Genomic DNA, 60,948 nt, shown 5'->3' on the forward strand with positions numbered 1-60,948 from the left:
GCTTTCCCATGCACTTTTGAGCTACTCATCAGGTTTTGAGTTACTCATCAGGTTCCTGCAGAGAGATCGATCAGGGTCTCCCCGGAAGTGAGTCAGCAGTAGGACAGGACAAGCAATCCCCGGATGTGTCACAGACCATTTTCCTCCTCCATGTGCCCCACTCTTTCTTTACCTGCCCCACAGTTTCTCAACCAATGTCACTCTCCTCTGTGGTTTCTTTTTCTCCTTCCTCCTCTCCAAGTCCTCTGCTCTTACCTGCTGCATGCATGGAAGGCTCTCCTGGGCCTTTTATGCCTTTTTAATGGTCCCTGGAGCTGTCCTGTGGCACAGCAATACAGCATAAGAGTCAATAAGCAAGGACATTTAGCTATGGAAATTTAAGGCTAAAACATGACATATACATAAGAGTGATGGGTTGTTCCGTTCTCTCTCTCTCTCTCTCTCTCTCTCTCTCTCTCTCTCTCTCTCTCTGTGTGTGTGTGTGTGTGTGAGTTTATGTGTGCAGGTGCATATGTGTATGTGGGTACACATGCACATATGTACATATTGAAACCAGAGGACCAGCTGTCACTAAGTGGTGCATACCTGTTTTTATCTCTTTTCTTTCCTTTCTTCCTTCCTTCCTTCCTTCCTCTTTTTCTTTCCTTCTTTCCTTCCTCCCTTTCCTATTCATTTTGAGACAGGGTCTCTCTATTTACCCCCTAGATGTCCTGAAACTCTCTATATGGACCAGGCTGGTCTCATACTCACAGAACGCTGCCTTCTTCTGCCTCCTGTATGCTGGGAATAAAGGCACACGCACCACCATGCCTGAATCTCTTCTGACAGAATCTCTCACTAGCCTGGAATTTAACAAACAATGAGGTTGACTGGCCAGGAAAACCAGAGATACGCTTGTCTCTGCCTCTGCCTCCTTAATGTTGGGATTACAAGCAGGCAAGCCCACACCCAGTTTTATTTTGTTTTGCTTTGTTCTGTTTTAATGTGGTTTCCGGGGACCAGAATTGGGTCCTAATGCTTGCAAGGTAAGCACTTCACTGACTGAGCTGTTTCCTAAGTTTCCAGTTCTCTGTCGCTGTAAAGCAAACTTCCCAAAGTTCAAACTGTAAAACAACAATAATTTTTACCATTTCTCACTGTGGTGGTCTAGGGTAGGTGGGTGGGGCTGGGGGTTCAGGAATTTGGGGGAGAACACAACGGATCAGCATGTTTTTAATCCAGGATGTTTAAGGCCTCGTCTGGAAAACATTGAAGACGGTGGCTGGAATCATCTGAAGTCATGTTTTCTTGAATACCTAGGGTTGACTTTGGCTGTAGGCAGAAACCTTAATGGGACAATTGACTGGAATATCATTGACTGGAATTCCTACATATGGTTTCTCTAAGGCCTGGGCTTCCTTATCACTTGGTGATTGTGTTGTCAGGGTATAGGGGAGACGGTGGAGAGGGGGAGAAGAGAGAAGAGAGGGGGAAGGGAAGAGGGAAAGGGGAGAGAGAGAGAGAGAGAGAGAGAGAGAGAGAGAGAGAGAGAGAGAGAGAAGACCACTTTTTATTAAAAGTATCATATCATTAGTTTGGTAAATTCTTTGGTTCTTCGTTGTCAATATCAGAGCATAATTTCAAGTTCCCATTGCTTCAGACCTGGGGCGTTACATGGATGACCTACTTAAATGTTCACACTTCCTCTTAAATTCACCACTCTTGGGGTTGGGGATTTAGCTCAGTGGTAGAGCGCTTGCCTAGCAAGCGCAAGGCCCTGGGTTCGGTCTCCAGCTCCGAAAAAAAAAAAGAAAAAAGAAGAAAAAAATTCACCACTCTTTCTAGAGTCTCCTTCCTAGTTGATGGTGCTTTGTATGGGCCTTGGTTGGCACAGAATCCTTACTCTCTGGGATCTACTTGCTCAGTTATCTGGAACTTCTCAGTTATCCAGAACTTCTAAGTTATCTGGAACTTCTCAGTTATCCAGAACTTCTAAGTTATCTGGAACTTCTCAGTTATCCAGAACCTTCAGTGTAATTGTCCCACACGGAGACCACCTTGCCGTTCTGGGTCAGGCTTGGGCCATGGCACTAGGATTCCCCTCAACCTCTAATCTCCAGGGTTTTCTTCCCCTGTGGAGAACTTTACGTCCTCCCATTGCTCAGAGACTGTGTTGTCTCTATCCTGTCAACTGTCCCAGCTCCTGCTCTGTCCGTCTTTCTTCCTAGGTCTCCAACTTCTCGCCTTGATTTAGTTCATCTGCTTTCTCTAACCATCTTTCTATTAAACCCCGCCCCTGGTGTGTCAACCGGAATCACTCTTCCAACCTCTTGGATTCCAAAGCTCGGTTTCTGTGTTTTCTATAGCAATTATTCATAGTAACTTATACGACAAGGGAAATTTGTCACTTATCATCTCCATATAACTAATTTCACTGCACGCTCTCTAGCCATGGCTTACAAACGAAGAAACTAGACTTGGTGAATGACTCAATTCAACCAAGGCCTGCCAATCAGAGCCAGCCGTGACATCATGTGAGAGCACAAGTCACTTAGAACTGTGAGTTTGGGGTGTCTTCTGAGTGGGCTTGTCTTTTTTGTCTCTATGCTTAATTGGAAGAAAGCACAGACCAACGTCAGAGTAGACAGGGAGGAAAGCCATCAGATAGGGAAGGAGAAGCAGGAGCTCCTGTTCACTGAGCTCAGAGTCTGAAGCAGCCTGACCTGAGTCAAGATTGGAGTACCTGGAGTGGCTCAGACACAGCCTTCTGGTGGCCGTCCTTGGACTGTGAAACTCACTGGCACTGTAATACTTTATTATTGGAAAGTGAGCAGGAAGTCAGGGACCATGCAAAGTATATGGAAGTTAATCTCTATTGGAGAAAGTTGAAAGGGATCTAGGAGACCTAAAATAGCGATATGTACATGTTAATGGCAGGCTGAGAATGGAAGGTCCACCAAAATATGTACTTACTTAACCACTGAACAAAATCAAAGTGGCTTCTTTATTACAAGCCACCTCCTCAGAGGTCTTAATACGGTGGTGTGTGTGGGCCTACAAGGGGAACACTTCTGAGACAGCCCTGGTCATTCAGTTCCACATGTTCTTAGCATGTGCGTTCAGAGGCTCCAGTGCTGTTGTTCCTGAGCACACAGATGAAGTATGTCTTAGTTCTTTTGTTCCGAAGAGTGGAGGCAAGTCTAGAACACCTTAATAGAGGAAGAGTTGTTAAAGGGATAAATACGGAGATAAGGAACATTGGGCCAAGGCCCATAAGGCCTGGGACAAAATCTGGGCATTGGCAAGTTATTTAAATGACAATGTAGCTCTTTAGCAGTGGTCTACTGTATCTGACACCAAATGGGCAGGCAACAAAGGCAAGAGACAGATGAATTGGTGGGCATCAGCTAAGCATTCAGGGACATGATCAGTGGAGTGGAAAGGTAACACAGGAAATGAGAGGAAATATTTACAGATCGCATATCCAGTAAAGGACTTTGTATTCGGGATACAGAAAGAACTCTTACCACTCAGTCTTAAAACCATGACTGACCCAGTGTGAACCCTTGGCCAAGGATCCGGATGGATGCTCCCACTAGGTTGAAAGATAGATGGTCCACAGCAAGAGAGCCTCGTTATCACTTGTCAGCAGGTAGATGAGGCATAATTCCACATCCGTCTTTGCAGGGCAAGGATGCCGCAAAATGGAAAGTCCTCTGGAACCACTGGTGGTAACATGAGATGGCACAGCCACTTCAAGAAAGCCTGACAGCTCATGGGAAGGGTAGGTGTTCAATTGTCCCTTGACTCAGAAATCGGACTCCCAGGAGAAATAAAAGCACGTGTTCACTTCAAACTTGTTAACAAGTGCCCACGGCTGCGTTGTTTGCAATAACCCACAGCCTAAAAGTATGCAGACCAATGAGACGTATCTGTGCAATGGAATATTGATTTAAAACCAATAAGGGGATGAAGAACTTAGGGGTGCACCCTACAGCCAGCATGAATCTTGGAGAACTCATGCTGTGAGAGAAGCTGGTCACATTGGATCACGTTTTCTTTGATATCACTTACAGTATAATGTCCGTGGTAGCAAACCTGCGGCCAGGATGTAGGAAGGAGGTTGCTAATGGCTGGAGACTATGTGGGGAAGGAAAGGGAGAAGGCTAGGGGTGGCAGAGTGGCTACAGGGTGCTTGTCATATTGGTGGAGAGGTAATGAAAAAAGGTGTCATTAACTCTGCCAAGTAATAAATGCACAACTGTGAATTCATCAGAACCATGAAATCCATATATATCGAGTGGGTGAATTGTACAATGCGTGAATTATCTCAAGTAAACCTTTCTTAGAATGGCTAGCAGCTAATAATATCCATTCTCTGTGTCTCTAACAATACAACACTAATTTGATTCCAGACATTCCACTACGGGACTACCAAGTATAGCCACTGGAATTATTTTTGGTCAATAAAATGTGAGCAAGTGTTTTGTCTGGAACTTCCTAGAAGCAATTGAAAGAGAATGGGCTGTTAGAACACTTGCCTTTTGGTCTTATTTTAGCTTCTGTAATGAGCCTAAAACTCCTATAAAATGCCTAGTAAGTATTTGGGGATGTGAACCGACTTTGAGGCTGCAAACCTCATGCCAAGAAAGAGAAGGGAAGTTGGGAGCTCGAGCTGTAGTGACCCTGAGGCACCATGTAATGACATTGCTTGACTGCTTGCCTCTAGTTTCTCTCTCTCTCTCTCTCTCTCTCTCTCTCTCTCTCTCTCTCTCTCTCTCTGTCTCTCTCTCTGTGTGTGTGTGTGTGTGTGGTGTGTGTGTGTGTGTGTGGTGTGGTGTGTGTGTATGTGTGTGTGTGTATGTATGTGTGTGTGTTTGTGTGGTGTGTATGTATGTGTGTGTGGTATGGTGTGTGTGTGTGTGTATGTGGTGTGTGTGTGTGTGTGTGCTTGGTGTGTGTATGGGTGCTAGTGCATATGCATATAGAGGTCAAAGGTTGATGCTGAGTATTGAGTTTTGTTTGTTTGTTTGTTTGTTTGTTTATTATCTCACAGTGAACCTGGAACTCACAGTTCCAGCTAGGCTGACTGACCAGTGAACTCCTGGGAAAGACTCCATTTCGTTATAGGGAGAAACTAAATTCAAGGTCCCAGACCCTAGGGAAGCTGGAGACTTCCCTAAGAGCTGAACAGCTTCTGTTGTCTGCGTCTCGGCATCTCAGAGACACCTCGTAAGGAGGAAGTTGTCTGAGTCCAGCTATCTCAAAGACAACTTCTCCATCTGGCCCGCGGGGTTAAACAAATTCATCTTCCCAAGCCTAGGGATAAACACCTATCCCACTTCTCCAAACATTTTCTTAATTGTCTGTTAACCTGTTAACCAGTAAAGAATATAGAAATCACTGTTATCTAAACCCAGGTTTATAAGTTGTAAAAATATATAACCAATCGTCATTATACCCTAATTAACTACCTGCAGCTGACTTATTCATTTGTCCCTTTAGCACTCTGTCCAGGAGAATGAGTTAAGGACCTTGGAGCCAGATGCCCTGAATACGGCCCAGGCTCCAATAGGTACTTCCTTGGCTTAACCCATAATGTCAAACACAATCACACAACACTGCAGCTCGCCCCAGCTCTACTCTCGATGTGAGTACCCCTGCTTTAAAAATGTCATACAACTCCTTCAGACAGGAACAATTCTGGGTCAGAGTTTTTGACTGTGGGAGCAACCCCATCCCTCCACTTGATGCCCCGTCTTTCTGCTGGAGGTGGACTCTACAAGTTCTCTCTGCCCACAGTGGAACATTTCATCTAAGGAACCCCCCTTTGAGATCTGAGAGTCTCTCACTTCCCACGTCTCTGGTATATTCTAGATGGTTCCCCACCTCCTACCTCCCTAGGTTGCCTGTTTCTATTCTTTCTGCTGGCCCTCGGGGCTTCAGTACTGTTCCCCTGACCAATACCTGATCATGTTCCCCTCTCTCCTCACCCTGTCCCCTTACCCATCCCCACCCCCACCCCTGCCTCCTGTGATTGCTTTCTTCTCCCTCCCAAGTGGCATTGAGGCATCCTCACTTGGGACCTCTGGCTTGTTAGCCTTCTTGAGTGCTGTGGATTGTATCCTGGGTGTTCTGTACTTTTTTGGTCTAATAATCCATTTATTAGTGAGTAAATACCATGCATGTCCTTTTGGATCTGAGTTACCTCGGTCAGAATGATATTTTCTTGTACCATCCATTTGCCTGCAAAACTCATGATGTCCTCTGTCTGAAAGAACTGTAGGGACAAAAATGGAGAAGAGCTTGAGAAAAAGGGGGTCCAGTGACAGGCCCAAATTGGGATCCAGCTCAGGCGAGGCCCCAAGGCCTGACACTACTACTGAGGCTGTGGTGTGCTTACAGACAGGAGCCTAGCATGGCTGCCCTCTGAAAGGCCCAACAAGCAGTTGAAAGAGTCAGATGCAGATATGTGCACCCAACCAATGAACAGAAGCTGCTGACCCCTGTGATTGAGTTGGGGTAAAGCTGGAAGAAGCTGAGGAGGAGGTAGACCCTAGAGGAAGACCAGCAGTCTCAACTAACCTGGATACCTAGGATCTCTCAGACACTGAGCCATTAACCATGCAGCATACACCAGCTGACATGAGTCCCCCAACACATATACAGCAGAGGACTGCCTGGGTCTGGACTCAGTCAGAGAAAATGCACTTAACCCTCAAGAGTCTTGGAGCCCCAGGGAGTGGGGAGTCCTGATGGAGTGGGGGTGGTTGGGGACATCCTCTTGGAGATGGGGGGAGGAGGTGTGGGATGTGGAACTGTTGGAGGGTGAATCAGGAGGGGGATAAAGTCTGAACCTAAAAAAAGATTAAAGAATAAACTTTTTAAAAATGTTGTACAACCTCCCCTAGCGTGGTTTAAATCCTGAACTGGCCACCTCCCTGAGCCCCCAGAAAAGAAAGCTCAGGTTTAAAGCTTTTATCTCTGAATCGACTTCCTTCCTGAACCCAACAGTCCCCCAGCTGGGGTTACAGGTGCACACTAGTCCCCAGCTGGGGTTACAGGTGCACACTAGTCCCCAGCTGGGGTTACAGGTGCATGGTAGCATATTCAGCTTTTACATGAGTTCCTAGGGCTCTGAACTTGGGTCCTTGCACTTGCACAGCCATCTCTTCAGGGTCCAACACTTGGTTGTTTATTGTTTTTGCTGTAAACGACACCTTGTTATGTAGCCAGGACTGACTCAGACTTGTAGCAACCTGTCCCCCTCTGCCTCTGGGGTTCAGGCTTCATAAATATGCACCCCTACTACATTTGGCCTTAGACTTCTTTTGGATGAATAACGAATGTCTATCCTGTTTAAGTTTCTGCTATTTTTAATTTTCTTTTTAACCGACAGCCTAATCCTCTGTAGCTAAAATTATCTTCTGCAGAGCCGATTCCCAAAGCCCTTCCTTCCCCTTTCTCCCGCAGTATGTTGGCATTCTATGGACTGAACGACTTTTGGGTCCAAAATGAGGAATTCAATTCATGAATTCAGAAGACAAGACTGTCTGAATTCTGTGCGCAAAGCGCTGGCTTCCAACCCCAGCACTCGATTTTTTTGTTTTGTTTTAATAAAATAAAAAGTCCCTATGGGAAGAAGGGAAAGAGGATGGAGACATAAACCAAGAAAGGGTACTTTGCTGCAGCGAGATACTTGACACAAAGAAACTTGAAGAAGGGTTTCTCTTGCCTCACAGTTGGAGGGTACGGTCAGAGAGGATGAAGTCATGGTGCCAGGAGCCTGAGGCAGCTGCTTGCATTGTATCCGCAGTGAGGAAGCCGAGAGAGATGAACCCGATGAGCAGGTAGCTTCCTCCTTTTCTTACAGTCTGAGACTGAGCCCACGGACACCTGCGTGCAAGATGGGACTTCCCAGTTCAGTTAACCCAAGGTAACCCCTCCCAGGCATACCTGGAGACTTGTCTCCTAGCTGGTTCTAGATCTGTCAAGTTGGCAATCAATAGAAACCATCACCAGAGGGATTGTTAGACGCTGAAAAAGTCCAGGGGTTTTTACTTTACTTTGCAGAGGCGGGGGTGTGGGGGTGGCTGGTGGTGTTGAGGGAAGCCGAGGGAAACCAGGGAATGCTTGGCAGAGATTAATCTGTACGTATGCTATAGTAGAGGGTAGATTATGGCGAGCTAATGTTCCTCTGCGAGAGAAGAGAAAACAGCGCCAATGAGCTATTCCAGACACACAGATTGATTCACATCCATCACTCCTGGGGCAGAGCCTCTGAGAATCCTCAAAGAAGGGGAGAGGATCTAAATGCATCTGCTCAGACAAATGTGGAAAGACAGGGGTTTCTCTCTAGGTAAAACGATCCTTCCTCTCAGCTTGTCGCCTGTCACCGCAGCGGTTTCTGGTTCCGCTTTGGGAGTCCCAGAAATCCGAGTTGCCCACAGAAACTGGAAAATGTGGGGTTGTTTATGCAGAAGCAAAGTTGGGTATTTTTTTTTCGATTACTGATGTTTTCCTGCAAGCTTCAAAATCCTATTTTGTCACCCCATCTGGTTCTTACAACTTTTCTTCAAGGTGGGTGGGATGGGAGGGTATCCCCAGTTCTCATAAGCTACATCATCTCGATTCTCTGGTACAGTCTAAAATAAAATGCAGTGCTGTCTCCTGAGCTTTTACTCTCACTCACTTCATCCCAGAGCCCTCTTCTCAGGCCAACACATTCAGTATCACCCTTAAAGCTAGAGACCAGGTCCTCAGGGATGTAGTAAGGGATCTCCTCATGTTCTCCAAGATGGCGCTTCTCCACACCTCCCCTCCATCGTTCCTAAAATGCTGGTCTTCTTGATCAGGGCCATATGGACTGTCTAGGGCTATTCTGAATATTGAGTTTATATGACTTTTTTTTTGTTAGAAAAATTGTGGGTCAGCTGAGGTTGTAAGCATGAGCTCTGGTACTGGCCCAATCTGACCTCCGACTCCATGGCTGTACGCCACCCTTTCCTCACCTATAAAATGTGTGTGTGATGCTGCTCCCTACATCTTAGGCTGTTCTGGTGACTGACTGAGCATGGGAATGCAAAGCAGTTAGCACGGAACTAAAGAAGATTAACTGAGATGGAAAGTGGGGAGAAAGGAGGGAAGAGATACACAAAGGAGTCTTTTTTAAAATCTATATTATCTCTATGTGCCTTGGCATTTTGTCCATACATGTGTCTGTGTGATCTCCTGGGATGGGAGTTACAGTTGGGAACAGTTGTGAGCTGCCCTATGGGTGCTGGCAATTGCATCCTGTGGAAGAACAGCCAGTGTTAACTGCTGAGCTCTCTAGCCCACGAAAGCAGTGTTTAGCATTAAATAGCAGATTCAGTGTGCCAAAGCTAAGGACTGAGTTAGGCTCCAAGTAAAGAGCATTCTGACCTCTGGGCTGTCCTCTGGCAATGGAGTCTGCCAAAGGGGTGGGAGGTGAGGGATGTCACTTCTTCAGGCATTCAAACGGAGACGTCCAGCTTCAAGTGAGGATGTGGATCAGTAATTTGTCAGGGTCTTCCTAGCCAACGTTTTTGCAAAATAAATAAAGGAAGCTTTAAGTGACCAACAACCAAATGTTCTTTGAAGATTGTAGAGCCGCAGTAGCCCAGCAATCAAGGACCTATTTTAACTAAGAACTGAGCTTCCAAAGACTATTCATAATCCTCCAATTCAGAGTCCATTGGACACCCTGGGCAGAGTGTGGGTCGTGTTTGGAAAGAGGAGAAAGTTCATATGAAGAAGTGTTCTCTTTGAAGCCCACAAAAGGTCTGCCCTCCCTTCCATTCATCAACTCTAGTCCAAAGAACTAGACAACGCCCTCCCCAGCAGGATACCCTACACCAAAGTAGCCCCAGCTTTCTACACATTGGGAACAACACACTGACAACTCAAAGCTCCCTGCCCTAGCTGGCCACACTGCCAGATCAAGAGAGGAGACTCCAGAAGGAAAGGGGTAGACATGGGATCTACCAGTGACTGCCTTTCCACAGTTTCAGTTCTAGTGTCTGTGAAGATGATTTCTTGTTCTGCTGCCCCAGACCCCTGGGTCACTGAAAGAAGCCATCTTCCCATCTCATGTGGTCTGTTGGGACTGCCAATCGGAGCAATCTTAGGCCCGTCTGATCCTGTGGCTGGCGCCTGACCAACCATAGAACGACCCTATAATCCTGCCTTCAGTGACTGCACCAAGAGAACGCCTGAGTTTAGCAGGACCAATGAGCCCCTTCCAAGTCTGCTACCATCATTTGAACTTGAGAGAGATGCTCACTTTCTTGCATGATGGGTAATTGGGGTTCTGTAAGGGTGGCTTACAGAATCATCAGGCCATCAGAACCAGAGGCCATCTTTACTAACCTAGAAGAGAAGAACTTCACAGAAGGGAGGTAGAGGTTGAGTCAAACAAATGACGAACAGGGGCTGCCTCTGCTCTTTGTACCCCTGTGGACAAGTAGAATTTAAATAGCTCAACTCTTGGACTTGTGAGTTATATACTCTAGGGGGGAAATTAAACGACTGCAAATAGACCTGACTGACTAAGTCCAGACAAAGCAAGGTGTCAGGTCACATCTGCCCAAGATGCCATTCATTGCAAGGGGGAGATCCGGACAGCCTAGAGATAACTATTAAACCCAGAAAAAAAGACTTCACTTTCTCACTGCCCTTCTTGCTAGTTATCTAGGATCAGAGTCACCCTAAAATTCACATTCTAGCTCATGGTGGGTGCAAACCAGGTTTCTTGGCATCGTATAACTGATCTCACTTTAAAGGCATAGACTTGCCTTGATTCTTAAAATAAAAATCCCCCACACGCATGTCAATCACGTAGCCAATTAAGAGGCCTCCGAATGACAAGCCACTGGATTGTCAAGGTATGTTACAGACAGACACACGGGAAGTTTCTGATAGTTGGGATAATTAGTATGTCATCTACTGCCTGGCCAGTTCTGCTTGCCAGAAGGAATCTGAGGGATCCAGGACTATTTTAACAGGCAATTTAGGGAGCAGGTACCTCTGAGTTCTCACCTGCTTGGCCCAGAGCATGGGGCAAGGTAAGTGTGTGTGTGTGTGTGTGTGTGTGTATGAGTGTGTATGTGTGTATGTTTATATGTATGTGTGAGTGTGTATGTGTATATGTGTGTCTGTGTGTATGTGTGTGTGAGTGTGTGTGTATGTGTGCATGTGTGTGTGAGTGTGTGTATGTGTGTATATGTGTGTGTATATGTGTGTGTATGTGTGTATATGTGTGTGTATATGTGTGTATGTGTGTGTATGTGTGTGTGTATGTGTGTATATGTGTGTGTATGTGTGTGTATGTGTGTGTATGTGTGTGTATGTGTGTGTATATGTGTGTATATGTATGTGTATGTGTGTATGTGTGTGTGCATGTGAATGTGTGTGTATGTGTGTGTATATGTGTGTATGTGTGTGTATGTGTGTGTATGTGTGAGTGTGTGTGTATGTGTGTGTATGTGTGTATATGTGTGTATATGTGTGTATGTGTGTGTATATGTGTGTATGTGTGTGTATATGTGTGTGTGCATGTGTATGTGTGTGTGAATGTGTGTGTATGTGTGTATATGTGTGTATGTGTGTATATGTATGTGTATGTGTGTGTATATGTGTGTGTGCGTGTATGTATGTGTGTGTATGTGTGTGTGTGTTTGTGTGTGTGTATATATGTGTGTGTGTTAAGGCATTGCCACATTAGGAATGTAGAAAAACACTGATGAAGAGAGTTTGCCCAGCAGTTACTTCCTCTTCTGCCCTCCAGACCTGAACCTTTGACTGGATGAATTAAGCTTCAGATTTTACACTTCCCTAAACCCCTTTCTAGCAACCTGCAGATAACCTCAATAAACACAGATTTCCTTCCTCCCCGGGATGTCGAGAGAGTACCAAGTGGAGGATGCTACTGCGCTTGCAGAAACTGAACAGAGAAGCTGTGCCTCATAGAGAATGGGGTCCCTCCCACCCACATCCTCCTTGGGGAAGACGGCCCTTAGTGCTCCACTGTGAGAGCTGCAAAATAACGCTATAAAAATGTTTATAGACACACGAGGTCCCCAAGGCAATCTATACGACACAACAAGCATGCTGGAAGCAGAGATAAAGGAAACACTATTTGCTGGCACCTTGTTGGAGAGATCTGCGGGAGGTTAGGAGAAATACTTTAGCATCCAGCTTGCAAGCTGTGATCGAATCAGCCACCTTCCCAAGAATGTGAAGCCTGTGGGCCGTGAGGTTTTTACGCTGCAGGGTAGGAGGTACAAGCCTGGGCTAGAGGGACACGGCTTGCATGACAGGATGTAGAGGCTGACAGGCAGTAGCTGCCCTCCCTGACAGCGTGAAGCCTCCCTCCCACTCTGGCCATTACCTCCATAAGGAATTACCAGTGTCCTGGAGACTCGCAGCACATTTGTTTTCTCTTACAGTTCTAAGCCAGGCTCTTGGAGAGCTAAATCCAACGAGCGAGTGTTGGCAGAGCCATGCTCCCTCTGGAGTGCCTCGAGGACAGTCTGCTTCTATACCCTTCTCCAGTTCCTTGGGCTGTGTTCCTTGGCCTGTGGCCTTACCTCCACCTTCCAACCCGGCACTGTAACACCTCCCTTATTAAAAAGAAATTAGTAAAAATGTTAAAAACTATTATTTTTATTTGACGTGTATGGGTGTTTTTGTCTGCATGTATGTCTGTGCACCACAGCATATCCGGTGCACACAGAGACCAGAAGAGGATGTGGGATCTCCCAGGACTGGAGTTACCGATGACTGTAAGCCGCCATGTGGGTGCTGGGAATTGAACCCAGATCCTCTGAAAAGAGCAGTCAGTGCTCTTAACCACTGAGCCACAACCCCAGCTGTGGCATCTTCCTTCTTTAGTCCTAGCCTCTTCTTTTCTAGTTGTGTCCAATTTCCTTCTGTCTCATAAGGACAGTAGTGCTCACACTGGCCTGCAGGGATAACTCACCCGTTCCTTACTTGTGAGCTTCTACAAAGATCCTCACTCTTTATCGTGTACCATGAACGGTCACTGAGACTAGGACCTCATATCTTTAGAATCATCAATAAACTGCAGCCCATCCTAGTACAGAATGGAAAGCGATGTCGTGTTTATGGACCATGTAAATGAACATTCTGCCTGGTGGTAAGAGCTCCAATTAATTCAGGAACACTTCGCAATTACTACTGAAAGTAAACTATTTTTACTCTCGGGTTCAACAATTCCCTCTAATTAGCGCTAAGAATTCATCATAGGATATTTTTAATTAATTTTTTCCATGTAATATATTCTGAATTCAGTTCTCACTGTGTTCTTGACAATGGGCGTTCAAGGATTATTTGTTGATGTCGTTTATAGAAGCTACATTTGCAAACAGCCCACACAGCCTGGCAATGGGGACCGGGTGAGTGTGCAAAAGGGCTTCCACACCACGGGATGCTGTATCAAGCAGAGTGAGACAGTCCTTTGAAGAAAGTCTTCAAGGTAAGACACAGCGTCAGGCTGTGAGACACCATATAGATGTTGCAAAACATAGCTCGCACCTCCTAAGATAAGACTAAGCCTATTCTGTTCCAAATGTGAGTGACCACAGCTTTGCAACACAAGTTGTGGTTGACCAAGAATAACATGTCCTCCTGTGGAAGCTGTTTTGTGAACCTTCAAGGCATTTATCAAATACCCTGAGAAACTCAGGTCGGGGGCCTACAGAGAAGATGGGGAAACTCTGTTGTGGGCTTCAGGCATGATCTGAAGACATTCTTAGCTGTTGGATGGGGGAAGCTAATGATTTGCCAACTCAATACATCTCAAAGGTTCTACCTTTAGTTGAAAGAATGAAGGTTAGAATCAGGGCGGGCAATGAATGGTTATTACTGGGGCTGAAGAGAGCACCCCTCCCAAAAAAACCAGGCTCTCAGTTTGCTGTATTCCAACTCTCCATATTCATAAAGCTCTAACTAGTCATCCTCAAAGAATGATATTCTTAAAAATTGTGTGTGTGTGTGTGTGTGTGTGTGTGTGTGTGTACATATATACCTCATGCAATGGGGAGGTCAGAGGTTAACTTTGTAGTGTTAACTCTCTCTTTCCATTTTTTAAAAAAGATTTATTTATTATCTTCAGACACACCAGAAGAGGGCATCGGATCCCATTCCAGATGGCTGTGAGCCACCATGTGGTTGCTGGGATTTGAACTCAGGACCTCTGGAAGAGCAGTCAGTGGTCTTAACCACTGAGCCAACTCTCCAGCCCCTCTTTCCATCTTTATATGGGTTCTGGGGATCAAACACAGGCATCCAAGTCTACATAGTAAGTGTCATGCCAGCCAAGTCTTTAACATAGGTGTGGCTCTCCCCTGACTCCCTGGAACTTCACACAGAATGTGTTCCCATTGTGAGGACGAATGAAGAGAGAAGACAGGAGAGGAGAGGACGAGAGAACCTAGAAATACCCCGGAGGACACAGAAGGTGGGTTGTTCTGTAAGTATGGAGTCGAGGTGATGCTTACATTATTATCATAGGCATTTATTGAATTATTAATTTAAATGTTTAATAACAAAATAGAAGGGACATTTATTTAAAAGACCTGGCAGGAACTGTGTTGGTAGAGTACTGGCTTGTCAGGACTACATAAAACTGGAATGGTGGTGCACACCTCTAAGCCCAGCACTCTGGAGGTGGAGTACCAAGACCAGAAGTTCGAGGCCATCCTCAGCCACATAGCAAATTTGAAATAGCCTGTGCTACATGAGATTCTGCCCCAAAGCCAAAATTCCTAAATAAGTTGGCAAATTACTAGCCCATCCAAATTGCACATATTTTTTTTTAGTCTTGTCTTCCTAATTTCCTCTCTTCTTCCATCACCAAAGAAAGGAATTACCTTTCTTCCTGTGGGTTGCCAGTCTCTCCCTAGGGCCCTGTGGGTGTTCTTTGAAGTCAGGTTGATTTCATCAGCACGGGTGTGGCTTTGAGGTGAGAGCCAAGGACAGGAGAGGAAGGACATCCTTGGTACTCTCACTGGTCACAGACCAATCATGGCGTCAATAGTCAGACCAGCTTTAGGAAAGTCCACAGGCAGGCTCAGAGCTTCCTGTGTCCATAGAGACACAAACCTGGGACGCCACAACCTCGTCATCACAATACATTGTCTCTATCCTGGACAGAATGCCCAGAGGGCAGAAGTGGAACAGCTTGTCTTAGAAGACCCCAGGGTCCACCTGCCATGTGGATCAACTTTTCCCGGAGTCTTACAAAAACACATTTCATCCAACTTCCTCAGGCTAAATTTGAAGTAAAGAACTCACTTTGTCTGCAGCTGCTACTGTGGTTAGTGTGCCTTCCCTGTACACGAATCATTAAAGTCTCTCAGGCTTAATTTCCTCATCTGAAAAATGGGCATAATACCAGGCTTCCTGAATTCCAAGCCGCCCTCTGCAGTATTTCTGAACTCAGCCTATAGGTTTGAGCACGTATTCATCTTGTTGTTGTTTCTTTTATCCAAGAAGGCTGTGGAAAGACCACTGATATTTTTTAATACTGTTAGTAATAGTCACAGCTTCGGTCATGTGATTAAAATAATTTGCCAATTTAACTACCACAGTTCAATGGTTTTTAATAGACTCCCAGAACTGCACATCCATCACTACAGACATTTTCCTAATAGCCCATTAGCTGTCACTTTTGTCTTCCTTCAATTTGCCTGTCCTGTGTATTTCATACCAACGGAACATCATATGCCTTGCCTGGGATTTCCTCCTTTCACTTAGTGTCGTGTCTTCAAGGCCCATCCGTGCCAGACCTGGCACCAGCGTTTCGTTTCTTCCTTGGCCTGGTTGATATCCAGCTGTATGAATGTGTATCTTTGTATCTATTCGTTCATTCACTGACAGTTGTTCTTACTTTTGTGGTTGTGTAGTTATTTCCTGTGATTTAAGCATTCCCTCCTCAAGACTTAGGAAGTAAATGAAATTTATAAGACTCAGGAAGCAAACAAAACGTGCAGTCTCTGAGAGCTCCAGAAATTTAAAGGATTCACAAAGCCTATCTCCCTGAGGTTATCTAGGCAGAAACAAATGCTGGGAGAGGAGATACTCTGACCAGTGGAGTTGCTCTGACCAGGACAGCCGCACACAAGTCATGTGGAGAGCTCTCATGAGTCATTGTCCACTGTGGTGTGGGTTTCCTGGTAATACAGCTGATTTTGGGTTACCCAGGTCCCCACTGGTAACCCATCACCTTTATTCCTGAAATCAACCACAATGAACCCAAGTTACACTTGGCCATAATTTTTTCTTTGGTCTGTCACCCATACCCCAATCTGGAATGAGAGGACATTTGTTTATATCTCCTCAGGAAAAGCCACCCGATCCTTTCGTTTCTTATATCAATAAAACTGCTCTGAGCAGTGCCTGGGAGTTGGCATTTTCTTTCTGTTGGCTGTGTAGCCAGAGGTAGAACTACCGGCTCATGTGTTAATTTGGAAGTTGCATTTATAGCACTTTTCAGAATCTCAGGAGTATTTTATAGAGTAGCTGTCTATAGCCAGATCACCCTGAACACCTCCAGTCCCATCTAAAGTAAGAACACCATCTTACAATGCGATCGTTAGCATATGCTGACTCTAATTTCTTCATGTCCTTGTCAATGGCTTTTCTATTAGAGCCATCCTACCAAGAGTGTCTTTCTGTGCCGATGATGTACCACTTCCCCGATGTCAGTAATGGTGACCACCTTTGCCTCTTGGTGATGGTTATATCTTACTTGGGAAGATGCCTTATTCAAATCTTTTGCCATTTAAAGTTGGAATATCACTGTTTATTGTTTAATTGTAAGAGTTCAATTTATAGTCTAGGTTGAAGTGCCTTCGTGACCTGGACTAGCAGGTCATTCTTCAACAACAGGTTCCTGAGAAAGAGAGGACCAGGGAGCAGGAAGATAAGGAGACAAGTTTGAGATCGGGAGGTCTTGCATAAGCCGCATCTTATGCCAAGCTAGCTAATTAAGAAGCAAGCATCTTATACAGTTTTTAGGGGAGAAGTGGGACTGTTTCAGCAGAAAGCTATCATACAAAGGGACAAAGTCAGCAGGAAGCTAATCGAGTCATGTTGCATGAAAGGAACACAGAGTATTCTAAGTGCAGCACAGACAGCACACAGCAGTCTTGGGAGTGATAACCATAGGCCCTTAAGGGTGGGCAGAGTTAGCGTCTCAGGAACCAAAAATCAGAGCTGTGACTCCCCCAAGGCCCTGGCCCTGGGCCATTACTGGCTCTGCCAAGTATATTCCTTGTATTAGAGAAGAAATTGTGTTCCTTTTCTATACACCAGGTCCTCAGGGAAAAAGTCCCAGGGCCCTGGCCCCAGGCTATTACTGGCTCTGCCAAGCTTGTTCCTGGTTTAGAGAAGGAACTATATTCTCCATAGACCAGAGCCTCGGGGAAAGTTTTGCCCTCACCATCTTACTGGATAAATGATTTACAAATATTTTCTCCCGTTACATGGACTGTCTCTTCATTTTCTTAATGGGATCCTTTGACTCACAAATGGTAATTCTGATGGCGTTCAACTCACCTTCATTTTCTATTCATTGATTTTTTCACTGTAATGTTATAATGGAGAAAGAATTTTCTAACGCAGCATCATGACGATTTCCTTTTACTCTAAGACTCCTAGAGCTTTTATTCTGACGTTTAGGTTGGTGACCACTTCAAGTTAGTATTTCTATATAGTGTGAGGTAGGAGCCCAGCATCATTGTTCTCAGTGGCTATGAAATTGTTGCAGGTGAACTCTTGGAACTCTTCTTGACAACTAGTTGACTACATGTGGGATTATTTTTCTATGGACTCTCTATTCTCTTCCCTTCTTTAGGCTTCTCTTCACATAGAAAGTGCTGCACAATTCAATTGCATCTAAAATCAGAAAATAGAAGTCTTTCAACTTTGGTTTTCTTTCTTGAAATCATTGGGCTTGCTTTTCCATTGGAATTTGGGATCTGTTTCCCAACATCTGCAAAAGAAACTGAGAGATTCAGTAGAGTGTACATTGAATCTATACATCAACTGAGGAAGGGTCATCATCTTAACAACATTAAGTCCTTCAGCACAAGGCACAGTTCCCATTTAATTATATTTTTTTCAGAAATTACTCATAGATTGTATCCTTATTAAGTTTATACTTGTCAATTTGTTCCTATTTTGTGCTGTTGTAAAGAAGATGGTTTTCTTAGTTTTATCTTCAAAGTCCAGTCCTGGTCTACAGAAATGAAATTGCTTTTCATTCATGGCTGGTCTACAAATGAAACTCTGCTACATTTGGACATGGGTAGGGTTTGTTGTTATTTTAACGTTCTTTTGTAGGTTGTTTAGGATTTTCTCTCCCAAGATCATGCTGCATGCATTTTCTTCCTCAATCAAAATTATTAATCCTTCCTCCTCTGACTTACATGCCCCATGAAAGGATACTGTAGAGGATTTTGTCAAATTGTTACAGTAAACTTAGTTACACCATTTCTTAGCTCTCATTGTTCCTCTTAGGGAGAAAATCCCTGGACCACTCTATTCACTGCTCACAGGAAGGACACTCCTCCCTTCTCTGCTGCAGAGAGACATGCTTGGAGGGAGAGTAGCTCATTTGGGTTACCAGCACAAGGGAAGCACCTGATGTGCTTTGGCCTTTGCAAGGACTCCTGATCAGAACTTGCCTTGATGAAGGAATTCCTTCGTATGTCCCACATATGCCCTTCAGTGCAAAGAGCAGAGCACTTGAATGTATAACAGCACCCTTTGTGCAAAATGGCTCACAGCTGTCTGAGTTATTCCCGTAAGACAAAAACATGAAGTCCCACCCACTTTATGGAAGAAACTCAACCAAAGGATTGTCTGACTTGAGATCTTAGGACACTGGACACTCCATCAACAATAACAACACCAGAAGAAGAGTAAACATGTTTGGCACAGAACTTGGGCAGTCTACCCACCATGTGGGTTCCAGGAATTGAACTCAGGTTATCAATGCGAACCAGAATTCCTGAAACAACTGATTGATTAGAACTGTAGTGATTTGGAGAAATTGGAGTGTTGTAAATCCAGGGCCTAATTACTCTTTATCTTTAATTTCGAAGCTAGCCTTTGCCCCCTAAATGGCCATTCCATGCTGACCTCTGTTTGACCTAACATCCTGTGGTTAATGGATTTCCATTCACGGAAAAGTTAAGAGCATCATCAGATGGCAGAGGAGACCCATCTTTCTGTACCTTCTGATGTTTCCAACAATCAATTGTTTAAATATCTTGACTTATTCTTTGTTCTGTTACTACAAAACTCCACAATTAAAGCATTATGCTCCACACTGAAACATTATATTGAGGGTAATCTAAATGGTTTCTGGGCCGTGGACACTCATGATGTTTCCTGTAGAATATACTGTGTTTCTTATTCCTTTGAGAGAAGAGTTGTTTCTTTTGATGACACAGTGCTTAGGTGCAGTTACTCTTATCTACAGAGCCATCTCCCCTGCCTGCATGTGGCCTCTCTGAGACAACGGTTGACTATTGGACCCTACTGGGGAGAGGTATATAGCATTGTCATTGAATGGTGTACTTTGCCAATATCCCCTTTCATGTTGCATCAGAGAGATCCTGTGTGCAGCAGTCTCCATTGTGACATGAGAAGGCTCTGGGATCAAGCCAGCTGTTCTTAGGAAGTTCTGGAAGAGTGTTGGCATGGCAGCGGCCCTTCTCTTTCAACAGCACATTTGATTAACTTAAACCCCGCCTGCCACACTGGATAGCTGAAACCTGGTATCCCAGTGACCTAAGACGGGTAAGATAATTTCTTGTCTTACCTGAGTATTGGAATCATCCTCTCTTGCTATTCAGTGTCCTTCAAACACTTAGGAATGTAGCCATGGACAGCCCAAGTCCCCCATGTGACAATTTTGCTCAAAGGTAGGTCAAGTGAATATGGTGAGCCTGGGTTATAGGGTTACCATGTTATTTGGTTTTCTAAATGGCTCAAGAGAAATTAAAAACTTCATGTCAAAGAGCTAAGTCCTCAACTGAATGGGTAGGATTATGACAAAATCTTATAAAATTATTATTAGAACTGTATAAATTATTAAACTTATGAAAAAGCCTCACAAAACATTGGAGACTATTCCTAATGTTCAGGTTAAAATGTCTGAGAGTAGAAGGAAGAGAAAAACAATATTCAAGATGATTTCTATTCTAGCACCACCCACCCCCAAAGGGGAAAGAAAGAAGGCCATTAGGTTGTCATGAAACTGGACTCTTGGGTTGCAAGGCCCTGACCAGGCATAGTAACAGAAGTCAGCCTTGAGCCTTTTAACCACTGGAGGATGGTTCAGTGGGGTCTCAAGTAGGAGCTCTGCTGGAGTTGATGGCGTGAAGGAAAAGGATTACCCATCTCTTTTTGGATTTTCCAAAGTCAGTACTATGTATTTGCTTGAGATCAGGGAAGTGGTCCAAGGATATTTCTCCCTAAGAGAAACAATGAGGGAGCTCTAACAAATGGTGTCGTTAAGTTTACTGCAAAGCATTTGACAAAATTCGGCATTCTTTCAATGAATGAATGATTAATCATTTTGATTAAGGAAGAATATGCATGCAGCATGAGTCCCAGGATGTGGACTGGTCTCCTGGGAGTGCCAGCAGAAAAGCTTCCCACTGTAGTAGATCGAGAAGAGTGAACAATTCACCAGGAGAGGAGAGAACCACTGTTGGGGTCTGTTTCTTTACCTGTAACATGAACAACTTTCTCGTTATGTTAGGCTAAGGGTATAGTCCTAACAAGTTTGGTTCAGCCTTGCTCTGCAGTGGAAGTTTTTTTTTGGGGGGGGGCGAATAATAGAAGTTGTAGTGTTAAAATAATAGCAAATAGCTTTTAATCCAACGTTCGTTTTTAAAAAACTGTCTTTGAAATGGCAGTCACAGCAGAACCCACTTGTGAGAGAAGTACTTTTAGTGATGCTCGACAGGTTCCCTGAACTCAGCCCAAGGCAGAGGATTATTCTTTTGCCTGAAGAGAGTGGGAACAAAAAGAGACAAGGGGATGATTTGCAAATCTAAATCTCTGTGACCCATCTTCCAGGGAGAGGCACGAGTGTAAGCACAGAAGGGAACTGAAGGAATTCTGGGTTCTTCCCTCTTTGACATTGTGTCTGGGATTAAACCCCATACCCTAATGCATGTTGGGCTGGGGCTCAAGAGTGTGGTAGGATGGGATGGTGTGTGATGGGAGGGGACGGACATTTGACTTGAGTGATGGGTCCTTCAATCCCAAAGGCCTTGATTTTAATTATCAGCATATGTAGGCACACACATGGAGCACAGAAATTCATGAAAGCCATAGTGACTGGGACCTGAGATTTTGGGTGGAAAGTTTTACATTCAAAACATTCAAAACCAGACATGGTGGCAGATATCTTTAATCCCAGGATTTGGGAGGCAGAGGCAAGGGGATTTCTGTGAGTCTGAAGCCAGCCTGATTTACAGAGTAAGTTCCAGGACAACCAGGGCTATGTAGAGAGATCCTGTCTCAAAAAAGAAGAAAAAAAAAAAAGAAATAAAGTAGCAAAAAAAGAATACATAGCAGATACAATGAGTATTTTTAAAAATTAAATAGCAATGTTCATATAAGCCTCACACTCTAATCTAATAGACATTCAACACTGTAGGCTTTGCTTTGAATCTTAAGTTTGGGGTGTTTCCTTTCTTCTCTTTCCTTCTTTCTCTCTCTCTCTTTCTTTCTTTCTTTCTTTCATCTTTCTGTCTTTCTTACTTTTTTCCTGTCTGTCTGTCTGTCTTTTCTTTCGTTCTTCTTTCTAATAGGATGTTACCAATGGTGCTGAAGCTTCAGACCCCCACCCTGACATCAGTGTCACCTCCCCGGAGATTGTTCACTTTGACAACACTCAATCTCACAAACAAAAGCTGGGTTTTGGGGTGTGGGGTTCAAGAGAACACTGAGACAGATCTCTGGGGAATAAGTTTACTAGAAAACTTATTAACACCATGGACAGACAGACACAGAGACAGCATGGCATGGTCTCTGGAGAGAGGAATCAGACCACACAGGCAGAAGCAGGCTCTTGTTTTAATGCCTTTCCTGAGGATGGAGGATTTTCACACAAGTGTGTAGCCAGGATAAAGGGAGCAGGGAACAAGATGTGTGGTACCAATCCACAAACCCCTTCCATTGATGTTAGCTCATTTCCCAAATGAGAGATCCTGGCCCAGGGTGTTGGCCAACTGGGGACTCATAGACAAGGTCTCAGGAGGCTACCCAGGAGGGTATCTATGTCTGTGAGTGGAAGCTGCTGGAGATATTCTGTCCTAAGCAGAGGCCGGATACTCAAGGCTTCTGGCCCTTGAGGGACTGGTCGCTCAGTTCAAATATCCCTCCTTTCCCATCACACACCACTCCCTCTTATCACTCCATTCTTAAACGAGCGTCCTTAGAATCAGGAAGCTGACATTGCACTGTGTGGTTTTACACCACACACGATTTGCTAGTGTTTTCAAAGCATACCGCCATTGTCGGAGATTTGCCCCCTTGAGACTGAGACTTGGGTCTCGTGAGTCTGCCTCAAAGCTCTCCCTGGGGAAATTTTTTTTTGTATGCCTAAGAGTGGATTTGCCTAAACTTCACTGAAGAGAGAAGATAACAAAAGTGTTCACAGCCATCACACCACCCAAACTTAGTGCCTTAACCCATTGGTAATAAATGGTTGAGCTCCTGAATTTTCAATGTGGGCAGAGCACAACTCTGTCCCCAACAGCATTAGCTGAAGGGGCTCAGAAGCTAGCCTCCCCACAAGTATTCTGTAGTGACTAAGGACCCCTTTCCACCTAAGATAATTATACACAGGCTACGTGTGTAACAATATAGGACAGGTATATAGATCAAACATTGACTAACAATAAACCACAGAGAGGTTCATTTTAAGACAATTCTTTGAGAGATACGTATGTGCAGCCTTACCACATATTAAATAGGAAAGCAATTTCGCACACCACTGAGATGAATACGCTTGGCTATTTTTATATAAAGAGTGAAATCTTGCTAGTGCAGGATGTAGAGTTCGTCAAAGCGTTTCAGAGTTGACTGATGCTTTGATTTTAGGATTATTGATGCTGCGACCACTGCTTCACATAAATACATAGTGCACACGACATAAGGGTGTGTAGGGACATTTCAGAGTAAAAATGGCATTTGGAAGTCCTGCGCTATCCCAAACCAAGATTCGCTTAATGGTTTTTAATGAACTCATCAGCAATTCGAAGTTCAAGTTTTAAAATCGAGCACTGGACGGGCAGTGGTGGAACACAGTTTTAATACCTGGAAGGCAGAGGCAGGCAGATCTGAGTTTGAGGCCAGCCTGGTCTACAGAGATAGTTCCAGGATAGCCAGAGCTACACAGACAAACCCTAAAAAGAAATAAAAAACAAAACCAAGCACTGTAACACAAGGGAACCTAAAGATATAGTAATTTAATACTTACCTCTTGAAGAAAATGCCGGAACATGTTAAGTGCCTTTGTTTTCTGTAATTAGACCAGTGTGTTTCTATAGAAGAATGAAGCTATTTCTGTACAGTAAGAACAACAACAAACGCTAAAGGACTGCAGCTCATATGACACATCTGGAATATGAGGCCCGTGCTCCAGCTGCGTTCACTGGCACTGCACGGTGGGAGAGCATGCAAGGTGTGGTGAGCACAACGCTCTCTCACACTGTGACTTCAGAACCAAGGCCGCAGTGAGCTCTCTCAGTGCCCCGCAGGTGAGCAGTGTGCATAGCGCTCTGTATTCATTATGCATCCAGACTGATCTGGGGTTGCTATTTGTTCCAAAACCCTTTATTGTTGCCAAAATCGTTTGTGACTTCTATTCAGTTATAGTTTAAGAAGTTGGAGGCCGGGGCACTTAGACCTGTTTTGTTCCCCTGCAACCAATGACTACCTCAAAACACGGCTGCAAATGTCCCGAGAGAGCAGATGGACAGGGAGTTTTTATGATCTGTCTCAGAAGTTATGCACACTAGTGATGTCCCAATCTACCAACTGAGGCTGGCACAAATGTCACCCGGGTGTGGGAGTGGGGGAGACAGAGAGAAAGCATCCTAAGTTCACTTAGGAATTTGCAAAGGGAGGATCTCAGTTACGTAAGGGTAAGATGGTATGCATTTGGGACAGCTGCTTTTAGAAATACAATCCGCCACTCCACTATCCAAAGTATAGGCTGCACAGACAGACAGACAGACAGACAGACAGACAGACACGCACACCTCTCAAGACAAAACAAAACAAAAAATAAAAAGAAAGCTGGGCAGTGGGGCACATTATTTTAATCCCAGCACTCAGGAGGCAGAGGCAGGCAGATCTCTGAGTTCAAGGCCAGCCTGATCCATGGAGCAAGTTCCAAGATAGTCAGGACTACTCTGAGGGACCCTGTCTCTAAACACGAAAACATGTTGTATTACTGTTATTGTCATTGTGAAAAAGCTGTAAAAGGCAAGTATCCTTTCTCCACAGAGAATGAGGATGTTGTCTCTAAGAGGTTACCACAGGGTTCACGTGGGTCTCTGTGTGTGATGAGATGATATTTCTCCCAGATGCAGAGAACACCTTCCTCCCACACAGAACGATGAGGGACAAGCACACGAGAAGATCTTAACATCTTTCTCTCTCATAGAGAAAGGAAAAGCAAACCTGGTCCTACCCAGGACTTTAACTGCAAACTTGTTGGGGGCACAGGTTTGTCCTCTCCAGGCTCCCGAGCTCACGGGTGCTCTCGGATCTTCTCTTCAGAGCAGCATGGTGGCTGAAGGAGCACCCGGACTTGAGAAGGCTGGGTGTTCTCTGAGTGACCTTTGTTGAAATACTTCACTGGGCTTCAGTTTCCTTCCATGAACAACGATGCTAATCACAAGGCTTGCAATATTTGCAAACAGCAAACGTGTTGATTCATGGAGCTCCCTTACACTTGGCAGGTGCTTTAAAACCGTTAGCTGCCCCTCATTACAAAGTAGAATGGATTCGGAAAGCTGGAAGTGATGAGCCAGGTCCAGATCTATTTGTGAACACCCCCAGGAATACCTAACTACCAGGGGCAGATCCTTAAGACTGGACTGTCTCTTCTTTTGCTATTACAGGCATGTACTGATAGCGCTTTTGACGTGCTCCTATTCTGCAAACAAGACAGGGAGGAAGCTGGGAACGGCTTGAGTAAGGAGAATTGGAAAGATCAAAGATCTCTGGATTCCAATTCTCTTCCCAAATCCCCATCTTTCCTGGGTCTTTCTCAGGCTACAGCTCTTCACTCTGAAGATGTCTGTGAACGGAGAAGCCATGAAATGGAGGCTTCATCTTCTCCTAATGGAGAATGTTAACTGGCTGATCTTGACCAGTTCCTTGCATCCTCTACCGATATAAGTTAAAGGTCCCTATAGCTCTTTTAGTGCGGGAGTTTAGCATTTGTCTACCTGCGGGGGTGGGGGATGGGGGGACGTTTCCATAGCAATAGAAGTGTGAGGTGTTAAGTCTCCCTTTCTAGTATCCAGAACACAGCCTACTAGGAACCTCCTGAATGTGGGGAGTATTTATGCTGGAGCAGAGCCCCCTGGGGCAATCCCTGGAATCATCAAGTTTGGAACAGGGTGCCACATTGGATGGCTAAAGACTCTGAAGGCAGATGGTTCTTGCTGCTGTGACCGTCCATGTCTGTCTGGGCACCCTCCTCAGGGGCTGTGAGTTATATTCATTTCTTCTCCGGACCCCGGGAAAACACATGAGCTGGCCGTGAGCTCTCCGGGGACTTTTGTTTGCTTTTTGTTTTCCTCATTTTTTGAGACCAGAGCTCTCAAACCACCAAGGTACGCACGTTGACAGCTAGACTGCGGCCTCTGACAGTAACTGTCCCTCTGCATAAACCCTCTACACCTTGGGATAGAAACGGCTCCACCAGGGGGCAGTGCAAGAAAATCGATATGAGGACCAGAGGAGATGCTCTCCCTGGCAAGCATCTTAACTAGGCGCCTGGCTGAGCAGCGCGATACCCTCAGCGGGTGGAGCCCCAGCGCTTTGATGTCGCGCGGCCACACGGTGGCGCTGCCGCACCGCCCTCCAGTAGACGACACAGGGCTAGGCATGCCCCAGGCAGAGACAGGCCAGGGTGCAGATCATGCACCTCAACTCTCCCCTTGATGGCCAGTTGACCCAGTGTCCACCTTTATGCCTTACGACACATTCGCCGCCCTGCACTTGAGCCTCTTGGAGGTCGGGAAGCGGAGGCTGAAAGAATTAGGAATCCTGGGTTTAGCTTCAATGGCTAACCCTGTGGCAAGACATTTTCCTGAAGGGAAAAGAAGAAAGCTGTGAGAGAAAAGAGCCATACAACCTGCGAGATCAAAGTTAAACCGTTTTGTACGGAGCATGGACAGAGTCAGTATTGGTCCTAGCAGCAGTGACCAGAGCTGACGGCCAATGTCTGCAACCAGCTCTGTGGACGTCTCACGACAGAACGCTACTCCCAAGCTTTCAGTCGGAAAAGAAACCCCCTAATTCCTTCTTTCCCTCCTTAGAAGTAGGAAAGTGGAAATGCCTTTAACAGTTCCGATCTTAAAGACCAACAAGGGAAATCAATGACTTTGGAGGTGACAGTAGCAAGATGAAAGGAACAGAGATCTCCGAGTCAGTTCTCGGGGCAGGCTCTCTTACCTAAAGATGGTTGTCCGAGCAAAATGGATGGTCTTTAAGCCACTGCGCTTGGAGGTCCAGGGGTTTGGTGGTTTTTCTATTGCCGTAATGAATAAGAGAGATGGATCAATTTGTTTTTTAAAAACTCAAGTCTTTGTTTTGGCTCAAGCAAAGTTTTTGAGGTTTGTCTGTAGTTGGTTGGTTCTGTGGTGAGACAAAATCACGGTAGAAGCACACAGAATAGGAGGCCTGCTATTCTCAAGGTGTCTGGAAGAGCGGGCGGGGGCTATATTCCCAATACCTTCTTCAAGGGCAGGCCCTTAACAGCTTACTTCTTCCCACCAGGTCCCGACCTCCCAGTAGTGCATTGGGTGGGACCCAAGCCTTTAGCACACGGTCCTTTGGCAGACACCAACAGTATATAGCAAGGGAGATGGCCACCTGTTTGGTATGGCACCATACCACAATTGATGTAGGTTCATTGGAGGCAAACGCAACAATATCCTGGTGGCAGAATTACCTACTACTGCATCTGATCAGGTAATAGGATCCTTGGTTAAGTGGGTAAGATAGGGAGTGTCGATTGTCAACTTGAGAGGCTATAGAATCACCTAGGGGGCAGGCCTCCAAACACAACTGCAAGCGATTATCCTGATTAGGTTAACAGAGGGAGGACGGCCTGCCCTGAAGGTGGGTAGCACCACTCCTTGGCTTTAGGTCCTGGGCTGCACATAAAGGAGAAAGCTAGCTGAGCAGAATCACTCATACTCCTCTGCTTCCTGCCTGCTGGTGCACTGTGACCAGTTTCCTCAAGCCCTTGCCACCACAGCTTCCCTGCTGTGATGGGCTGTACCCTGGAACTGTGAGCCAAGACAAGTCTTTTCTCCATTAAGTTACTTGTGTCAGGATATTCTATCACAGTAATGGGGGAGTGACTACCACAGTAGGAGAAGGGAGGTTTCAGGGAAAGAGGAAAAGGACCCGAGTGCTCAACACAAAACAAGGCATTAGGCTCTGAAGTTGCTTTCTGCTAAGTGTGTGTGTGTGTGTGTGTGTGTGTATGTGTGTGTGTGTGTGTGTATAAACACATGTGTATATACATGTATGCAAGTATACATAGAAATGTGCATATATATGTACACATATATACACATATACATATGTATACATATGTGTTTGTAAACATAGATATGTACATATATACAAATATGTATATATGTGTGTGCATATATGCAGACATGTGCATATACACATCTACATACATATACACACAGATATTTGCATACACATATGTGTGCTTATATATGTGTATATATACATGTATACATAGACATGTGCATGTATACATATATATGCACACACATGCCATCTGCACACTATTAGCACTACCCTCTTTATCAAGAAAAATAAGCTTAAATAGTTCTTAGTAAATTGTCTGGGGAAGGTTTAGAAAGCAATTTTCAAAGCTCAGAATCTGTCATAAGTTTACTTTCTCTGGTTTGAACACCATTCAAAGCTAACACACACACACACACACACACACACACACACACACACACACACACTATGGATAATATCTTACCACATATTTTCTCAGAGAACTGCTACAGTCTGCTCGACCATTTGCACCCCCTCTTCCTGAATCATGTCTTTATTGCATCAAAGAGGTCAGGCTAAAACTTCATTCCTAATCAATCTCCAATAGTCCCTTGAGGGGACCTCTTGTACCCTTGTCACCACAGGCCCTTGTTGCTCACTGCTGACTTCTTCAGTTCCACTCTGGGGCTGAGTTTACAGCCACGCCCCTTCTGGGTTTGATCTGACTCTGCGGTGCTTTCTGACTACTTATACCTTTCCTCTTGAGTATCCCTGTTCACTCCAGGGCGCTGCCCAAGGCTGTGTCTGCCTTAGTGAGGCTCTCTCACCTCCTGGCCGACTTCTCTCAGCCTCTGCTTCTGCACATCTTATGGTTTCCCTCCAGCATCCTCACGTCCGCCTGCTGCCTGGTTTTCCCTCCACCAAGTGGCCCCAAGTTGTAACCAATGTCCACACCCCACTGCTCTCCTCTTGCTCTGTGCTTTGCTCCAGGGCACTGGTTCTCAACCTGTGGGTCACAACCCCCGATTACGATTCACAAGAGTAGCAGAATTACAGTTATGAAGTAGTAAGAAAACAGTTTTATGGTTGGGGGTCACCGCCACAGGAGGGACTGTATGAAAGGGTGGCAGCATTAGGAAGGTTAAGAACCACTGCTCTAGAGATTTTTATGGTTTTCAACCTCCCTATTTTTCCCCCAGAGAATTATGACTAACATAGGCATAAGTCTCTCTCTGTCTGGCCAACTCATTAAAAAAGAGGAAAGAAAAAAAAAAAAAGAAGAAGCTCCTTCCTCTTCTCCAGCCACACACAATCCTGATCCGAGTATCCCTTTGCTGAAATCTCTGAGCATCTTTTTACCAGCCTGTGCACATCTCTGTTGCCATGGTTACCGGGCTCCTGGGGACCTACGTCTGCGCCCTCCATCTCCTATGAATCTACCACTTGCCCACAACACCTCCACCCCAGCTATTCATTCCCAGCCACTTGGTGTTCACGGAATGGGCCCAGCTCAGCCCTTCGTCTGGGCTGCTCCTTCACAGCTCTGTCCTCATGGAGACCTCCAGCCTCTCTCTTCACTCTGCCCAGTGGCTGCTGGCTCTCCAGGCTTGGAGCTACCTCTTGCTTCTTCTGGGGCCTGTCCTGGTCAGGGGCTCCTAGAACACTTGGTGGTACTCCTTTGGGGGGCAAGCATGCAGGCAGCATGCAGTTGTGTTACTGGGTGAGCATGCGGGAGGCAGGCTCAGTGAATTTTGTGAAGTGGTCAGCCATCGCTCATTAAACAGGGCAGACCCTGAGGAGCAGTTTGGTGGCCGAGGGAGTAACAGTGGTAGACTGCGTAGGCAGTATGAGGCCGTGTTCAATCCCACACCAACACTACAAGAAACAAATAAGCAGCGGTTCATGTGCAGCCAAGACAGCCGTTGGCGTGTCTATCTGTCCAGCAGCCAACGAGGGTACTTGTGCTGAGGATAAAAACCATGTAGCTTTCAAGCGCTTTGACGACACTTAGCTGTGTCCCCTGTGATTGCCCCTGCTAGTCGACTGAATGGCTCTGATTACTATGGCAGCCCAAGTGGATGAGCAGACAGTCCTTCAGAGGAAGCTCTTAGGGACAGACTGAAAGACGGAATGCTGTGGTCTAAGACTCACTTCATGGCTACTCACAGCTAATTGGCTGCAACTGGCCATATGGTTCCCTCCCCCCCAAATACAAGGGGACTGGGAAGTACAATCCTGGCAGAAGGTGGGAACTTAGAAACCCTAGGCATGGCACTTAGGACCAATTGATTGGAGACCAAAAGGAAGTCTGCCATGAGGGGGAAAGGGAGGCTTTCTGAGAATGAGGCAACTGACTGCTCTTCAAACACAATGGGTCTGACTTTTGGCTGGCCTTCAATAGAGCAAGCCACCGGCTTCAGTCACTTGTCTCATTGCTGTGACAAAATAGCAGATAAAAAGTGGCTTAGAGAAAGAAGGGTTTCAGGGGCTGGCAGTTCGAGGGCACCATCTGTCATGGTGAGGAAACCACGGCTGGAGGAGCTCGGGGTCACACTGCATCCACGGTCAGGAAGCAGAGCATTAAATACTTGGTGTTTGGGTTGCTTCCTCCTCTTTGTATTTTAAAATGATGTGCATGTGTGTGTGTGGTGTGTGCATGCACGTGGGTTTGTGTGGTTACATGAATGTGGGCCCCTGCACATGTGTAGGTGCTCGAGCATCTGTGTGAACACACATGCAAGTCAGGCTGCCATTGCGTTTGTTCCTTAACCATCCTCTCATCTGAACTTACAGTTGGCTAGTCTAACTAGACAGCTCGCTCCTCCTAAACAGGGAATACGGGCAGCCACCATGTTTGCCCAGCATCTACATGGGTGCAGGGGATGGGGATCAGAACTCTATTCCCCACACTTACAAGACAAGTACTTCACCTGCGGGGCCATCTTCCCGGCACTCCTCCCCTTCCTTTTTTATTCCGTCCAGTGCTTAGAATGATCTTCCTCTTCTCGCTTGGACTGGCCTAGGTAATTCCTCACACATGCCCAGAGGTTGGTCTCCTAGGTGACTGAATCCTGTCACTCAACAACCAATATTAACCATCACAGCCCCCGAGGAGTGCTCTGCTATTCTCTAAGCATTTAGTCTCCGTGGCTACCAAACCCCACCCAGCCTTACTACTCCATAAAATCCACCCATGGGATGTATGACCAGCGGGGACATGGAGTCATGTTTTCCATAACACAAAACTCTATGCTTTCGGATGGCCTCCCGCCATGTTGTGTTGATGTAACCCCTCCTCCCTGGTGCCCAATCCTTTGGGTTCACAGCCAACCTAAACCCTTTCCCTGCGTTCTCATCACATGGACTCAGCATTCACTTAGTGTTTACTGGATCTTCCCAAGGTACTCCACACCTGGAATACACACACACACACACACACACACACACACACACACACACACACACACAGAGAGAGAGAGAGAGAGAGAGAGAGAGAGAGAGAGAGAGAGAGAGAGAATGCAAAAGGAGGTAGAAGCATAAGAAAGGCGCAGTCCTGTTTTGAGCCTATCAAGGCATCCAGTAAATGCTTACTTTGAATCAAATCATCCTGCAAACTCCTTCCAATGTCTGTGAGATGAGTTCAGGGGGTGGGTGGGGGGAGAAGGGTTTGTCAATGGCCAAAGAAAAGAGGGGGACTTCACTCACATTGGTTCTCGACTCTAGGCGGGGACGGCTGGGATTGCAGACGTCGAGTAAGAATAAGGTAAGGTGGGGCTGATGAAAGGGGAGAACATTTGAGAGAGAGAGAGAGAGAGAGAGAGAGAGAGAGAGAGAGAGAGAGAGAGAGAGAGAGAGAGTCTTGGTCAGGTTAGCCTTCTATTATAGTTTGGTACAAAACATCTCCCCAGTTATTAGCATGTGCACCCACAGATCAGAGCAGGCGGAACCCAAAGACGCAGAGAGCAAAGGTATAACACAGCAGGAAGAGCAAGACGCCCAGCCTTTCCACCTCATTCCCGCTATGCAGAAGATACATTGTAGACACATGGGAGGACTGGGTGCTTTCAGCACGAGTAAGCTTCAAGCACCTGAAAAGTGAGCCAGGCAGCATCATGGTTCTCCCGAATACACCATAGGCATTATCTACAGCAGAACTAGAGGGACACTAGTCATGTGTTGCCCAGTGAGTGGTCAATATTGATGACTTTAAGTTGCGGTTCTTAACCTTCCTAAAGCTGCAATCCTTAAATACAGTTCGTGTTGTGCTGACCCCAAATCATAACATCATTTCGTTGCTACTTCACTACTCTAATTTTGCTACTGCTATGAATCATAATGTGAATATCTGATGTATGACCCCTCCTCCCAAAGAGGCTGAGACTCACAGGTTGAGAACCCATTGTTTTATGTGAACTGAGAGCAAGTGGTGTTGCAGGGTTGATTTGGGGGTCTTTTCAGCAGTGCTGGGACACATGAAAGAACATCTGTATCTGTTTGATAAGTACGTCATCATCTCTGGTTAAGTCACAGCTCCACAGACGTGACTCTGCCCTATGTCTCTCTACCGTGCAGTACAGAAGCCTGTAGTAAGCCGTTACCCCCAGTATGTGACACACAGCTATGGGGACCAAACATCTGAACGCTATTCTATTTTAGACACTGTCTTGCTTTACAGTCCAAGCTGACCTGGAACTTGTGATCCTCCTGCCTCAGCCTCTCTCAGCTGGAGTTATAGACATGCGCACTGCACGGACTTAACGACTGGATTTGTAATTAAACTGAATCATGCTATAAATGCAAAACACGCATCGGATTTCCAAGGCAGGAGAAAGAGAAAACAATGTAAAATGTCTTGTTAACATCTTTCTATTGGCCAGCATTCTATCGACTAGCATCGATCAATGTCTCTAATATATTGTATTAAGTGATGTTCATTCTTTATGATAATTCTACCAAACCTTCTGACTTTTAAGAAATGCGGTTACTAGGGGAAAAAAAACCTAAGCTAACCTATGGATTACAGCAGATTCTTATGCAGGACTCTAGAAGCCTAGGGTGGATTTGGGTAAGATTAGCGGTCTCACATTTCACTGACAAAGCTGCAAATTATAGCATTTGACCAAATCCTACCCGGGGAAAATTCTCACAAAGTTGGCATTTGAAGTCAGGCATGTTTAATTTTTGTTTCTCCATATTTGCTTTTTATGCTTTTCCTCCTAACTTACGACTACAAACAAAATGAAAAGCGGCTTTTAAAAAAAATGTTGTGTGTGCGCTGGGGATTGAACTCGGAAGCTTCAAGCATGCTAATCACGTGTCCCAACACCGAGAAACACTCCCAGCCCCCATAAACTGATCTCCGAACCTAAATTACATCACACTTGCGGCTCTGTATTTTACACACACACACACACACACACACACACACACACTCCTCTACAGGGACCAGCATTCTCCCATGTGTAAAGAGACATGCCTGATTGCTAGATTAAGCAACAGAAATTAATTATTACAGTAATTACTCAGCCACTAAATGTTTGAATGCTAGACCCGACATAGCTGTCCTGGGAGCCACCTTCAGCTTTTGAATATATTAGCTTTGACAAGGCAGCTAGAGCAATGTATTTTTAAGCTGCTTTCTGGGGCTGCACTGTGCCAGGGAGAGCCAGGTGCATCTGCTGTGGTTGGAGGAGGGGCCTCAAGACCCAGGGAGAGAAATACACCGACTTCCAGCATCCAGGTCTCTGGGCCTGAAATCAATGTCTGAAAGTAAAAACCTTCAGCCTTCAGGGTGGCCACTTAGCGGAGGGTGGACAGGTGCCCAGCCTGGTGATGGTTGAGACTGGAAAATAGCTGGTATGAAGGGCTCAAATACTTGTTTTGAAGCAAGGCAGCTGTCAATCGAAAATCTCAATCATACTAAGGGAGCCAGGAGCTGTCCTGTCTGAGCGATTAAGCCAACACCTTTGGATTTCTTTCATCAGATCTTGGGCCTCTGGGTCCCCAGGGGCCAACTCTGCTTTTTTTTTCCTTCCCCTTAGGACAGCCCCTATTCACGGTGAAGACAGTCCTCCTTCAGGGACACTGTCACCTCAGGACTTAAGAGTTCAAAAGGTGATTATGCCACCGTGGGCCTTGTCTCCTGTGTGAAGACACTGCCTTTACTGAAACTGGCCCAGATGGTTGCAGGAGCAAAACTGCGACGTGAAAACCTTTACCAAGTCTTTCATTGCACCTCGAGGTGCAGTTTGAGCTCAAACCATGGGGGTTCCAGCAGAACGTTTTATGCTTGTGTTTCATAAATCCACCCAGATAAACCAGATAGCAACGTCTGGGGTCATCAGTTAATCCCCCTGGTCACAAACCTTCTGGTCTTGCTTTAGAACCCATCAGTTCTGCCCAGGAAAAGTCTAGAAACTATGAGCCCAGGTGTCTAAAAGGAGGAGGTGTTCCCTCTGAAGCTTCCTCACTTTGGGCCAAGGTAAAGAGTCCTTCTCTTGCTCCAGTCAGTGAGGCTTCCACACAAGCCTAGAATCATTTACCCCAGCTGAGTCCTGTTTCCCTTAAAGTGTATCATTGTCTATTAATACAGAGCAATTATTAATAATGGACACTGCATCGGAATCTCTGAGGCTCTGGGTTGAACATCCTAGGCTGTTATTTTATTTAACCCTTACCTAGTCGTTTCAAATCTATTTCTTGAGTGACTGTGAACTTGACAGATCCGTCAGGAGGCTCCCACTCCATTCTACGACCAGGGAGGTTGTATCGGGAAGCACATAGGACCTAGGCACCTTTACTGGCTGTGACCGTGGCTACGGCAGGGCTGGAAAACACCCTTCTCTCATGTCTTCTGGCTAGGAGGGCCCTTTCTACCAGTAGGGAAGTTTGTCTTGAAGGATGGAGACAGCTAGGGACGAGTTATTGGCCTTTAAGGTTCACACAGATAATTCTGAACTGTGGGCCACACCGTCCCTCCGAGATGCGCCATTGGGAGTGTCTTGACAGCCTCTCTGCGGGGTGGGGAGGATTGTTCTTTCTTTGTGTGAATCTCACCTTCCCCTCCTACTTCCTTGACCATGATGACCCAACCCTACACCACCTACCACCTTCCTTTACCACCCTACACCGTTGCCCACGAATCACACCCTCACCTCACGAGGGCTCTTTCTCCACCTGACGCCAAACTTCATTGCGACCACATCTTACCCACGCAAGTGTCAGCAAGTTGCCTGGAAACATCTCAGTCCTGTGTGGCAGAGCCAGGTCCCCTATCCGTTTGTTTGACCCCAGAGCACTTAGTGGAGTAGGGACCTGTAGGGTGCTGTGGGAATGTGGTGTGGGCACCTCTCCCCGAGAGCTGTCTCTCTTCTGTGGTAGCTGAGAATAGCCTCACCCGTGTCCATAGTACCGTCCTTGGCTACAGAAAGTATTTCCTGAAGTCTCGTGTTCTCCATATCCATCTGTCCAGGGTTAGATGGGTCTCACTGACAGAATATGGAGTCAAAGAAGAAACCCACGCAGATGTTTTTCTCCTGGAGGAAAGTGACTTAGAGTGGGGCTTTAGGGAAATGATGCCTGCAGCCCCTGCCCCTCGGCGTGTGCACGCATGTACAGGTCGGGGCTAAGGAACCCCAGGGGTTTGCCAGTCTCCACCTCCCTGGGGCTGAGACTATATAGATGCACATCATCTCATCCTTCAAGGGAACACACTCAGATCTTCAAACTTCTAAGGCAAGCACACTTTCATTTGGGCCATTTCTCCAGCCCCATGACCGAGTCCTAAAGTTGTGAGACTAACCCCAGGGCTTTCCATACTTCACGGTCATTCCAGCACCACTTCCTAACCATACCTCCACCAAAGTAACCAGTAGCCCAGGCCTCAGATCCCTAAACAGGCGTCAGGGAGCCCGAACCCAACATTATTCCCCTGGTGTCGCAACTGACTCACGAGGTAGCAATTTCCATGGCCAATTAGTGGGTAGAAGTCTTCGGAGTCTGCCTTGTAGACAGAAATAAACTTTGGGAAACTGTTCAACACATCAACCTTCTTAGATTTCAGATGGCCCCGTGGCAGAAAGCAGTATGCCGTTTGGCAGTTAGGTTACTGTAGTTGGCAAGAATGGCTCACAGTTGCCACAAAAGTACAGGAATGTGGCCTTTTTTAAAAAAAATATGGTTTTCCCAGCATCATGAATGGAGGATTGAAGTTCAACTTCCTCCCCTCTGAGCTCGTCAGTTTTTGGTTAGATTGCTTTTCTTCTTTTTAAATTACATTTTGGGAAGTAGAATTCTGGGCACGTATTTCTGGTTGTCTTGGAAATGCAAGCCTGAGATCCCTAGGAAAGAAAGCTATGATCCCGGGGCACCCCTCCGCCCCTCTGCTGTGGTCCGTCTGGCCTTCTTGATCCTCTCCCTTGCTGGGTAAGACCAGATCTAAGACTCTAGATCTTTCCCTGGGGTTGGCAAAGAGAGAAAGCAATCTTTTTTTTTTTTTTTTTTTTTTTTTTTTTTGGAGCTGGGGACCGAACCCAGGGCCTTGTGCTTGCTAGGCAAGCGCTCTACCACTGAGCTAAATCCCCAACCCCAGCAATCTTTAATTTCTGAAAGTTTCTTTCACTCATCTATTCCTCCATCCATTCATCCCACCACCCCCCAACACCCAACTCATTAATTTGTTGAGTATCTACTCTGTGCTAGGAAGTCCTTTAGGTGGTCCCTAGGACGCGGTGACAAATAACGTTCAGGACTTCTCTCGAGCCTTCCAGGCTAGCAGAGAATAGCTGATGTGCAAATCGTTTTACAGATACTTAGTTCAGATGGTGAAAGGCGCCTTAAGGACAGCCTGAGGTGCTATGTGAGTTCCCTAAAGATGTGGCAACCACACAGAGAGAGGACATCAACCAAATAGAACGGGGAAGGAGATACATCACTTCTGCTCTCTTCCACAGGAGGCTGTGTAACAGTCTGCGGGGTCAGAGGGAGTTGAGCACTGTACCCTGGAGCCACCTCTTCCACGTCTTGTGTTTATGATGTGCAGGCAGTGACCTTGTTCTCCAGTGAGCTCTTCTGGACTGAGTAACTCACAAGGGTGTCTGTAAACTACTTAGGAGCTTTTGGACGGTCCCGCCCTTTCTCCACATGCTCAAAGCACTTGCTAGCTCTCTGCGCCTGCAGTCACATTCGGTTAATCCCTCCGTGGTGTCATAACTCTGTATCTTAGGAGAGGAGAAACTCAGACATATTCTCACCGCCATTCTGTTTTTCTCCCACGTCAGCCTTCCGGTTGGTCAGTCATGGGGTTTTGCAGAGTAAGGAGGGGAATGGTGAGAATAAGTTCTCTAGACCCAAGAAAACTTAGGAATCAATTTAATCCCACTTATAATGAAAATAATGAATACTATGGCATATCTTCTATACAAAACACACACGCCCCTACTTCCTTGCATGTTCACCATGTATGCCAGGACTCATATGTTCTATGCTCACAGCAGACATTATTAATCAATCACGATACTTTTTATCAAACTGAACCTTCAGGAACACTCTCAATTCAACATTTTAGGCTTCATACTTCACTAAGGTTGGTGCAGGATATGAAATGCATTTGCCAGCCCGCGCTTGACTTCAATCAAGTGAGTCAACCTGGGAAGAGTGTCCAAGTAACTTACTCAGGTTGCGGATCCAAGCTTTCTGGAGGCAAATTTCCTCTTTATCCTGAGAAGATGGTTTTCAGTTTTTCCTAGTGTCCTCATGGTTCCTGGTACCCTCCTCAGGTCTCAGTGCCCCTACCTCAGATTCTGACCAGATTGTGTATTTTCTTGGACTCTCTCCTATCTTCCTTTGGTGACAGAAGACGTACAAGATGATCAGGTTCCAAGAAACTCGCTGTTCAATTCAGAGTTTCTCCTTCTGTTAGGGAATCATCACCCCAAAGGGTCTGAGAGACACGGATGGCACAACTTAACGACTGTAGCAAAACAACTGGACTTTGACTCGATAGTGTCTGTTTCCGGCCACACTGTCCGCCACTAGCAAAGATTCCCTTGTCTCCCATGAGCTTGGCGCGTTTCGAGTACTTGATTTAGATTACAAGCGGAAGGCTCAAGAAGAGCACAACTGGGTGAGGGTGGGGTGGAGGACAAGACTTAAGTATGGTTTCTGGTCCCTGCCCTAGACCTCAAGACACGGGGCTGCCCCAATCTCTTGGAGGCGGCAAGCTCTTGGTACTCAATTTGCAATGCTTTGATTCGCATGTACACTAGGGGGCGCAAGTAGGCTTGTTTTCCACCACGGCTCTAAGAAATCCAATGCAACTCTAGGGGATGGGGTATAGGAGGGCAGTCAGGAGCCACACTGTCTCTGAAAAGTGCTGAGGGTAAACAGACGTCTGAGGATGGGGTCTAAAAAGGAGGGTAACACGCTCATGAATTGCTCGAAGCTGTTTTCTGTATTTGTTTTCCCCGATCAGCCTTGGAACTTTGAGCTAGGGCTAAAAGGGCAAGTTATGTAAGGGCCTGGGCTGCTGCCATATTAGGCTGCCAGGCTCTCAGCCTCAGGGTGAGTCAACACCTGGGAGCTGGTGGCCTAGAGCGGCGCTTTCAAGTTGGCTGAGACTGAACCACTACAGTAAAGCCAGTGTTTGACCCATTCCTGAGCCAGGCAGGCGGGCAGGAGACTCAGGTCTATGGAAAGAAAGGCCCTACATACCTTTGCTCTGGAAAGACGGGTCGTGCTTTGGGCCCCAAATTGCAAGAACTCTTTTACCAAACAGACCTGTGCGCCACTGACCTACTTTTTCCGTAAAGTAGACAGAAGCCAGCCCAGGAGTACACAGCCTTCTTTTCCACCCGATTCCTCCAATGCCTCCAACAGTGGCCTTGCTGTCCCAGGCCAGGGAACTACGGGTGTGGACCGTACTTTCCTGGCCCACCGAAGGGAAATGAGCGGAGGAAATCTGCACAAGGGTTTTTACTGCCAAATATTTCTTTCCCTAGGAAGACAGTACATTCAAACCACTGAGTGGAGACTGGAGTTAGGCCAGCCATAAACTATCCTAATGAAGACTATTCGGGAACTACAATTACTGTTGACTTCAGAATGCAAACATGAACTTTAGACAGCGATCCCTATCAGCCGGTGAGGCCGGGCACAGATGCCGATCACTGTTTTCTGCCGTTGCTTAGCAATGGAAAATGAACTGTTCCTGCCTCTTATCACGGGGGGTGGAGGTAGGACAATGAGCTTTATTGGACTGAATAGATATAAAATTAGTTTATTTTTTTCTCACTTGGAGAAGGCAATTGGTAATAAAGAGAATGTCTTGGAAGAGGGCACCCACAGAAGTTGGGGGAGGAGGGTCGCCTCCCTTTTCTCTACCTCCACGGATCCTAACCAGCCTTGGGTTTTCCTCCACAGATAAAAGTTTGAATTTTGCCCGGGAGGGACCCTCCAGAATTATCATTAAAGAAAATATACACAAAGGTAAACCACAGACCAGCGTGAAAATGAGATGAAGAATGAAGTCTTAGTAACAAGGAGGTTAAGGGTGCCCCAAAACCCACTGACCAGGATAAATAACTGAATGTAATGTTGAATATAGACATCTTAGGGTCTCTGTGCTTGGCACTGTATTAGATCATATGTTAGATGATATGTGTTGATTTGTGGGTAAAAGAAATATTGTAGAAAATCAAAATTGGTACCCTCCCCCCAATTCACAGTGAAGAAGATACACAAGTGTAAAGCCATTTCTCCCCTTTAGTCTCAAGCTCCTGTGTGGTATGTGATTTTTCTCCTGTCTCTCTCACACATTATAGAACAGAAGGGTCCCATGCTGCCCTCTCCACAACAGAGTGTGGTGATATCCACTGGAAGGTCTTGTTGTCTCACAGAGGAACTTCCTCCTTCTGTAGGGAGGGTCTCCTTCTACAGTCCTTGTGCTGACCTCACCTGAACCTATAGCGAGGTAAGTGGCTTTGGTGCGAGAAACCCACGGATGCTTCCTGGGGAGGACCTTAGCCTCCACTAACATACATGGTCGGCTAGAAATTGCCAGATACACTGTTCCCGAAACAACAGGCTGAGCACAGGGCTGGCAGCTGATGGCAAAACCACCCCCTTCCTATGCTTTCTGAACAAGGACTCAACTGTGTAGCTGGTCAGACTCTGACTCACAGTCATCCTGAACCAACCTTCTCAATGCTGGGATTATAGGTGTGGGCCACCACTCCTGACCATCCCTTTTATCACCAGCATTCATGGTAATTGTGCCCATTGAGAAGTTTTGGATAAAATCACATGGACTTGTCAATAGCAAATCTTTTTTTATTATTTATTTAAAATCAATACATAGGGTTTGACTCAATGCACATTAGGGTAAATATCGAAGCCTAAAGATGTCCACTTCATTCCTAGAACCCATCACTATGACCTCATACCACAGAAAGATTTTGCAGATGGAATTGGATTAAGGATTTTTGAGATATAAATCCTGGGCTCTTCTTTTTGGTGACAAAGGTTCTTATGGAGAAGAAAGGCCAAGTTTCAACGGTAACGGGGAAAGATCTAAAGACACTAGGCTTCTGGAGTTAACAAGAGAGCAAGAGGCCATGAGCCCCAAAACCCAGAAGAGTCAGAAACACACTCTCTCCAAGTGCTTCCCCAAGAAACACATCTCCTTCCCATCTTGACTTTAGCCAGGGGAAGGAAACAGTAGAATTCTGACCTCTGGCACCACAAGAGAATCCTATGATGATATTCTAAGGCACGGAATTTGTTCTGATTTGTTCCAACAGGAATAAGAATTGGGACAGATAAACTAGTATTATATCTCCAGAGAAGTATATTAAAAACCCACCCTCCGCCTTCTAAAAGACTTAAGTGCATGATCTCTCTGTTTTTCAGCTTTAACTTCTGCTTGGTGGCCTTTCCCCCATGTATACATGTTCTCACGTTTGTAATACGTTAATGAGTCAAAACAACTTTGTCATAACATCCACTTATGATTAAAAAAATTTTGGTAATCTCGGGATCCAAAGAAATTTCTTTAACCCAAGATGAGCTATCTCCCTAAAGTGCATAATAAACATTATATTTAAAGGCTCAAATGCTGTTTAAGAAGCCTTGCTTTCATTCACTGCTGCCAAGCAAGTGCTACCCATGCAATAAAATGGGAAACTAGACAGAAAAGAAGCGAGGATTGGGAGCTGCATGGCAAATGCAGTCTAAAGGGCAGAGTTCACTTGAGCTCACTTCAAGGGTAAACTCCCCTGTAGTGGACATGCCTCAGTGGCAGGAGCTTGAGGTGACTACTCACACTGTATCTGCTGTCAGAAAGCAGACGGTGAACGCCAGTACCCAATGCTTTCCTCTTTCTCTTCTGCTTTCCCAAGCCGGGGAAGAGATACTGCTAGGAACTCTGGGTCTCCCGTCTCAGTTAACCCACTCAAGATAATCCCTCAACGGGTCCCAGAGACCTGTCTCCCAGGTGAGGCAGCAGAGCCAGTCAAGTCGGTGAACAACACTAACCATTGCGAAATCAAAGAAGCAAGGTAGACATGAACTAATACTCTCAGAAAAACATTCATAGCTCTACGGATAGGTTATAAGAATTAACAAGTGTGGTTAGTAAGAGTAAGGATAAAAGAATGATATAAAAGTGAGTAATTATATATTGGCAGAAAGTTACAAAACATAGTTTAAAAGCACACAGTTTTCAACAGTAATTCTATCAAATAGTGGGAGGGAGACTGTGATGGAAAGGACTAAAAATAAATATAACAATTAATAAGAATTTTTGTAGAAAACGTATGACGCTTATTAAAACCTAATAATAAGTGGTCTGTAGATCCAACATGGTTCTGGTCAACATGCCAATAAGTTTATTCGTGGGGCTTGCTGAGTGGTTCTTTAAGCTGCTCAGTATGTGTTCAGGGTCTGTTCTCCTGACTGTGGAGGTAGGCCTCTACCACAGACCTGCTCTGCCAGGTCCTCTGGCAGGCCAAGAAGCATCCCAGCTTGATTCCTTCCTCTCATCACAGTTACTGGAACAGAAGTTCCTGCAGCAGCACTGTACGTAATGTGCCTAGCATTGCTCAATCCAGATGTTAGCTGGGGCAGGAAGAGTAACTCCGAGCTTGGAACGAGTTCTACTCTGAATGTGGACTGCTGCAAACTAAAGAGAGAAGGCCCCGACCTCTAAACCACAAGCTTCACCATAGCGCCGCTGTGACCAAGGTATTTCAGAAGCCATCGGCACAGTTCTCCACTTAAGCAGGAAGAAATGCTTCTCCTCTGCGTGCACGAAATCATGTTGATTTGGGGAAATTTGCTACACTGATCGATACATCTCTGAGACTTGGGGGGTGGGGAGCTAAGGGGAGACTGAGCTCTTAAATAGTGTCTCGTCTCACAGTCATGGTAATTAAGAAAACATGTTGTTTATGCAGGTCAATAACCAGAGCCATAGAATATAAAATGGAGCCTAGGAATATATGGACCCATTATATAGAAGTCTAATTAGTTGAAATGCTGATAGAACAAATCAAAGGAGGAGATGTCTAAAAAATATCTGATAATACAAAGGCACAATGTGAAGGGCACCTGCATGTCCCCCTACTGGGAATACATACTGGTTTTGTTTGTTTTGGGTTAGTTGGTTGGTTGGTTTTTTTTTTTTTTTTTTTGTGTGTGTGTGTGTGTGTGTGTGTGTGTGTGTGTGTGTGTGTGTGTGTAATGATGGTGTTTTTTTAAATAACAAAACCAGGCGTTATGAAGATACACATACTCTGAACTCAGCTGTTCTTCCCTAGATAAATGGCATCAGAAAGAATCATTGCATTTTTGCATCAGCAGTCTTTGTCCAACTCATGCTTCTATCAGTAGAGAATGGAAAATCTGGGGTAGAGTCTCAAAGGATAATATTATGAAAAAAATAGAGGCGCCTATGCCTACATCCATTTGCAGGTGTTATCTACAGAAATCGAATGCCAAAGAAAGCATTCGATGTCCTCCTATTAGTATTTGTATGAAATTCAAACACCAGTAAGTGGAAAGGACCTCCATATTGACACTTGAACCTTCCAATAATACACCGATGTGATGGCAAGAAAACAAAAGCTGGAAACATTGTTCACAATTGTCTCTGTATCTTAGTTCTGTAGTAGAAGTAGAGGCCCAGTGCAAACTGCTATGCCCCACAGCACAGAGATTTACAGCAGGTCAGAGAACTTCTTCTATAGGAACCCAGTGTTGGCCTTCACACAGGAAAATTCATAGCAAAATAAAAGAAAAAGAAACAGTTTGAAGAAATGAAACAAAAGCCGGACCTGGTTAGGGTATTGGTGCTATTGGAAACAATTTAAATAACCACGATCAATAGCTTAATATCAAGAATGGGTAGCTAGACATTTAAAAACCAGTTGGATACAGGAGCAGAAGGATGGAAATCCTAAGAGGAGAAAAGAACCACCAAAGTACAGAGCAAAACCACTGTACCATAAACAAAGAGTGTCGTAGGCACCCTAACCCCACTAGAGAGGGTTTAAAGCACACAGTTGAGTCAACTTGTTATATTCAGTTGTGAGCATCTGTAGATGCTGCTATCCATAAGAAGACCTGGAACCAAAATTATTCCCTAACTCACAATTTTGAAATTAATTATCTGGCAATTGAGCAAGACGCTGCTGGAGAACACAGGGTTCTAAGAAGAGAAGTGAAAATAAGCAAAGATATTTTTAAGGTGATGAAAATGGAAGCCAGCTTTACCAGAAACTGTGCATAGTGAAAGCAGTGCCTATGTGGAAAGTTCTAGCACTTAGTGGATATATTAGAGGAGAAGAAATATCTAAAATCAATAACCTATTCTTCCACCTCCTGAAACTAGAAGAAGGAGAACGAATGAAATCTGAAGTAAGCAGAAGAAAAGAAAAAAAAAAGAAATTACAGCAGAAATCAAGAAATCAATAGAGAAAATAAATGACTCCAAATGCTAGTTCCCTGAAAAAAATCCATAGTGTCAGCCTCCAGCCAAGAGGAGAGAGAGAGAGAGAGAGAGAGAGAGAGAGAGAGAGAGAGAACAATACTAATATCAGAAATGAAAAAAGACATCACTACAGATCCCACAGATATTGAAAGAACAGCAGCACAATGTAAGTAATTCCAAACCATAATATAGGTTAAATGGACCAACTCCTTAAATAATACAGTCTGTGGTCAAAATCAAGAAACATTTAACAGGGTCTATTCAATAAGTTGAATCAACCACATTTCCAAACAGAATGAGCCAGCCCCAAATGACTCATTTGTGAATTCTGCAAAACACTTGAGGAAGAAATTATGCCATTTTTACTATAGATTTCAATATAGAAGCAAAGAAACTACCTCATAACTCATTTTGTAATATTAGCAACACCTTAATACCAAAACAAGGATGAGACATTACCAACATCCCAAAAAGAATGTACCAATAGTGCTCACGAATACAGACTCAAAATCTTCAAGCAAATATTAACAAGTCCAGTCTAGTACCACATTGAAAGAGTGACATGCCACAGCCAAGTGGGTCTTAGATCCTGAGTCTGCAAGCCTGGTTCAAAATGAAGTGAATTACTGTAGTCCGTCACATTAAGATGTCAAAGAAGATACACCACACGATAACATTGATAGATTCAGGAAAAGCAAAGGCTGGAGAGATGGTTCAACACTGAAGATCATTTCTCCACTTTCGGAGAACCAGAGCTTGGTTACAGCACCCACACCCACACCCACACCCACACCCACACCCACACCCACACCCACACCCACACCCACACCCACACCCACACCCACACCCACACCCACACCCACACCCACACTGGGCAGCTCACAACTGCCTGTAACTGCGGCCCCATGGGATCCAATGCCTTCTAGCCTCCGCAGGCACTTACACACACGTCTCTCACACATACTTTTTTAAGTAAGCATTTGACAAAATCCAATACTACTTATAGTGAAAACTGTCAGCAAATTAGAAATAGAGTGCTTTCTCTCTCTTTAAGATTATTTATTTTATCTATATGATTACGCTATTGCTGTCTTCAGATATAGCAGAAAAGGGCATTGGGCCCCATTACAGATGGTTGTGAGCCATCATCATGTGGTTGCTGGGAATTGAACTCAGGACCCTTGGAAGAGCAGTCAGTGCTCCTAACTACTGAGCCGTCTCTCCAGCCCTAGAGTGCTTTCTTTACTTGGTTATAATAGCTGCGGTATTAATGACATCATATTCAATGGGGAAGAACCAGAAGTTTCTCACTAAGATCAAGGGTGCTCCCTCTCATTGCTCTTTCTAAAAAATGTTCTAGAGGTCCTGGCAGATACAGCAATACTAGGAGAGAAGGTGAAGAGATGGGGAAGGAAGACAAGCACGTCTTTGGTCATTTATGGCTTCATTCTCTATGTGGAAAATTCAAAGGGATTAGAAAGCAAAAAATAAAACCCTTCCTGGAACTAATGAGTAATTACGGTAGGTCAAGGGACAGAAAGTCAATAGACAAGAATCAATTGCTTACCTACATACCAGCACAGACCAAGTACAGTTAGAACTTCAGAATGTAGGGGCTGGGGATTTAGCTCAGTGGTAGAGTGCTTGCCTAGCAAGCACAAGGCCCTGGGTTTGGTCCCCAGCTCCGAAAAAAAAAAGAATTTCAAAATGTGATGCCAGGTCAGCTCTCACCACACACGTACAAGAGATAGACCTGGGTACAAATCTAACAAAATGGGTATAAGGTCTTACAACGAGGTCTGCAAAGTTCCAATGAGTGAAAATATAAAAGCACGGGGAGTACTAGTGTTAATGGATAGGAACACTCAGTCTCACCACAATGCCACCTCTTCCCAACTCAAACTAAATCCCCAGCAAGCCATTGGTAGCCATCAACAAATTATTCTAAAATTTTACACAGAGGGACAAAGGACCCAGAATAGTCACTAACACAGGACTGAAGATTGAAAACAACAAAGTCCAATGATTGACAGCCCCTTGTTTCGAGACTTAGAGAGTTATTAGTAGTTAGAGCTGTGCCAGTGCCCACATCAGGAAACAGAAAAAAAACTTTAGGTGTCTTGATCTCAGCTCACCGGTCCATGCCTGTTCTTAGAAGTACTTCCTTTCCATGATAGACTAAGCTATTCCCATTCCTAAAATATGAAATAAATACATAGACAAATAGATAAACAAATCAAGAGCACAGACTAGGACTCCCAGAAACTGATTCACTTTGATATAATTAGCCAGTCTTTGACAAAGGAGGAAGAACAACTCACTGGAGAGAGGACACTCTTTACAAAATGGTCCTTGAGTCACTGGGCATCAGAAGGTAAACAGAGCCTAAACACAGACCTTCCTCTTTCCTTCATGGAAATTAATGCAAAATGGGCCACAGATTTAAACACAAAAATGAAAAAATATAAACTCACAATGCACTCACTAGTTTTATGTCAACTTGAAACAAGTTATGGTCATCTGAGAGGGAAAAAAAAAACAACTGAGAAAATGCCTCAGAATGACTGTAAGCAGACAAACCTGTAGGACATTTTCTTTTCTTCTTTTTGTCCACGTGGAGAGGTTTAATGAGAGAAGAAGAGGAGAGGAGAGGAAAGGAGGCTGGCCATGAGCAGGTGGAGGGAGGGGGGATAGAGAGAAGGGACAGGGAACGGGGCAGGAGCAGAGAAGCAAAGAACAAAGAGAACAAGCAGGACATTTTCTTAATTAGTGATTGACAGAGGATGGCCCAGCCCATTGTGGGTAGGGACACCCCTGGGCTGGTGGTTCTGGACCCTATGAGAAAGCAGGCTGAGCAAGCCACGAGGATCAAGCCATTAAGCAGCACTCCTTTGAGGCCTCTGCATCAGCTCCTGCCTCCCGGTTCCTGCCTGGTTTGAGCCCTCCCTTGGTTTCTCTCAATGGACTGTGACTCAGGATATGTAAGCCAAAGAAGCCCTTTCCTCCCCAGGTTGCTTCGGTCATGGTGCTCCACGACAGTAATAGAAACCCTAAGACACCTCAAAAGCCTTAATAAATAAATGCACAATCTTGGGTTTGCCGGTAAGTTTTTAGAAACAAATCAAAGACATCCATGAAAGAAAGAATTGGTACACGGGACTTCATTAAAACTAGAACTTTTTCTATGAGAGTTACTGTCAGGGGAATGATAACACAAGTCACAAATGAAAAGAAAACATTTGCAAGAGACACGTCTGATAAAGGCCTGTCACACAACTTGCAGAGAGAATGTATAATTCAAGTAGAAGAATGCAAAGGACCCAATTAAAAATGGCCCCTAAAACCAAAACAGCTCATCAAAGGAGATATTTAGATGGCAAACCAGCGTACAAGATGCCACACATCAGATCTCATCAGGGAAACACAAGTGTGAGGGGGAGACATCACTATCCAGCGCAGAGCGCTCTTCCCCCAAATGTTGCAGGATGTGGATGTGGAGGTATTGGAGTCTCTCTGGGTAATGGTAGCATTGCTCTGGTTCCAGAGGGATAAGAGTTCATCCTGGCAGCAAGTAGCAGGCATGGTGAGAGGAACAGAAGCTGGGGCTCCCATCTTCAAATACAAACACAAAGCAGAGAGAGAGAGAGAGAGAGAGAGAGAGAGAGAGAGAGAGAGAGAGAGAGAGAGAGGAGTTGGAATCTTTAAACTCTCAAAGCCTGTCATTGGAGGAGCGGGAAAGAAGTTTGAAGGAAGAGGAGACTAGGAGAAAGGAGACAGGAGGGAGAGAGGGGCAGAGAAGCCATGGCAGGACAAGATGGCAGGTAATGTTAAGATTCTGCTCTGTGTATTTACAGGTTGTTATTAATGTTCTCAAGGGATGGATAGTACCAGGCTTTGTATGTTTAAGTGGGCAATTATGTCTTATCAATTGGGTCAAAGATTATTGTGTTGTGTGTTCTTTTATGTGAGGGTCTGAGTGTAGGAAAACGTGTGACTGGGATGTGTTTCCACCAAGATATCTAGCAGATATCTTGGGGCACCGCAGTGTGGACCTAGCGGGGTAAAAGACAACTTTACTTTTTTATTTTTATTTTTATATTTTTACAACAACACTATATCTCCCCAGACAGTGTCACAGGTAGAGCCTGTGAGGGATATTTCTCACTCAAACCACTACACATGTGACTTGCTTTTTTCTTCCACTTGTTGCTTATAATAGACTCCCCGGCAGACACTCTATGTTCTTGGCATCCTCGGCATCCCGAGGTCCCCCCATTGTGGTTTGGGTTTCACCATCACAGCTCCAAGCATTGTCCTCGTAAAGGCTACCTGCAGCAATTCAATCCTGTCACACATGACCTCGCTTCAAGGACTCTTCCTTCAGTGTCCTTGTAGGTACCTCCATGACCTTGTAACTCTCACACGCTGCATGTCCGCAAAGCCAGAACCATCCAGTGGATAACACCAAGTTCTGTTGCCAGGTTGAGCACTAGCCAGGGCTCTGTGGACCATGGTCACGGCAGCAGCCTTTGTCTGGGCAGTTAAATCTGGAGAAACAAGCCCTTACAATGGCTCTTCCAGGAGCCGGTTACCGGGGAGTAGCTCTCTTATTCAAAGGAAAATGATTTAAATGAGTTTGACATTTTACACCTTGGAATCTGTGCAGGATGAGACGTTGCCAAATACCTAACATGCCCTTGTGGCGCCTTTCTGTTCTGCTCCGTACCCCCAGTTTTCATGGCAAACCTGGCACATGGCAAACACAGGCACTGATAAGCATCCCACAGGCTGAATGGTAGGCTGTCTTGAAAGTTCCTGTGCCAAAGCAGAGTCCATTTTACTTCTGCTTTCAGTTTCACTCGACAGTTTAGGACACAGGCAAACTATGGCCAAGTGCTTTAAGTTAAGTGGAACATAACACAAGTAGCCTGCAGTTCAATGACCAATGGGTCCTTGTTCCCATCTGAAACCTCACGGGAGGTCTTTACTGTCCGCATGTCTTCCTGCATAGTGATGTCCGAGCTCCCACAAGAACTGCTTATTCAGCTCTGCTCACAGAGTTTCGGAGCTTTCCAACTCTGAATCTCCAAACTTCCAAACTCCTCTCATAGATCAGCTCGAAAGACTTAGGACCTCCCCCCAGCCCCCATGGTCAGCATTAATCACAGACATGACCCTGATTCTCAGAGCCAACTTTACATAGAAGTAAATTTGAATTACTTTGATCCTCCAAAGCCTGGCGGATACAAAATAGGAAAGGGAAATTTTATTTGGGCTCTGGATTTTAAGAGTTCAGCCAGTGACTTCTTAGCCTCATGCACTTGAGCATCATGGAGGGAGGAGCACGTGTCAGAGAAGAACTGTTTACATCACAGCTGATATGAAGCAGAGAGCGACAGATGTAGCCAACAACAATACATCCCTAAGGCCCAGCTCCCAGAGAACTACGTCCTCCTTCTAGGTCCAACCTCCCCAGATTTCCAGGCTCTCCCAAAATAGCAGCATCAGTCGGAGCATCCAAACCTGGACCTGTGAGAGGCAATTGAGATTCAAACCCTGCTGGTCATGATGGTGCGTGCCTTTAACCCCAGTACTCAGGAAGCAGAGACAACTTGGTCTATAGTGTGAATTCTGGGCCACCCAGGGCTGCATAGTCAGACCCTGACTCAAACAAAACAAATGGACAAGGTTTCTAATCATGATACTGTTCCCTTGAGGTAGTAGAGACCCACAATAGGTGCCGGAAGAAATCCTTCATTTCTTTTTCTTTTCTCGTTCATCAATGAAATACTACCATACTATGAGCCTGCAACTATTTCATTTGCCAAAAGAACAATAACAGAAGAGTGTGACAAACAGGCAATGATCAGAAAAGAGTCTCTCTGAGAATGTCTGAATTCAAGGTAAGTCCTGCTCTGCTTTTACAGAGAAAAATAACCATCGTAGACACCAATTGTTCAATAATTTGCATATTAATATTTAAAGTAACGAACGTTGGCTCATTGGCATCCTTTCAATCCTTAGAGAATCTTCTCCTGTGTCAGATAGAAAGAGTTGTCTGGACTCCTCTCATCTTTTTCTTCCCTGTACTAACTCCGGTTTGTAATTTACTCATCTAAATCCAGTCTCCTCACCAGACTGTGCTGCACTTGTGGGCAAGGGTATGTGAGCTGGTTCAACCCATGTGCTCAAAACACACCAAGCAAATTATGTTGCTTAATAAATATTCATCCAAGCTCCCAAACAACGGAGGTGAGCGATCACCTTCTCTCTATTTGCATATGAGTAACCCAGAGCTCAGGGAAGCTTTCAGACTGGTGATCCAGTAGAAGATGGTGGACGGACTGCTGAGCAGACATTCTTGGCAGTAATGGCCTTCCATTTCTAAATTCCATGGAGAAGCTATCTCCCAAAGGAACCTTCAGAACTCTGTAGCAACATCTGCTGGCCAGGAGGGGTCAGGAGACAAACTCCCCAAGTTCCTTCACATTACCTATGTGGTCTCCATGCTTCTCAGAATCAAGGAGTATCCATCGGGTTACCATCGTGAGCCTGGGGGGTAGGGTTAACATATGAACCATCTCCTCTGCTCTTTGTAGTGACTTCATGAGCAACAGTAAGCCTCAGGATTGTGTGCTGCAATGGGGGAGCTTCAGGCCATCTTTGTTTAGCACTGCTCACAATCCCACATATGAATGGTGGCTCACCGTCGGTGGACAGGTGTTTAACAGGAAATTGGGAAACATTACCTAGAGCCTTAGAGTCTATCTTTTAAAGATTAATAATAATCATGTGTTATGTATTATATATTTATGGTAACATTAATTATCATAATTTCTGTGATTAATAACAATTAACAATTGCTATTATAATTTTAAATTATATGAATGTGTGTGTGTCTATGCACACGATGGTAGACGTCCTTGGAGGCCAGTGGTATCAGATCTCCGTGAAGCTGGAGTTGTAGGTGGTTATAAGCTGTGAGTAGGAATTGAACTCAGACCCAGTGCAAGAGCTGTGCACACTCTTAACTGTTAAACTCTCTCTCCAGCCCCCATATATGAGGTATTAAAAAGAACAAAATCCAGCTGAGCACCATTTACTAGCTCAGCTCATTGAGTGCCTTTACATCAATCAGCCTAAGAGCCCATCTGTAATCCCAGGAAACCTTTCAGACTTAGGCAAACTCCACTGTTGCTCATCTTAATGTATAAGATGCCACCACTGTCTTACTCTTCTGTTGCTGTAACAAAACACCCAGAGCTGGATAATTTATAAAAAGGCAACTGTTTATTAAATACCCAATGCTGGGACTATAGGAGTGTGCCGCTGGTATCTACCTGGCTTCTGCTGATGGCCTCAGGAGGAACAGACAAGGAAGTGGGGAATGAGAATGTCAACAGGGATCTCACAGCAAGGGACACTGGAGGGACTCAGCTGAGTTTGCAAAAGCGGTTCTCGCTACAACTAACTCACCATCTTTCATGGTGGTGGAGTCCCCGTGAGTCACTTATCTCCTAAAAATGCCACCACTTTTTAACTCTGTCACATTGAGGATCAAACCCTAACCTACATTTCGGTGGGTCCGTACCATAGCATGCACCTCCTTTCTCAGGAGATTTGGGGAAGACCACAGCATTCTTTGTGCACGAAAGGATGGACTGGAATAGTATGTATGTATGTGTGTGTGTGTGTGTGTGTGTGTGTGTGTGTGTGTGTGTGTGTGTGTGTGTGTGTTGAATGAAGGTTGGGTCCTCAGGCTGTGGTGCTGTTGGGAGATACCAGAACACTTAGAGAGCGGGACTCAGTGAAAGAAAGTTAAGTCACTGGACCTGGCATTGAGGTGCGAGCCTCTTCCTTTCTCTGTCTTTTTGTTCTTGTTTTCACTTCCCAACCACCATGAGGTGACAGCGTCCTCTGTGTGCTCACATCATATTGCACTAGGCCAACTTACCATGGAGGGAGACCTCCAAGACTAGAGGCCACTGTAAACTTTCCTCTTTCTAAGGTTGATTTCCTCGAGCATTTTGTCATAGCCACAGAAGGCTGGCTGGAAGGCATGTGCCCTTCTCTCTTCAGTTCTTCCTCTTTGCCTGTGACTCTGTCTGTGTCTCAGTATCTACATCGCTTCCTTTCTCATAAGACACAAGCCATCGGATGGATATGGCTCACCTTAATCCAGTGTGGCCTCATCTTAACTAAGAGCATCCCAAAAGCCCTCTTTCCAATAGGGTCACAGTCTGGGTGAGGTTCTGGGTAGACATGAATTTTGGGCTACGTTTCACCCCACCACAGCACTAAGGTGGGAAGAACGGTTCTCTCAAGATCACAGAGTGAGGGGAGGGGTGGGACGCAAGCTCAGGCCTGTTCTGTTCCAGTGTGGGCTATTACCTCCCCTCACTGCCTCACAGTTGTCTCCATTTGTACAATTGAATCAGAGTTTTATTACCTTCAAATTGCTGGGCACAAGCATTCTAACAGCGTTTCAGGGGCCAGGGCTTTGAAATCTCATTTCTGCTGGCCCAGGCCCCCCAGGGAACAACAGTTTTCACACTCTTCTCTGGATGGCTGGGACTGGCTGTCTTAGCCGACCCATGGCTAAGTAGTACCCAACCCATGGCTAAGTAGTACCCAACGCATTATTTCTGAGTCCTTCTCTAGGAATTTGAGGGAACCCTCACACTCCAAAATGTGAGCAGTGTCATATTATCAGCATATGAATGTTTAACAGGCGAGTCAGAGGCTCTGTTACAACTAAAATCCACCTCCCCCAAATCCAACATATCCATCCACCTAACCCTAGCCTGTCTCTTGTATCAAGTCCTGTATTGATCTCTGAATTGTGCTTATCTGTTTTGTTTCTGTGAGAACATGTGTGTGCATATGTTCATGTGTATCTGTGTGTGTGTTCCTTCCCCAAGAACAATTCCGTAAGACTTAGGATAACAGCCTGAAACCGATGTATGTGCCCACTGGCACACTTCAATTCCCGGAGCAGCCTCCTCTGTTGACTGCTAATCCCTTGACCAGTTAAACTAAGCCAGTTCACCACTTGCTCCTCTCCAGACAGCGACTTGCATCTCACCAAGTTTTTATATCCCTTTGCTTCTGCCTGAAACTCTCTTGTCCTGTAGACGTTGAAAGGTTTGTTTTTTTCTTCCTTCTGATCTCTGCTCATCTTAGCAGAGCATCTCTGACCATTCCACCAATCACATGGCCCAAAGCTGACCACCAGCCTCATCCCCTTATGCTCCCCATCAATGCCGCCTGAATTGCTATAAACTGATTTGACTTCTTTCAACCCCCTTTGGTAGAATACATGCTCCGAGAGATATGGAATCAGGGGTCCAGTTTGTTCCCATAGTCTCCAAGTAGATTGAGTAGTAGCTGGTATATACCAAGCACCCAGCAAATGCTTTTAGTTTTAGTTTGTCTCTAAAACTTAGCCCGTAAGGTTCAATATTCAAACCACAATCTCTGTCTGTGCTTCCAAGAGAGCAAAGGATGAACTTTTGCTTCATGCCATTCTGTCTTACCTTGAAGCTTTATGCAGAGGAATCACTTGGCCCTAGGAAGAAACTTTCAGTATTAACATTTACAAGGATTCACAATTTTTGTAGTGCATGCCTCTCTGCCCAACATGGTTCAGAGTCTCAAATTTCATTGGGAAAATATGCATGTTTAAAACTTTACCTATGCTTGAGGGAGGGACAATGAATGTTCCTTCTTTTTGCCTCTCTGGTTCCAACGCAGTAGCTTTATAGTAAATGTTTGTTGTATGAATGAATGACATAAGTCATTATTTCTCAGCCATGTGACAAATGCATTCATTTTTCTTAAGACTGCTATGGCAAATTGCCACAGAGTTGGTGGCTTAAAATATGGAGACTCATCCTTTGACAATTCTGCAAGACAGATGTCCAAACCCAGGCCTCTGGGCTGAAATCACAGTGTCAGCAGAGACGAGTCCTCCTTGGAGATGCTGAGAGAACATCCATGACTTCTCTTTTAGCCACCAGAGTTGCCTGCCCTTCCTGGCCACATCACTCTTAGTACTTTCTTGCCTTCACCGGGTCATAGCAAGAAGAGACATAGGTTTATAAGAGAAACATGGTCGGGGAGAAGGCTCAGTGAATACCATGCTTGTCAGTTAAGGAATTCAGGAGCCCTAGAACCAACATAAAAACCACAAGAGCTGTCGGCCTGCCTGCAATCCCAGTAGTCAGGAGGCAGAGTCAAAAGAACCCCGGGTCTAGTTGGCTAGCTAGCCTTGCTGGAGTCATGAGTTCTGGGCTCAGGGAGAGACCCTGCCTCAGTAAGTAAAGCGGAGAGTGGTCAAGTAAGAAACACAATACCTCAGACCTCCAGAATGCATATACATGCAACCACATACATTAAACATAGATACATACCTATATCACACATATGTATACACACGAAAGACATCTAAGCATACTTTAAAAATTATATAATTGTAGTTTAAGAAGGTACAAAAGCTTTCAGGATGAAGAATTCAGGACAGGGTTCAACGCACAGGACATGTTTAGGTTAGAAAAAAAAAGGGGGCCACACAGTGGACAAATGGTAAAAATTTGAAAAGGGAAGCCCAGAAGGTCCTGTCTATTCTGATTCTTTTGTCTTCTCTCTGACAGGGCTTCTTCCTTCTCAATGAGGCACAAGCCCTCCGGAATGAGATTCCTTAACTGTCTTAGTTAGAGTTTCAACCATGACCAAAAGCAACTTCGAAAAGAGAGGGTTTGTTTCGGCGTACAGTTCCACATTGCAATCCATTGTGGAAGGAAGTTGGGGCAGGAACACAAGTCAGGAACCTGGAGGTAGAAACAGAAACAGATGCCATAGAGAAATCCTTCTGGCTTTCTCAGCCTGATTTCTTATGCACATCAGAACCCTCTGCCCAGGGATGGCATCACCCACAGGGGTATGGCCCTCCCACACCAATCATTAATCAAGAAAATGGCCTACAGACTTACCTTTAGGCCAATCTTATGGAGGCATTTTCTCATTTAAGCTTCTCTCTTCCCAGATATATCTTCACTTGCTTCTAGTTGATAAAAATCAACCAGCACAATGACTTACCACTACAGACCAGAATCTCTTTATGGCTAGACAGAAAGGCACTGGGAAAGAAAAGGGTTAGAAAAGATGTTTGTCTCTGTTGGGGTTGTTTACAAGGGTGGGAGTGGGCACAGGGAGATGGGTAGGGTGGGATGCAAGATATGAAATCACAAAGAACCAATTAAAAGTTAAATAGAAAAGGAAAGAAAAGAAAACTCATTCAAGTTGGGCTAACTTTGGGGGAAATCTGTTCTGGTTTCTATGACCCATCTTGGGTGAGAGAAATTCCAATGTCTATGACTCGCTGTGGAGGGAGGATGAGGGGGCATGGGGTGCAAGAGTAGGAAGGTCAGGAAGGCTTTTGTTCTGAGACTGATTCCAAGGCCTTCTGATGTCTTCCAGCTCAAAGTACTTCCACACCGAAGATCCACCTTTGGGTTCCCCGTTTTGACCTGAAGCATCCCAAGCTCTGCCTCGTGGTCATGCTGCCTTCTCTCAGATGGCTAGCATGCTCCGATGCCTCCCTCTAACAGCAGTAACCATGACGTTTAGAGTTCTCCTTGAAGATCTGCTTGGCAATCTCCTCATCTCCAAGATGGTAATATACATATACATACAAACACACATATACATACATACACATACATATACACATATACATACACACAAACATACATACACATACATATACACACATATACATACACACAAACATACATACACATACATATACACACATATACATATACATACATACACATATACATATATACATATATGTATATCTACATATACATACACACATATACACACATTCACATATACATACACACATACATTACACACATATACATACATATACATACACATATATATACATACACATATACATACATATGCACATATACATACACACATATACATGCACGCATATACATGCACACATGTGTGTACACAGATATGCACATATATGCATATATACATACATATACATATACACATACACACATATACATACATGCACACATATACATACATATATATGGTACACACATACATGATAGATATATGTACATTTGCATGTATCTATGCAGGTACATGCATGTGCTAGAGGCCAGAAATCAACATCAGGTATCTTCCTCTATCTCTCTGCACCTTATTCTGTGAGACAGGTGAGATCCCGGAGTTCACTTCTTCATCTAGAGCGGCAGGCCAGGGAGCTCCAGGTATCCACCCGTCTCAGCAGCAACAGCTTTTCACACAGGTGCTCGAGATCTGAACTCAGGTCCTCATGCTTGCATAGCAAACATTGAGCAACTGAGTCATTTCTCCCAGCCCCTGACTCATTTATATAACTTTTCATAGTAGTCTCTGTTATTTGTTGAACATTTTCCCTGCTCCTGCCCAGTTTCTCCTGACCCTCCTTTTTCCCACCCTTCCAGTCTCCGGTTTGTCTCCCTTGCTCCCCGACACGGCTTTACTTCTTCCTTTTGACATACGCATGCATTATTTTATAGGACTATATAAATCTCACCGGCCATCAGAGAAATTCGAGTAACCTTGCTGAGATTCTAATATATTCCTTTCTTATATATTCTTTTAAAGTCATATGAAGACGACACACTCAGCTTCCAGGGACTGGTGTTTGATATCCTGGTCATCCTTCCAAACCAACTGAAGAGAAAGAGTGACGTAAGTGCAAACATGCCCTTCACCCTCTCCCACAGGGCTTCCATTAGAAGCTGCGGATTGCCAGAGAGCCAGACATGGAGGTTTGAATGACTGTAACCCCAGTAAGTAGACAGGAGGGTGACAGGAAGCTGCCTTAGGACACGGATGCTCAATCCCATGGAGGGTCGACTGAATATGGTTTTGCTGACCCCCCCTTGTACCCCACGACAGCAGCGATAGGCATCTACCTGTCTCCAACACCACTGCTACTGAGGGAGAAAAACAGGGTATAAAGCCATTACCCCACGGCAGCTCATCTGTGAGCATGCCTGCCGCCAGCTGCTCTTGGCTTGGCAGCACCCCTTCTGCTAAAGGTGGCTGGAATTCCACTGCGTGCTCTCCCACACTTGGCTGTTAATTGAAGCGCAAAGATAACATCATCAATCCAAAAGGGTCATGAGTCCTTTTTGCCCTCTTGGCAAGTTAATGTGGCCTAATATTTGTTTAAAGCCCACCTATTCTTTTAAAAGACACTTTGTCCAGCGGAGTTTTGATAAGTGCCTACCCCCCTCGCTCCTTTAAGCAATAAAGTCAGGTTTTTTCCCCTTTTCTGTCCTGTGAGCAGCCAGCTTTTCTGAAGGAAGATTGGCTTTATAAATGAGAAACAGATCCTGCCCCATAAAAGATCTAAGACATGGCTATTGGGCCCAGACCTCTGCTGGGTGTGCTTTTAACTGCTAAGCCATCTCTCCAGCCTGGTTTAAAAAAATAATTTCTGTCTAAATCGTATTTTTATTATTACAAATAAGGGAGGGGATCCAAAGGGATCCACCACCACGCCCAACCCAAAACCCCTCCGCAAATCTGAACAGAAGTGGTCAAAATGACCCCATTCCAAGACCCGTAGTCTGCAAAGAAAACCACACATTTGAAGCATTGAAGAGATTTGTAAAGGTACAGACGCTGAACCCCAGCTCCGGAGATCCTGATTTAGCTGTTGTGAAGCAGATCGGAGAGCAGTATTTTTAAGAACACATCCCCAGACAATTCTAATGGGCAGCTGGAGTTGGAAAGCACCAGACCATTGAAATAAATTGCCACACAGCACATCATTCATAAATGTCTCTTAAAAACACAATGCTGCCGAGTGATCGGTACTTTAGAGCCACCGTGTCCCCACGCTGCCAGCCCAGTAGGTTCTCTCTAATTTTTATTGAAGTATCACCGCCAGAAAGAGACACGTGCTCACTGCATTCTCTGCAGCACTGCTGCTGATAGCAAGAGAATTTACATTTTCAATATCTGTCAACGGGAGGGATGGAGGCATTGAACACGCTCCTGCAACGACCTGTCATGCGGCAGCTAAAATGAATGAACTAGATATGCAACGGTCGAAGCCAGTGTCACCGGATTCAGCGGTGAGCGAAAAGAATCCATTTCAGGGGGGGGGGAAATTCTAGCGTGATACTATTTGTGCTGGAAGTGTTAAAAAAGGAAAGCTCTGAATGGCTGGAGTGTGGTAGGAGGCAGACACCGAGGTGAACAGAAATGAGAACACTGTGTAATAAACCCCTCGGCATACAGTCAAAGCAGAACCCAGTCGAAACTTCAGATATTCGGCAAACAACATGGTGGGGAAGGCAAGATGGCTTCGCTTAGGGTAAGCTTAGCCCTTGTCAGTGGTAGCCTAAGTTCAGCTGGCCTGAGTTTAACTCTAGAGAAGGAGAAAACTGAGTCACCGCCTCTAACTTCCATAGGTGGTGCCAGGTCGTGTGCCCATCCCACATACCTAGTCCACAGGCACAAACCAATTAATGTAATTTAAAAATTGCAAGCAAATTAGTGAATCACTTGACACCAGAACTCAGAAACGAGAGCAGAGTGCACCTAAGGAAAGTTTAGGAAAGTAAGTAATAGAGATAAAATTAGACTCTAAAAATTGAAGTTTAAAAGAGTAAAATTGGTTGAGAATCTAGTTCTTCAGATACATGTGGAAAAATAAAACCTAGGAAATCCAGTGCAGTCAACTGGAAACTCACAGATAATAATATCAGAAGTATGCAGGATTCAAGCCGAACCTAGCTCTCCTTTTTTCTAGCACTAATCGATGAGATGCCTATTAGCAACCATCAGATTGTTACAAAGTATTTTTAAATACCTAATGGTAGCAAGTGAATATGTGTAAGGTTTTTTCCAAAGAAAATTATCACTTGCTCAGGAGGAGTGAACAAATGGAGCGTTATCTAAGTTCTGCTTATGGATTCAAATTTGTCACACTGTCCTGTTCCCTCCTACCAATCTATCAGTGTTCAAAACCAATGGTTATGGGATTTTTATAGCTGATCCTAAATTTTATCTGGCAAAATAAATGCACAGCATAATCCCCCTTTTAAAGAAGCCCTACAGGACACCTAAAGCTAGGGGAACTATGCACCAAGTGGACTATCGTTGAGAAGATGACAGTTCTAGAGGATGAGGTGGAGTCTCGAATTCAGAGTAAGACAAGGACCGGGTTTAACATGAGTAGAGGAAGGCTGTCATGCACACATAGTGAGCAACTGCTTTCCTAGGCTCCTGGGAGAGCCAATGTTAATTGTCAACTTGACAAACTCGGGGATCACCTAGGAGACTATGGGGGGCGATGCAGATGTGGGGAGAGCCATCTTAGTTGTGGGTGGGACCATCCTTGGCTAGGGGATTCTGAACTGTGTAAAATGGAGACTCAAGCACGCATTGCCCTCTTTCTTTGGTAGCAGAGACAATGTAGCCAGCTGTTTCAAGCGGATGTTGCCTCAGCTTCCCAGACGGATGGATTATGTCTTGAACTGTGAGCTAAAATAAACCCTCCCTTCCTCAGGTTGCTTTGGTCAGAATACGATGTTATTAAAGCAACAGGAAAAGAAGCTAAGACTGATACATGTTTTTAAAACTTGGGAAATTGATTATCTGTTTGAGGAAAACATACATTATCCACCTTCCACACAAAGACCTAAGGCTTTAAAAAGAATCAAATAGAAACAAAAGAGTTACAGTAAACTAGTTGTTTGCTTCTTAATTAGCAGGGATGGCTTTTCTAAGCATAAAATTCAAGCACCATAAAGGTCAAAAAACTATCTACATAAAATGTAAAATGTGTGTGCTACAAAGGCTCCAAATAGTGCAAAAGAAAAGGTAGAAACAGATAAAATTGTAAATTTTGCAGTAGTTTGGAAATACATAAATCGGCAACTTTACTAAAGTCTGTAAGTCGGTAGAAAAACACATCCCAATGAACCACAAGTCACAAAAGAAAAAAATGCAAGTTCAGCCAAGAAACTCTAGTCCTGTAAGTGCTGAAGGAAAGATATACACACCACATACACAAGGGAGAGGGTGGAAGGGAGGAAGGGGGAAAGGGAGAAGGGGAGGGAAAGAGAGGAAGGAGATGGAGAGGGAGAGGGAGAGAAAGGGAGGAGGAAAAGGAGGGGGTCGCATACTGAACGAATGCTCTGACTCCTGTAGAAGTCAGGGCCATGGCCCACTTCTTGGCCACTGCTTGGCCCTAACAGCTGAGTAGTTTTCCAATGTGTAAATGAACCACCTTTTCTGTATCCATTCTTTCATCGTCAGACATCTGGGTTGTTTCCAGCTTCTGGCTATCACAAATAAGACCTCTATGAACATAGTGGAACATGTGCCCCTGTAGCATGGTAGGGCATCTTTTGGGTAAACGTCCAAGAGTGGTATAGCTGGGTCTTCTGGTAGATCTATTTTCAATTTCCTGAAGAACCTCAAGATTGATTTCCAGAGTGGTTACCAGTTTGCAATCCCACCAGCAATGGAGGAATGTTTGCAGGCAAATAGATGGAACTAGAAAATGTCATCCTGAATGAGGTACCTCAGACCCAAAAGGACACGCATGGTATATACTCACTAATAAGTGGATATTAGCCAAAAACAAAAAAAGTACAGAATACCCAGGATACAGTCCACAAAACTTGAGAGGTTAACAAGCTGAAGGGCCCAAGTGAGGATGCCTCAGTCCCACTTGGGAGGGAGAAGAAAGCAATCACAGGAGGTGGGGGAGGGGAGGGACCTGGGTAGGAAAGGGAACAGGGAGGGGAGAGGGGGACATGATCAGGTATTGGTGGGGGGGAATAGGACTGAAGCCCTGAGGGACAGCAGAAAGAGTGGGATGTGGGACAGTTGAGGGGTGGACCAGGAGGGTGATAACAAGATTAAAGTAATAATAAATAAATGATAAATGGATAAATGGAAGAATGAATGGAAGGAAGGAAGGAAGGGAGGGAGGGAGGGAGGGAGGGAGGAAGGAAGGCAGGCAAGCAAACATGCTTGGCCATTAAAACGCCAGATTACGCCACAAGGTCTAAATGATGGATGCCCCTTATGACTAT

General features: G+C 45.0%; 2 long non-coding RNA genes across 3 annotated transcripts; both read left to right on the top strand.

Annotated features, from left to right (window-relative positions):
* Nucleotides 1-2,007: 2,007 nt before the first annotated feature.
* LOC148005421 (uncharacterized) lies at nt 2,008-4,575 on the top strand. Its single transcript, XR_015623288.1, has 3 exons — nt 2,008-2,538; nt 3,667-3,763; nt 4,395-4,575. It is a non-coding gene; the product is annotated as an uncharacterized LOC148005421 (long non-coding RNA).
* A 15,155-nt stretch (nt 4,576-19,730) lies between these two features.
* Nucleotides 19,731-59,462, top strand: LOC102550434 (uncharacterized). 2 transcript variants are annotated; one of them, XR_015623289.1, is made up of 8 exons: nt 19,731-19,830; nt 23,583-23,810; nt 39,241-39,306; nt 39,642-39,790; nt 55,286-55,481; nt 56,489-56,575; nt 57,774-57,972; nt 59,308-59,462. It is a non-coding gene; the product is annotated as an uncharacterized LOC102550434 (long non-coding RNA). The 2 variants fall into 2 exon arrangements; XR_015623290.1 differs by lacking the exons at nt 55,286-55,481; nt 56,489-56,575; nt 57,774-57,972; nt 59,308-59,462 and adding exons at nt 41,865-42,060; nt 46,818-46,895.
* The last annotated feature ends 1,486 nt before the right edge of the window (nt 59,463-60,948 follow it).

Source organism: Rattus norvegicus, chromosome 6, assembly GCF_021556685.1.
Source record: "Rattus norvegicus strain SHRSP/BbbUtx chromosome 6, alternate assembly SHRSP_T2T, whole genome shotgun sequence".
Lineage (NCBI taxonomy): Eukaryota > Metazoa > Chordata > Mammalia > Rodentia > Muridae > Rattus > Rattus norvegicus.